Below are 60,948 nucleotides of genomic sequence, written 5' to 3'. Positions count from 1 at the left end.
TAACTTAAGCCTCCCCCTGGTCTTTCAGGAGCACCACTCTGCTTGACTGAAAATGTTAGAACTGCCACATTCACAACCGTGTTCCAACTGGAGACAGACCTTAACCTTTCTAAAGATCCCATGCTTCAGCTGGATGCTCAGAAACCTGGCTCAGAAAAAACATTTTCGAGCAGTGCAGCCTGACCGTAAAATGGATAAACATCTGATCACAGTCTGGGAGAACATAGCACAGTCCCAAGAGGAAACGATAAAGAACATCTTAAGATTTGCCGTTTATGTAGTAGTTACCTCTAACAATACTTTGTTTTTTAGATATAGGAGACAAAGGAAAAGCAAATATAGGAAGAGGAAATGAGTCAGAACATGGGTTTTCTATTACAAATTTTTAATTTGTGCATTCATGATATGCATAGTGACTGCAAAACACCCAATTTCCAAGGTCATAACCATGCCAGCGCTTGTAACATCAATGCAGTGTACCATCCTAAAGAACCACTTCTTCCTGACAACATGTTTAAGCAGCCACTTATAAAGTACAGTATATAGAAAATGTATTTACAATCTATTTTCATAATTAGGCTAAAAAGTTGATAATTTTAAAACTACATAGACAAAATTAGTGCTTTCAGCTCAATTGTGTACATATACCCTGCCCCCTTGTCAAACCCCTTAGTGATTTAGATTTAAAAACATTCTCTGTACAACATTTGTTAGCTGAGCTAAGTTTACTCCATCAGTTTCAAATTAATTGCCACCTTTTGTAGATGTCATGTAATTAAAACACGAACTGAAATCTTGTGTCAGGCTGTATATTAAGTTTTGGTAATTAGCAATGTGGGATCTGTGGCTTGGGTTCTGTTCATCATCAAACACCTTCAAATCTCCACCGTGACTTGATTTTAGAAGAATATAGTCTAGCTTATCTCAAGGATTGTCTCTTGGAATCATCTTTAATGGTATAGCTAATGGCATGGAGACTACATTTGTCCAGTTATCATATGAAAACAGCCAAGCCCCCACAACACAAAATACCTGAATGAAAGTGAAAACACAGGACCACGACTGCAACAATTTCGCTGCGATCGAGGGATTGTTCCAATGTAAGCACAGTTACAGGACTGACGTCTTCAACGTAGTCTAAACTATTAATGCCACATGAAAAGGACCACCAATTGTTATACAGCCTGCTTTGGCATGTTATACGCCAAGATATACACTTTATGAATATACATTTTTACATTCCATTTGAGAAGTCCAGAATTGCCTTACCTTTCTGTGCTACTTTTTCAACATGTTGACATTTCCAAACATCCCTATTAGCATGCATATATATATTATATATGCATACTAATAAGGATGTTTGGAAAATATATATATATATAAAAAAAAAGAAAATCACCCTATACAGCAGATACAAGATGCGCTGGTGTACTAAAATACAGTATAAAACTATAACTTACATTTGTTCACTGATTGTGGTACATAAAAGGTAGGATACTGGAAATACATTAATCTGAAACCACCGAAGAGCAAAATGTTGGGAGGACGTGGAGTCTGCTTGGCTGCCAGCTTTGGTAGGTTTTCAGTACCTCTCAGTTGTTGCTTGGAAGCCCTTTAATCTGTGACTCGCAAAATTAAGGCATCTTGTAAATAGACATAATAAATACGAGGACAAGGCAGGGTCAATACTAGTGTCCTTAATAAAAGTTGAGAGCGGGAGGGAGAAAAAAAAAAAAAAAACTCAGTCACTGAATAAAATGCACCTTTCTGGCTAATTTAGAGATTAAAAAGTAGTCAAGACAGTTGTTGCCTTTTAACTTGATACCACACTTCAGTGTTTGTATTTTAAAAAGCACCTCAAGTCTTTATGTGGCACATTCTGGCCTTCAGAAAAAAAAAAGATCATCATGACAATTCCATCTAGGCAGAATGTAAAAACTAAAAACTTTGGGATTAAAAAAATACTAAAAAAACAGGTTGTTATTACAGTAATGATTCCAATGTGCCCAAGTGTGAAAAGTAACTTGAAGATGTGGATGTTGTTTCCTCAAACACGAGTCCATTAAAAACATTCCCAGTGCTCCGACAACACAACCTGGTCACGTGCTGAGTGAGGCCACTTCTCATCAGTTCTGAAATGGCAGGTTTTATATTTAAAAATAAAGATAAAATAAATCTTCATTTGCTTTAAAATCAGGGGTCCTTAAACGGCACAGAGTGCAATGGAGGTTTGGAAGAACCACAAAATCTTCTCGGAGGGGTTGCTGTGAGCTACAGTCAGCTATGGCATTCACAGTGTTGAGTGTTTGAAGGCTAACACCAATCTGCTATGTAGTCAAAATCATGGAACATTTCCTGCTCCTCCCCGGTGAGGATCCTGGGCTCGCGAGGCGGAGTCAGGACTGGGGCTTCTGAGGTAAATTCATCATCGAAATTACTGACATCCTCCCGGCCTTTAATGATGGGGACGAAAGGAGGCTTCACCTTCTTTGCCAGAAGCCCATTCCAATCCACAGTCTGAAACGAGAAAGAATAAATGGACGGTCAGGATAAGGTGAACCTTCATGTGAAACAGCGGCTGTAAAATGGATGTGCGCGCCAACGTACTCTGAAGAAGGGATGCTTCTTCACTTCTTCGGCATCTCGTTCACCGGCCCCAAGGCGCCTTTCAGGATTTCTCCTCAAAAGCTGCAGATGATTCAAAACAAGAACGAGAGAGCACGTTATTTTCGATCAATGTTGAAAAGTTATGTTAAAAATACGTTCTTGTAGCTGGAAGTACAGATTGTCATTTTGAACCTCACTCCACAGTCACTGGGTATTTCTCCAGTTCCATAACATTTCAAAAACAGTGACATCCATTCATTATGGTTGGTAAGTAGGATACAGAGACAAACTGGAGGCAAAAAAACAGGCAAATGATCCTGGCATACAGACCCTTCTCATTATGGAGATGGCTTCTGTAGACAGGAATCGAGGATATCGCACTTCATCGTTAACAATACTGTCAAACACCTCCTCTTCATCGTCACCAGGGAAAGGAGACTACGGGCACAAGGAGAAAGAGGAGAGCACATTAAAGGGATACTCCAGACTGAACATTTGAATATTCTGATTCCGAGTCCGGGACTGCAAAAGCCACAAATATTTTATACTGCACAACAAAGTAAGGGTTTGTGATGAAGATCGAATACGCATTCGTTGACACCGCACCTTTTTAGCAAATTTGAACTTGAATACTAATATATATATATATATATATATTTTTGTACTAATTCCAATTTATAGCTAAATATGTCAGCACATTCCAGATTTTATTCTAAGCTCATGCACCATGTTTGTTTACTGGGGAACGGGTCAGTTCAGTCCAAAGTTGTTTCGGCTAAGGCTGATTCAGCAAAACTCTATTATAAAATATATTATGCTTAGTGATTTACCATTAGTGTCTATTTAAAAACTATAGAACAGGGGATCCCCAAGTGTGGCCCGGGGGCCAAATGCGGCCCTCAAGGATGTTTGGTGTGGCCACCCCAAGTGGCAAAATTCATCCACCCCTTTTCTGAACCTTTACTATATTTAACACATTCCAAAAATGTTGTTACAAATTGCACATGTAATTTGGGGGAATAATTGTGGTTGTATTATTAAGTTAATAAATGTTCCCTTGTATAGGAAATGTATAGGTATGATTTGGGACATCATTTTCTGGTGGTTCATTTTCTACTACGGCCCCCTATCCTATGCAACCGCCAGAATTCGGCCCTCAATCACCAGACATTGGGAACCCCTGGTATAGAATAACTAATTGTATGCACACACGCACACGCACTATAGGTGCATACTCGACATTAAAAATCAAATTTGTTTAAACACCATGTTATCATTGGTATCCTGGCATAATTCGTACAATTTACTCCAAATTGATTAAAATATACAAAAACCTATTTGGTAGTACCGTACAGACTTGCCACCTATTCCGATTTCCGATATGGTAACATGCAAAATTAAGTTAATATGTATTCTTACATGTCTGTGAGGATTTTATTATCGGCATATTTTGGAAATCATAAAACATGGCCGAAGTAGTGTGGGTTTAAGAAATTACTTTAAAAAAATTAAATCGTTTTAATACTGAATTGTTGACACCACCACCACCACCACCACCACAGGCACCACCCAGTAGTGTACAAAGTGAACGTATTCTCAGTGTCATTGGTGGCATCTATGATGATCATCGCAGATACTACCTAACAATGCAGAGCGACTTTCGCTTTAACACTACTAAACTACAAGTAAATGAATAGTGGTATTAGATACATGTTACAAACTTAAGAACCATGTTCAGTAAGGATTGTATGATGACTCATGCAATTGTTATTAGAGGTGGGAAAGAAAAAAAAGATACAGCATGGTATCATGAAATTTTACATCATGACACTCGATACTCTCACGGTATTTTTAATCACATTTTCAAGCTTTTCATTTTAATAGTTAAAGCGAATGTAGTGTTTTAAAAATCCCTTAGATGGCACAGTGATTATGCTTCACCACTGTGACAGAACTCAGCACCTTTGACTTATGAATTTACGAAATGTGAAAAAGGTGGAGATAGCATGGCTGCAGAAACACCAACACGATCTATTAACAATGACCTGTCTTCTTTCAAATGAAGCGTCTGGCAGCATTTTGGTTTCCGTAACATTTCTGTGAAAAAGGAGCTTGACATGATATGCAATCTGCAAGACTTGTGAAATGAAAGTAAAAGTAGAGACGTGTATTTCACTGAAAAGAAACATGTGCCGTTTGTTTACATTGCATCTTTCATGGCTTTTGCAATCCAATGCGCAACTGCAGAACATGGGCATGGTATTGGCCAATGGAAAGGACGTTATTATGGCAATCCTCAGCCCTACAGATCTTATATTTTTTTTAACCAGTCACAGACCATGACTCTACAAATATCTAGCCAATCCAAAGGACCCTCTGAAAGCAGTGGAACTCAGCTGATAAGACAGGTGTCAGGTTACGCGCTGCTCCAGAGTGCATTGGTCAGAACGCAGGGGACAGAGAGAAAGTAATAGACTTTTACATTGTAGCGTATGTTTTGTAGCTATGGATTCAAAACAACTTCAGCTAAAAGTAGTATGAAAGTAAAAATATTTGGACTTTAAAAATTTAAATTTAAAACATTTATTTGAGGCTCTTTATTTGAACAATGCATATTTATGATGAAACAAGTGAATGGAAAATCGGAATATCACAGTATCGAATCACAATACTTTGTGTATCGATAAAACCCCGCAATATTATCGTATTGTGACCCAAGTATCATGATACCGTATCGCCAGGTCCCTGCCAATTCCCACCCGTAATTGTTACAGCTTTAAATATCAAAAGTACTCCATTACAGTAATACAATGCCTCTCAGCATACCACTAAATACACTACTACGGATTGAATGCTTTAAAATCCGCATTCAATGACATTTCTGTCAGGTCCGTCACATCCCTAAACCAAATGGTACATTCACACCTTAGACATGACTTATTAAAGCAGATAAATTATAGAACAAAGCCAATCATCACTGCAATAACCAGTATCCTGGTTAACAAAAATGTCCTGAAGGGGATGCTATCGTAACCTGGCAATAAAGGCATGTGCTTTAATGGGAGATCTGTATGATATAAAATACTAAATAATTTGTATTTCAGTTTTTAGAACTATAAGATTAGATTTTAGAGTCATCAAGGCATGAATTCAATCCTAACTGGCCCTTGGTGGTATAGATTTAACTTTGGGTAATTCCCCAGTGACCAGATGCTGCCAAAACGTATTCATGCTCCACTGCCAATGGCCAAAAAAAAGAACCGCTAATTAGGAACCTGAAACTGTGGCCTTTATTAATAGCCCCCCACCGAATCCTTCACACACACTATGGGGGTCTTGACATTCTCAACGTCTGCAGGTTGAACTTTCAGTGCAGTTAGTAAATGTATTTATTTAGGAGCACCGGTCCGGCTTTTGCACACGCAATAGGTTTCTTAAAAGGACAACAGGGTCAAATGGCCTTTTACAGAAAGCTTCCATACAAAAAGCCATTTGACACGTGACATTACAGCAGTGTGTAAAGTGAGGCTCTTGAATGGCTGAACCAATAAAAGCTTTCACTTTGCCCCCTAAAGTCCAGATAATGCCTGAAGCTGTGGCACACAATTGGCCAAAACTCACAGACATTCAATATCTTAAAAGATTGTAGCAGTTATTCTGTTAAGAATACCCACCTCACCAACCAGCATCTCAAAGATGAGCACACCCAGGCCCCACCAGTCCACTGCCCGGGTGTACGATGTTTCGGTCAGGACTTCTGGAGCGAGAAACTCGGGAGTGCCGCAAAATGTACTAGTTCGATCTCTGAAACCCATACCTAGCAAGAAATATTATGGGGGAAAAAAACACATTGTAGTAAAAATGTAAATTATACATAGTGCTAAACTAGGAAATCAATACTATTTTAAAAAAATTTACCTTCTTTGCAAAGACCAAAGTCAGCAATTTTCACATAGCCTTCTGTGTCAAGCAGTAAGTTATCAAGCTTTAAATCCCTGAAATAAAAACACAGTAGCATCACTTGGACTGCAGAATATAGAGAGCACTGGCCAGGAACACAAGAACTATTTCACTGTCAACCATTAAAGGACACATACATTTCTCAAACTTTTTGTATTCAGGTACATGTGTACACTGATTTTAGGACATGACGTCTATTATGTGGATTTGTGAATGTCACAATAAATCATTTACACAATCTAGGAGAAATTAAATAGGTGAAAACTTTAGGGTGGGTTTGAGCTCAGTGAGACTGTAAATTTGTATATGTTGTAAAAATTGGTGGTGTAATAGCTTACCTGTATACAATCTTATGATCGTGCAGGAACTGCAAGCCGAGGACCACACAAGCTGCATAAAATCTGTTCAAGAAAAGAGACCAAAAAAAAAGAAGCACAGTTTAAATATTTTCCCCTCTGGTTTTTAAGCTCGAATTGCACTCAAATGTAATGGGCCAAACCAGCCAATTTCAGGTCAATGCAGCAACTCCATCAATCTATGTTATTGGATCTATAAAAATACAAAGACACCAAAATGTGCATCTGCATTCCCTTTGTGATAATGATCATATTATTTAGCTGTGCCTTGTTTTGTTATTTGGAGGCTGTGTGCCAATGGTTAGGAATTAATTTGTAATGAGTTATGTTAATCAGTGTTAATTTTGGCAGCTATTTTAGATTTAGTTTTAGTCTTACTCTTTTGACTAAAATGTTTATCAGTTATAGTAATTTCTTCTTTCATTGGTTTTAGTTATTATTAACTAAAATTATTAACTAGAGTATTAAAACTCCTGTCATTTTAATCAGTGTATGTTTTTCTTTACTTAATTATCACTATTATGCATTATGTCTGATGTTTACATCAATTAGCGGACAGATGCAAAACAAATGTATTGATTGACTTAATTTGAAATTGATTTGAAAATCAAGTCCCAAACAGCTATAGTAAACTTCATGGTCACAAATTACTAGTCTCTCTTGAAAATGTGTTCAAGAAGTTACAAGAACAGTATGGAAGCATATATTGGACTTTTTTCAAATGCAAATGTAATTGCATTTTTTTAATGCACGGGTTATTTAGGTAAAAATGCAAATACAAATCATCCCATTTGTATTTTTATATTCCAGTATGCATATTCGCCAACATTACAATTTCAAATGGCTTTTGCATTAAGATTTCATTTTCAAAGCCTTCCCCAGCTGATACACAAAACATTGCATGTTTAAAGTGATATTAAAAGCATAAGCATATTTGTTAAGCCCTACTGCAGCCAAGCAAGAGACAGGGACCCCTTTGCCGCCCAGATTGAGGCTGAGGACCCCCACCTACCAAAGGTAGACGAGGCGGGGGTTTGCTGATGGTAAAAACGTGCGAGAGTAGGGAGGGGGGGGTGAGTGCTGACTGTAATAACGTGCGGACCCCAGTTTGGGAACCTCTGCTGTAAGCACTTAACTTGTCTTATTGTACTTATAGGTTAACCAATTGGATGCTAACTTTACTAATTACAAGATGGGCAGTTACCAATCCTATATACAAAAGAACAGGCGTTTACCTTCACACAGTCTGTATCAACTTCACATTAAGTGCAATACTGTAAATCACATCAAGAGCATTCAACGTTTAGTGAAACACACACGTGTATAATCAGGTCAGATTCTGTTGCGCAGATTTCCGTGGTTCTGCACAGTTGCAGAATCCCACCGATCCGAGATCTGCGCAGACCTGTGATTAGCTGCGTTACACGAACACGATCGCGTCAAGGCATGCATTATTACAGCACTGAAGAGGCCCCAAATACCCAAATACATGGGGTTACCAAAGAGCACATAACGACACCAGTGTACCAGATGCATCTCTCTGCAGACACACAATACAAATTTAGTACAGAACATATGTTCTAGTAAAACCACAAGAAGATGGGGAAATGGGCACACGACCCCACCTTGCCTATCTAGACATGCGTTAGATATGTGTGGAATATAAATAACAAAATGGCTACATATGTCTCCATATTTGGGCATAAACTAGAAAACATTGTTTTTAAGCTTAATCAGGAAGATAGTGAGGATATCAAAAGATAGGGAGTTGTCTCCCCCTTATTGGTTCAAACTCACCCTGTCCAGGATAGCGCAGTATGTATATAACATCATGTAAGCTCTATGATTTTAGGGAAGTAAGGACAGAGAACTGCGTGTGTGTGTGTTTTACGTTTCTCCAAGCGGCTTGACTAAAGACTGTGTTTGATTCAATCTACTCTACAGTCTGATTTTCTGAGAGCAATTAAAAGGGGATTCTTCAGCACCCTGACGAATAGAAGGCATTTATTTTTCTCCAAAGTATTTTATCTCGTTATCATCATAGTTATTGTCACTGAAAATAGGTCATTAACGAATATTTTGTAATAGTTTTCATTGACGAAATTAACACTAATGACCATACATGGAAACATTGCTGAAAAGTCAAAATTGGCCTGGGAGGTTCGCATCCAACAGCCCACATTTATGTCAAAATCAGTTAAATGAAGTTAAAACAGCTTTTACGGGATAGCACATGACTCTGGCTTTGAGTGACATACAGATTCAAGCCTGGACCAATTTTACTCATGAGAGCTTACGTATCGGACCTGAGAAAGCTAAGAAATCACCCCAAAAAAAGCAGACCTTTTCAGGATATTCAAATAGCAACTGTTGGCTATTGTCTTGGTACACAAACTACATTTTAAAAAACCTATTACAATCTATAACTATTAAAAATCACTTTACTGTTTACATGGAACACATCAAAATATTACCAAAGAACCTTTTTTTTTTTTTTTTTTTTTTTTTAATTAAACTATTGGAAATGTGGTTGAAAAAAAAAAAAAAAAAAAATGCGATCAAGTCAAATCCAGGAATGGCCACTCCGCATCCTCCCTTAAATACTGCGATATTGGATCTACCCAAGAGATGACTGGTGTGATGTGTGTGTGCGAGAGCTAGACTGTCACGTTAATAGGCGTGTTTAAACTAATTTGTGAGCGGGATCAAATGCATCAGTTCATTTGATCCTGCTCAGTGGTGTCATGTTTACACTACCATTTGATCAAGATTAACTTTCAGCTGCCACAGGGGATCTTCGCATGCGCACTAGCACGTATGTCCAAACTTAATTATATGCATTTATTAAATTAGTCCTTTAAAACAGAGCTATATCAAAAACTGTCCTTATCTCATTATGAATTATTCTACTAAGTGAAACTGAAGCATTGAAAATAAAAATACAAATTCTATATTTTTGCAAACATAAAACAAGCCATTTAGTGTTAATTTTAACAATATTTTATTTATAATATGGGAAGTAGGGAAGGCTGATGTAATGGCTGTTTCTCTGCCACCTGTGTTTAAAACAAATGCCGCCGCAGTGCATGCTGGGACTAGAGCCGGTCAAGCATTTACACTGCCAGGATCAAATGCTACCAATGCATTAGATCCAGATCCGTACCATTTCCCTGAGAGGTGCATCTGATTCAATCGCCGAGCATTTAAACTGCCATTTCTGAGCAGGATCAAGTGATACAGATGCATTTGATCCTGCTTAGAAATGGCAGTGTAAATATAACAACATAATTCTCAGTATGTAATGGGGGGAAAATTATAATAATTCTTATTATAATTAAATCAAACCTAGACCAGCGGCCCACACAGGTCCAAACAGACCAACCCACCGGAGACTCTCCCTCACTTCTGATGACCAGTCTATTGAGATGGACAATTCTGCAGACTTCATGCAACTCAATGTTTCACTTACACAGCACGGGGCTCCGAAAACACATCTGCATGAATGTGCATCATGAGGTCTCCCCCTGCCGCATACTCCATCACGAAGCACACGTGATCTTTGGTCTGAAAGCAGGCGAAGAGGTTCACCAAAAAGGGGTGCCGCACACTATTCACAGTCTCGAAGATCCTCTTTTCACACATGAGGCTGAGGAAAGAAAAGACAGACAGCATGTGAATATACATTTATAAACCACACTGGTGAATAAGTCCACAGATACAACAAAATGGCAGATTTCCTGCAGAGTAAGAAAGTAAAAAGTCAAAGAAGACCTTGCTAATGCAGTGCACTGGTGTATTCCATAAAAAAAAAAGTATTAATCTTTGCTGTAATTTCAAACCCAGAAGCCTCACTAGAATACAAATGGAGCCTTACCTGTCAACCTCATCACGGGCTACAATATCTCCTTTTTTTAAGGCTTTGATAGCAAACATTTCTCCTGTGTTTTTGTACTCGGCAAGCAGCACCTATCAAAGCAACACAGAATCAAGATGGTCAAACCCCACTCTCAACACCAGGCTCTACATTCACAACAAGCATTTAGTAACACATCCTTCCTAATGCTGCACTTTAATAAGTCACAGACAATGCTTTTGTTCAACTAATTTCAAAATTGTCAACAAATATATTTTAGGAAAACTGGTGTCGAGCAAATATGTATTCTCCACAGGTCCGACATGATGACTGATTACTGGGATTTACCTTTCCAAAATGTCCACGCCCCAGCACAGCCACACATTTAAAGTCCTTGAGGCCTGAATGAAATTGCTGTTGCCCCCTGCAGAAGAGAAAGCCGGGCTAAATAGTTAAAATCAAGAATCTTAAATTCAGCCATTGCAAAAATAAATGACAAATTTACTTAAATAATCCAAAAAGATTAAACATCGTCATCATAACCATCATAATAAACAGACATTCAGAATTTGTTTTAAAATCACAGGAACGACTTGAATGTATTTTGCATTCTTCAAGAGCTCTTACCAAATCCATGAGGTGTACTGCACTCCAGTCACCATCTTATGCAAAGTTTAAGAGATCGAAGCGCTAGTTTATTTTAAGATGCTCCAAAAATATATAATATCCTGACATTCTTGTAATTTTAGAAAGTGTCAGAATGGAGTTAAAACTGTACAAAAAAAGTACCTCATATCTGTAGATGATGGAACCGTTATAAGTTCCAGATCCTGCTGTGGAACTTCGAGCTCCTCTAGACTTTCGGGGTCTGGTTTGGCCACAATACTGTTTCGGTCATTCAGGAAGTCAAAAGTCGCCAATGCATCCTGCAAATTGAGCACTTTCATGTTAAGAGGAACAACAACAAAAGTGTGGCAAAGAAACAGAAATTTCCACAGATTTCTTAAAAGTTTTAACAGATTACAGGGTACAAAAAAAAAAAATGAGTTCTGTTCCCTATAGGTATTACTGACAAATATTAAAAGTAAAATACATACATACATTTCAAAGTTATTGGCCAATTCTCGGAGTGGAATGGCCAAACTGTCAGGTTTCCGAAAGGCTAAACCTCTGTTTTCCTACAACTGCTATAGCAAAACACACCTGCCATAGTGGATTACCATTAGCAAAGAGTCTGCATCTCTCTTGGCTTCAGGTATGATCCTGGATTTTATGCAGGGTCATTTATATTGCCTGATCTTTATAATCATTCAAGTGGCCTGGATAGTAAAGCAGTAATAGGTGCATTACATTTGAGTGCGTCTCGTAAAGAACTTTATAACATTTAATAAATTCCTTCTCTAAAGTCAAACGCAGACAACCAGATTATGATTCCACTAAACATCCACAATAGTGGTATCCATAAACTGGATAGTGACACTTTGAATGAATAGGTCATGGTCTTCACTTCAGGTCTGTTACCTGCCATGGTTACATATTTATTTTTAGAGGCTACAGCATCAGTGCAAAAACACTCAATCTTTTAACTAATTTCTCCATTAATTTACATACACTCTAACAATCAGCAACCACTGTCACTTACCTGCACTTGTCGGTCTGGAGTCTTGTTCTCTGGCAGTGATTCTCTTATCTCTACCACAGAGGAGTTGTGTTTAGGAGCAGGAGGGGGTTCCCGGTCGAAGTCTAATTTCGTCACCGTTGGATCACTTCAAAACACATTTGAAACTAATTAGAAGCACGTCTAGGGCTTTGAAGAGACAAACTGCAGTAAAGCGAATTACTCCTTATTGTAAAACATCTTCACAAAAGTAAGTTAGAATATCTGTTTGCTTTTAAATGTTCTGCCAGATTAAGCAAATTAAACAAATGTAAAATACGTATCGATTTTATTTTTACTTAAATGACATTTGAAGGGAAACAAATAATCTGAAGAAAAGCTGTAATTCATGATGTAAAACTGGGCAGCCTTGACCAAGCTGCTATGCTGGTCTGTGTGACTGGAAGGAAATGTAAAAGTCCTCCTGCTGAGCGAGGCTATGGCGATGTGGCGAGGCTAGGAGAGACGGGTACCTGGGCGAGGATGGGGAGCTCGGGTGGCTCTCTGTTGGGGACTCGGCGGCCAGGTCAGGGACCTGTGGGCTGAAGGAGTTATTGACGGAGGGGATGGCTCTTCTCACCAGCCGCCCCCACGTTGCGATGTTGATGTTCATCTGTGGAGCTCGCAGAAACGTTTTTCCTGGAGTGAGCGATTACAAAAAGGAAAAAACATTAGAATGCAAGCACAACATGCTGTCCACATGATCAAACCCTGAACCTCAACACCCGTGTAAACTATAAATCATTAGCTTCCCACATCTTCCCAAATGTAACAGACACTTATTTTATTTTTTATTTTTTTTAAAGACATGCAGAATATGTGATTAAAAGTATCTGGGGGGGTGTTAAGTAATATAAGCTCTGCATGCTTTGAAAACATTAAAAAGGCTCATTCAGTTATTTAATGACTTGTCTGACGTCATTACAGTAGGGGAAGAAAACAAGACAGTCTGAATTCCTTCTTATTAAAAATAAAAATAAGACGTACCTTGCTGCTTGGAAAAGATCTTCTTTTGCCTTTGTAGTTTGGGTCTCCTCTCGATAACAGGATTAAAAAACGTAACCTGACAAAGAAAAACAACAACAGACCATTAGAGAACTTGTAAACGAAATTGGGAAATATTGCAATATGAACCAATAAAAGCACAGGCATTAAAAGTCTGATACCTCGGCGAAGAGTGTACCTTGAGGCTCAAGGTACAGACACATCCCATGCCGCTGATTATCCAAGAAGTCTTCTAACCGCAGAAATTTGACCGCACAGAGGGACCGCCAGTCTCTCCAGTACACGGAAATCTCCAGCTCGCGGGACTGCAGACAGAAAATAACAGAGTTATATCACTGATATAAAGTACAAGTCTCTGCCTTTTGTTAAACAGAGATATAATAGAGATATAATAAAGCACAGAAGACACCACGAACAAACCCAAACATAAGCGGTATCCAGAAGTAACAAGTTTGAAGGTTTATTTTTATTTTTCAGTTGTAAACTACCCTTTTTCCTACATTTCAGCTTAGTTTTTGATTGAAATGTTTTGAAGCTTTGCCATTTCAGTGTAAATATGCTAGTGTACCCTTCAATGTTCAAAAGTAAAGGAAATTTGTGCTGCACCAATAGTATGTAAGCACTAACACTGATCTCTATTTAAATGGCAAAATTCCACATTTTACTTCTGCAAAATGATGTTGTGGCAGTGATGTACTGTGAATTCCTGTTATTTATTGACTAACTATTGTTTTCAATTAATTACAGCGATGTGCACTACACAGTATTAATTACTGGTTAACATTGTTCTATCAGACATCAATGAACAATCTTATCTCTGGAACAGATTAGAAACAATGACCCATTTATTTTTTCTATTTTTTTTTCTTCTTACTCCATATGGCAGCTTTTCATTTGCCAGACCTTTCCCCACAGCAAGCAAATCCTGGATTAACATTTCAATACTTAATTCAAAGGGGGTTGTGGCCTAGTTATTGAAAGAACAGAAGAAGTACAGCTGACGTACCCGATCCAGTTCTAGTGTAAACTTTTGATCCCACGACTGATTGCTAATAGGTTTCCAGCTCGTCTGTCCAACCACTGTATTGTCCAGCTTCAGCACGGCACTGATCTCATCTGTTGAGAAATCACAAACACTCAGCTAAACTTTCTAAGCAGATTTGGTCATTGAAACAAAACTTTTCATTGTTCAAAGGCTGCAAATTGCGTAACATTGCTTAGGGTTAAGACAAACCGCTATAACTGGAAATAAAAATCTCGTTTGGGTCAGTGACATTTTCAAAGACTGTTTAAGAGGATGTCAACAAACATTCATACACCAATAAAACCCCACAGAAAAACAAGCACCTGTCAATAATGGCTTATGATTAAATAATATAAAGGAAGGGTTTGAAGATTAGGCCTTATTTTGGCGATTGCTTTAAAAGGCACAATTATTTTGATTATTCTGGATTCACAGCTTTACTCAAGGTCAGAAAATCACATTAGACTCTTAGAAAAAAGGAGATGGGGAAAAAAATAATGTAGCTACTCAACTGGACAAGTCATCAGTTTTTGAAAGATTGCGACTGCTGCCCCCTTTATTTTTGTTTCCCCTGCTCATGAAAGATGACCTATTTTCACTGGGGCTCCAGCCCGGAAGGGGAACGGACGCAGCCTTGGACCGGCCAGGTACGATGTCCAGCAGGTCTTGGCAGCCCATTAGTCTGACGTCTAGCGTACCTGTCAGAAGAACAGTGTAGTTTAGGTCATATCTGCATATCTACACATCTGCTTATTAGTTGGGGCAGTTTTTATTTTTTTCTCCTTGCCAAGAACATTACATCTTTCAATCTTAAAAGGTCCTTACCTGTCAGGGCAGCAGGTTTGGCGACTGTGCTGTACTGATTCTGCGTTGAAATTATGCTTTGCCGGGGACTTAGTGCTGGCGATGCAACCAGAGACAGTTCCTCCATTATAATACTGCTTTTGGGATGGTTTTTGGGAAGCTCGTTTAATCTTTGTTCCAATGAGTATTTTAAAAGGTCCAGCTTCTGGCTTGACTCATTAAATCTTGCCTGAGCCTTCATTAAATACAAAAAAAGGGGGGGGGGGGGGAGAGAAGATTAATATATGCACACTTAGCAACATGTGAAACTTAAATAAAACAATGATGGTGAATTACTTCAGAAAGTGCTTTCTTTTCCGTGACTTTTCCAGACCCCAGGAGCTTTATGACGTTCTTGGCCCCCTCTGCCACGGCATACTCTATCCGGAAGTGGTGTCTTAGCTCCTCCAGTCTCAGTTCCAGGGGGCTTATGATGGGTTTCGCTGAGGAGACAGCAGGATGGCATACGGGCCCTTATCCATTAAACTATTTCGCCGCAAACACTTCCAACACTAAGATGACTTTGTACTTCATTCAGACTGAAATCCTGCACTTGCACAGATTCTACAGCTGCTGTGATTGGATTGACCCAGAAGCATGCTTTTGCTTAGAATGTCTTGCTATCTTGTGAGATTTAGTTCTGGCTACATGAGCTCATATGGTGGTTATGGAACCACTAGATGAACCAGAATTTGGGCATTTCCAGAAAGCAAAAGAGGGGACCGATTCCCACAGGAAACCCTAATTAGCAGATGTTGAGCAGCAGAAACCCCACTTTCTCTTGCTCGACCCAGGAGATCAGGAGTTTTCCCTGACCAAAAACTGGGTGATAAGAGGATGAAGAGGGATTAAATAAGGACAGTCATACACGTTGGCACTAACCAGAAGAATTTGAAGATTTGTTTAACTTTTGCATGGACAGGGGACTGAAAAGAGACTCACCCATGCTATCACTGTTCTCAAAGTTCATTTCACTGGTCTGGCTGGCTTTCAGAATCTGCATCCTAATGAACTCTATTTTTGTCTTACTGTCTTGGAGCATTTGTTGAGCAGTTGCAAGCAATTTTCGATCCTGCAGGGAAAGAAATGCAATTGAATAAACAAATAAAATAATAACGAATGACACGCAGAAGGCTGAGATATTACAAATACATAAATAATGGCTATTCAACATTAAACTCTAAATCCATTCAACTGCTGTCCCCAAAATGAGAAATAAATATAACATCTTATCCTAATATTAGAACAGAAAGGACTGGACGATACATTTTGATTTAAACATTTGTTAGTCAAGCAGCTTTCAGGTAACAAAGGACAGTTAGGTAGGAAATTATAACTGAGGAAACTCTGAACCTCATTGGATCAGATTAATTTGATTATAGGGCTTTGCAATGTCCGAAGAAATTGTGCATGATCTTTGGGTAAACCACGGATACACAGAACTGATGCACAGTGATTTTAGATTCTGCCGTTGCATATTCTCTCTCTAGTGAGATTAGGTATTGATTTGTGTAGGGACCAGATGGTGCTTGCCGATTTCCTACTGCCTTTCTTGTGCTGTTGGTAACTGACAAGGAAAGCTTCCGCTTGCATTCATTTCCTTACTGACGTCAACTCCTGATCATTTCCTACAGGATGTGCTGTTCTCTGAGGCAGCAGAGAGCCAGCTCTGCCGAATCTCAGCCGTCTGACAGAGTGGCCAGAGGCTACACTCTACTGGAGTGAAAATTAAAACAAGGCCCCAATGAAACGAGCCTTTGTCAAACCAATGCCACTAGCAAATCTTAAAAGAAAGATACAAACAAACACAGTTCAGCCCTGAAAGCAGGAGAGCAGGGGAGCTGTGCTACTTGAGGCAGCCCTTCATGCTTCAGTAATTGGAAATTTGCTAAAAATCACTAAAATCCTTAAAAGTTTCCACTGACATTTAAATGATCTGCACACTGACGCAGAACTGTTAGTTCTATAGGCGAGGTCATTTCAAATCATCCAAAAGTATCTAGTAAACTAGTAAGTATCAGAATTTAAATACAAAAACAAATTGTGGATATGCGGGCTGTAATCAGAGTTTTCATCTGGCTTTTACCATTTTTTCCTCGCACACAAAACTGGTTTCAATTCAACCATGCCAGGGTCAAACACAGAACTAACAAATACACACTTCTGATGTTGATAAAAACAAAGAAAATATTTGCTGTAACAAATATGGTCACGGATCGTGTATTGGCTGAAACAAAGCCAGGTAGCATTGAAGAACTGTATTTGAAAAACGCTCTGTTGATTGTATTACCAAGGACATTTAAATGGTAAAAAATTGAAACAAAAAAACAACCAAAACAAAAGCAAACTTTCCAAGCCGTTCCAGGTTATGAAAGTCTGATACACTGAGTTCTAAATCCAGGACTAACTATTAATAATAATAATAATAAATATGTATTTCTTAGCAGATGCCCTTATCCAGGGCGACTTACAAAATATAAGCGCAATACAAAGTGCAAAAATACAAAAAAACCTAATTTGCATTAAAGGGCAGATGAGGCCAACTGACACATGTGAGTGCTCGTATCTACTGCTGAGGAGTATTAATCTCTTTTCTTCCTTTCTGTATGCACATCAATTTCACTGATGTTCCAGATGACATTTAGTTTTGAGTCCTGCACCTTCTTATATAGAAAACAACAAACCCAAATTAGAGAAACTCAACTCGCAAGATGTGCAGCTGTTCCCTTTGCATAGCTTGGTATGCGTTATTTGTAATTATTATTTTTGCTTTAGATGACTCAGACAAACTGAGCTTTACTAGTGCATCTTGCATCCAACCTCAGTGTTGTTGTGAGAACTGAAGTAAGTGACATTACTGCAGAGTATGGATTTGTATTTATTTTTCTAGCATGATATTATTGGAGACTTGAAACCAAGTTGTTTTCACGAGAGCCTTCTGAAACAGAATATGGAAAAAATCTTGCTCAAGAATGGTGGCGAATTAATCCATATGATGTTAATTAACATGTGCAGTTTAAGTAGCTTAGCTGTTACAACAGGTCCAACAAACAAGGAAATACAAGCAGGAAGGGAAGATCAGTCTTTGCCCCACTGGCACTTGTGTGGTTTCATTTGTGGTTTTCCAGTCAGACAATCTGGACTGGACAACAAGCGTGTTGAAACAGGGCATATATACATGGAGGCGGTTACTGCGCAAAATATCTTTTGAAATCGACCAGTCCCACAAAGTTGACCCATAATTAACCCATATTTTCCCTAGCTCACAAAGCTATTTCATTTACTGGTAATAGTTACATAAAATCGGAAGTAAAATAATCTCTTAGTGGTATATCTTCGTAATAACATCTAAAAATGGACACCTGTAATGGATTAATGCTAAATAATACATGGACCAATTCCTCTTTTAAAACATGCTTTGAACAGTCCCGAAAGTCCCAACAATGTAATATATGATTAGCAGCTATAGCCCATCCATTTCTTCTCTGTAAGCACTATTCTAAACTAAATATTTGCTGAGCAGGCTCACAAGCGCTGTTTTAAACTGAACAGGAGGAGGAAAAAAAAACAGTGTGAATAGTTTACATTCCCTAAATAAGGCGGTAACAATGAACTGTTGCCATGGCAAAACTCATTCAAATCTCTGGAAGTCAGCTGCCTTTATAGAGCCCCCTCCATTCACAAGAAGGAAGCCTAACTTATTAGATAATGTCTGAGTTGACCGTTAATTCTACATGCATTGATTAAAATAAACACTGCGTACAAGGTGGCGAGAGTGACGGAAACAGAGGAAATTCAGATTGAAACCGAGGGAAGAGGAGGGAGAACCGAGCAGGGCTGCACTTATGAACTACAAGAGCAGAGAGGAGTTTTGTTTTTTCTGTCATGAGAGGCACAGAGGTGCCTTGTAATCTTCCACTCAATGTGAAAAATACTGCAGCTGAGTATGTCTGAATGAATGCCATAGACACCATGAGCCACATCAAAGTATGGCAAAACCGTACATCCTATTTAAAGCCAGAAGTAGCACTGCAATACATTAAAACTTATCATGCAACAATGTAAAAATGAATAAAATAAAAAATGGGCGCATACATTCTCATTTGTTTTCTTTTTTGGGGCGGGGCACACCATTTTATCTTTACATTTTAAACCCATTAAAATATACTCTCTATAAACATCACACCTTTGACAACAGCCGGTCAACTTTAGGACCATCCACATCGGAGATCTTCCTTGTTGAGTATTCATATACAAAGTTATAGAAGAGTTTCTGCATCTTTCTACATCTGTTTTCATTTTCAATTGATCTTTTTCAGGCTGCTGTTAGATCAAAGGATTATTTTTGGTGTCTTGTTTTGAGATACCCACGGGTTAAAAATAGTGCAGTACAACATTCTTTGGAAGAATTACAGAACTGCTGTTTAACATTTTCCATAACCGTTTTCGGAGTAAGCTCTGTAAAATCTGTGCGCTGAGGATTGATTTGGGGTATCATTTAAAACGTATTTATAATTGCTTCGCTTTCTCATCAATGCTCCATTATAAAAATCCATTTCACTAGACTACCTTTGGAAATCTCTACACAGTGCAAGACTGCTGATAGTAACAGCATATTGTACAAGAAATGCTAATTGAAATATGAAAACTATGAGCTTATAATATTCTGTAAACCTAGATCAATAAATAATTGTACATAGTTATTACAGTTTCCCTATAACAAGCCTCAGTCAGGCTATTTTACACGAGCAAAAGCAACAGCGATTCTGAATTTCATAAACAAACCAATGGTTTTAACCCCAGAAGAATCTCTTAGTGGCACGAGGAACCTTGGTAGCATCACCCCTTAGTTTCTTAAATCTTAAAACAATTAAATGATTTACCTTTGATGATCCATTTGAGTACATCTGTATCATGTTCTCTGCCCCCTGTTTGACTTTAAGTTCAATATCATTCTGTTTCTTCAATGCTGCCAGTCGACTGTTATTTGTGCATGTCCGTGCTTCACTGTTGGGGGTGTCTGGTGTTTGAGGGCAATCTGAAAGAGCAAACAATAACAACAATAACGGTAAAAGTGGTTACAATATGACTACAATTCTGTCACAAACAGTACTGCAGTCATCATCATGAGACCTCTACAAAGTGTACAGTAAAGGTTTAGAGGTAAAAACTGAATACTTTTCAGGAAAACTGAAAATCAAGCAATAGAAATGCTTCCACTAGATAGCGAAGCCCCCGAGTTGCACCACTTACCCATTCTGTCCATTTAAAACCCACTCTGAAGAGGCCTACAGAGCACTGAACCATAATGGGGTCATTTCTGTACTGTGCCTCACAAGCTCAGAGGATCACCTTCTGGGATGTTACGGGGGTTTTACCATTTTACAAGAAGATTAAGCACGCCAAACAAATACATAAAAATGAGGCCAGTTCTCAAAGATTTTAAATGGTGCTCCCAGAGATAATCACGATAATCCCTCAGGTTTCACACTCTCTCATGACAGATGTGATGAGCATTGTCCCTGTTGTCCTGCTGCCTTTGAGCCCCAGTGGAGAATGGGTAATCTGACATTCTAGATACCCATTTAACTGCCTGGAATTGATCAGAAACAACAAAACACAAAGCAGCATTCTGGTTTTGGGAGGGGGGGGTGCAGGTGTATTGTCCAGGCTGCATGAAAGGCAAACTAACAGAGCCGGTGTTACTTTTATTGGGCTGGTTGAAAGGGAGATGCTAAAACAAAGTAACTTCAAGACTTTTCTGCACTGTCCACCTTCCCTTTTTTATTGTCTGCTCATTTCATCAACAATGGTCTCCACGTTCTGAACAGAATAAATACATCACCCCATGCCCTACAAAGTGAAGGTCATATCCAGATATTCCATGTAGATTCCCCCCCCTCCAAAAAAACCTACATTTTCAGGACTAAAGACGCACACAAAACTGATCAAAGCAACTCCGTGTTCAGCTGGTGTCAGCAGTTGGGTGAAGGCTGTGTTTATGTTACCGCTTTAAAAAGATGCAGCCGCACCTTCTCAATTTCAGGATGGTCAATGCTAGATTGCCTTTAAAGTGACTCTGAAGGTCTGGTTAATGTTTAACGGCACACAGCTTTCAAAGTATCGAGTGGTTTCACCCTCATGGTTCCCTCATGGTAAAACACAGGAAGTGCAGCAGTTAATCGTTTCATCAGCAGCCAGTCGATTTCAAATATTTACAGAGGAACAAAACCTGAAATTATCCCTATGATGGTATGTATAAGGCAACACTGTTTATGCACTGAATAAATAGTTACTGTAGCCAACTATACATTGTAGCCTACATGCGGAATACCCAGTACACTAAAAAACATACAATAGGATCAAATATCAAAAGACGGAGCTCGGTCTTGTGTTATTTTGGTAAACAAACACTGTTTTCCAAATTGACTATTTCAGAGAGCTAAAATTACCCTAAAATCAGTTGCTCGAAATTAGTATACCACAGACACTAATGATTGTTTGTTGTGAAATTAAAATATTAATGTCACATCACAGCTCTTCCAGAAGCTTGTTCGGACAGGCCCCGTCACTGTGTTTTACTGGGAAGAACAGAACAGGTTTTTTGACTCACTTGGGGTGAGAATTTCCCTGCCTTTATGGAAATAACTACAGATACAGTTCCACCTTTTAGGTAAACAATACAGCACGGGAGCAGTCTTGTGAGGAGAATGAGCAACATGGAAGTGGTTTCACAGGCCGATCTGAAAAGAGAATGAAAAGCTGGGACAAAAAATCCCCTAAATATAATGGTCATTCGCAGGCCTTTCGAAGAGTTAGAATGAAATTGATTAATCATTTTGGTTACAAATCAGGACCATCAATCATTCATGGTGATAAATACTAATTTTCTATGGGCAATGGTTACTCCTAATTCATGAATTGTACAACCACCAAAAATATCACAAATGTGTGTGAAAATGTGTTACAAAGACATAAGCCTTTTAGAAACCTAAAAATCCAGTACTTCCAACTGTTTTTCTGAATACTAAAAACCTTTAAATTAAGGCATAATCTTTGTGGTAGCTAATCTTTCACTTTTTTTTTTTCTATATTTCTTACAGCACAGTACATGATCTCACCGTTTCTTGCCCAGACTAGAAATACACCCCTTCCCCACGGCTGTGAAAGGACTGTCGTATTGCATTCATAAGATGGCCAAAACCTGCAAAGATTCCTCCCCCTCCACCCCCCACCCCGCATTTACTGACTGTCAAACAAAAACAGGACAGTTACAATGCTTTGAACATTAATATGGTCACTCAAAACAATGCATTGCGTATGGAGTAGGCTATATAATAACAGAGTAAACACTATGTTAATTACAATATTTTTTTCAAAGATGTGCTGCTATTGTACTGAAGCCATATCCACCTACATGTTACTATGCACAATGCTACAATTTCCCAATCGTAACCACTGCAACTATTTACATTTCTGCTTTTTAAACAACAAACATCATCAAAACATAGCCTTGCTGCTCACAGTTTAAAAAGGTTGTTTAAACACAGTCAGTCTATTTCCCCAGAAGCCTCTGTAATTGGGAATGGAATGCTAACTTTCTGGCTATTCACAATAATGACTGCAAGCAGAAAGTCTTGTGTCCGTTAAATGCTTTACCCTTCCCCGCCTCTGCAACAACTGCATAACAATCAGGCTATCCTAAAAAGTCACGTTGAATTACTACATACACCGCCAGAGCCATTATTTAACTTGGCAATGTCATGTGAAAACTACCAATAAAGCCTGATGGGCATTTTAAGATTTACTCCTAAAAAAACAAACAAAAAAAATCATTTTTTTAATCATTACACCACCTCAGAAGCACTTAATAATGAGGGAATCTCTGCTTCACTGCTGGAGAAAATGTCATTGACAGCCTGTCATGAAGCCTTATATAACTTTTTACCTCACAATTTGTATTTATATTTTACAATCTATAAACAGGGCTTATTTTTAGCCCTCCAATGAACAGTTAACAGACCAGCTGCTTGGTAACTGTCAAATAACTGATGCAAGAGAACAGAATGTTTTGTTTCAATACTTAATTTATAAAAGCACTGCATTTTTCCCCCCCTGCTCCTCCCACACGGCAGACACTTCTGTTGCCCAATTTCTTTTGGTCTTGAACTCAATCCCAGAAGGTTCCTAATAAATGTTACACAACAGCATGGTTTAAAAAGGTCTTAAACACCCAGGTGCTGTGTACGGCTTCTTGCAAGACCGTTATAGATGTAGTATTTTAGTAGCCGAGTGTTAATTTTTAACAAGGGCAGCCTATAGACTGCATGAGGGAAATTAAATACCTCAAGTGTTTTTCCCCTGGTACGATGCTACAGTACTAGTAGTCACATCAAAATGGAGCACTTTTGCTCACAGAAATCCAATTGTATGAAGGAGCCAAGCAAGCAACAAAGATAGGTTTGAGACCGCTCGGTAAACTTCAGGACAAACTTTCCAGAAATGCTACGGCAGCTGCTCGGCCCTCCCCTTGATTTCTTGGCAGGGTTTCAGTGCTGAGCAACAGCGGATGACATCAGCGCTGGACCTCTGACAAGCGTGCTCTTGTTACTGTGCTTCAAATCTGCGTCTTACAACAAAGCAGGCCTCCGGAGCAAAAATCACCAGCCGGGCGGCAATCCGTCCCAGAGGCTGATACGCTGCATGACGTGTCCTGCGACTCGTATTCCACAGATTATTCTTCTCCCAAATCTCCCGTTTTATAATGAAGGGGTTTTCCACAAAACTTTTTCATGGTCGGGTCTGGGAGGCAAAATATTTCTGAGGTCAGTCTTGAACATTGAGATTCCCTCTGAGTATTGGAGACTTTATACTGCACTTGGAGTAACTAGGCATCACCTTGCAGGGTTAGACTGCCTGGGATCAAACAACTGAGTGGTGAGTCATATAGCCCAATTGTGCAGCACATTTCCTCTGGCACAGCATGGCTCTTGGGTCAGTTAGTGCTGGGCAAAGGGAAATCTGAGCAAAAGAACATTTTAATGATCTAAGTGAACCATGATGATGGTAAAAGCCAAGCATGCACTGCTTTTCAAGGTGGTACCTTGAAAGAGAGATAACAGCTCTTCTCGTTTTGCTTTACTGCCATACAAAACATATATTCCTGTATGAAACGGAACAAATTATCCTTTCATTATATGTCATGTGTATTAAACACACCATTGACAATTATCCATAAAAACAGACCCAAATCAGTTCAAGTTTAGGTTCTCTCTATTGATACAAGGAGAAAAATCGGGATATTCAGTTTAATTTGAAAAGCTATAGGGAAATAAATACTTTAATATGAAATGTATCATGAAAGGCCAAATATTTAGAATTAAAACAAAAATGTTGAATTTCATAGCCAGAAGTTTAAGCCTTAGAATTCTGTACAAAGATGAAAAACATAAAAAGCGTAGAGATGAACATGCTGTTCTACTGTTACTCCTATGGTTATTTATATTAAAAACAAAATCTGTCATTTTGAGGAAATCACTAATTATAACCACAAAGCATAGAATAGCCGTCATCATTTCAGGTGCAGATGTTGCAAACCACAAATTATGACATGAAAACAAACTACTTCTGTAACAAATCTTACATTTTTAAAGGCATACAAAGTTTATGGCTTTGAGGCCAAGTACTTAGCAAAGATTAATGTGAACTCGAAATTTAAGGCACATATAGCACGAGTGTGTGAATATAATTCTTCTCCTTGTGAAGACAGTGCGAGGTGTGATTGAGGCTCCTGTCAGCTTGTAACGCTGGATATAGTACATGAATTATGATTGAACCTTGTACTGCCAGGAAAATATTTTAAAAAGCTAAACATGTAGTCAAACTCCTTATAACCCTCTATTGTCAAGTCTTACAGGATCGTTTTTATACCACTTTGGTGGAAAAGAGAGCATTCAATGTCAAATCTGAAAATATATCCAGTTACACATCACTTTATATACATGAAAAAGTTATTTATAATTTCTGCCTCCTTACCAGTGATCCACTACAAATTCTCAGTTAAGAGCTACAGGGTTAAAGTCTATTGAAACCACATTAGGGATCAAAGTTATTTCTCAGCAGTGAAGTGTACAAAATAAAGCAAACCTCCGTACCAACCCATCTGTGTGGATATCAACAGTTGAGTATATCCTATAGAGTTCTTTGTTGTATAAAAGCAAGAATTACAGGTATCTAGTTGCTGGTGGATTGTGTGTAATATGCATCATGACACTCTTGAGCAACTGAAGAGCCCTAGACTTTAATTATGGGAGCATTTTCAGTATTTAAAAACAAAACAAGACCGAGTTCAATGAACAAAAGCATTCAGGGTTACAAAAAGGTTACTATGTGTAAAGTGGCAAATATTTCAAGGAGACGAGGTACAAATGTTAAATCTTACAGTAAATCCATTCAACAGAAAGAGGGCCTTTAACTTGAGACACTCAATGTTAAGAAACACAGACTCCCACATTAACTTTCACTTCCCAGCTGCGGACTCCCTTCAGTCCAAGTCAGACAACACACTTGTTAATTTTGCAATCGGGAGATTTTTTTTTTTTTTTTTTTTTTTCTTAACCTCAGTGTTTGCCTTTTGTGGTCAGGCTAAGATACTGTTGACATTGAAATTAGGAAACCATAAGGAGAGAGAGAGAAAATAAAAGATTAGGCCTCATTCTTGAATGCTACCGAGATACTTTTAACAAAAAGTTCTATGATAATAAAACAGTATGATATCCTAATTAGAGTTTATAGCGTTTTCAAAAGCCAGCTCCACATTTACATCACCTTTCTTTAATGGTTGGTAATGTCTGGCCGATGAGACAGCCCTACAACTTCGATTGAAGTATAACAACCTCGAAAAGAGCAGGGAGGGCGTAGACCACAGGTGAAGTTTACGATTCTGGAGAAGATTAGCTTTATTCCAACTTCCCATTTTGCAAAGTATAGGTTTAAAAATAACTATTTCCTGCTCATTGCTTCTCTTTTACCTATGTGCATGTTCGATACACAATAGCATGTTTTGTAGCACAGAAGGAACACATCCTGGGCTGATTCATAGCACTTAAGTTTCCCATGGTTGTCGGGCTTCCCAGTGTCCTTGAACGGTTGTGTGTGTGCCGAGTGTGTGCAAGGCCAGGCAGAGTACAGTACACCACACAACACGAGAGGAAAAAAAAACTTTAAAAGAGCCAAACAACGTCACAAGTTCCTTGGGGGAAACTTTTTTTCTTTCCTTCTTCATTGAAGGGGTAAGCAATAGAAGCATAAAACTAATATTCTGTGCATCTTTAAAAATACAATTCTACTTGTCAAACGTGTCACTATACACTGTTCATGTAAGTTAGCCCGTGATTGTGGGGTGCAGTTATCTATTGTGTGATCCATGATACAAATGCAAAATGCAGAGAGGAATGAGAACATTAAGATCTCTCATGTTTATTACATCTGCATCAAATGGGTCTACTAGAATGCATAAATAATAGGACTTCAGTTGTGATTTAGCATGGAAAGTTCTCCAAGAGACTCACTGTCAAAATGCAATAATTGTCTGACTTTGACTAGTGAATTTTGGCATCCGTACAATAAGTATGAGGAGTAGATATTTTGGTTGGTTTGTATATTGCAACTCTTGTTTAGCAATTTCTCAATCTACTTTTTGGACTATTGTACAAGTAATTTCCGTATTACATGGTCAGATCTAAGATTACTTTGCAAGAACATGAACTCTCAATACACATGGCAATGTTAAACTTTTATCCACATCAGCTCTACTGCAACATGTAAAAATGCTGAAATAAACCAGAAAATGCTGATTTATAGCAACTGCAATCTAATGCAATGAAATTGAAACAAAATGTCTGTAAATGGCTGGTCCACAAAGAGTTAAGAGGCACCTCTACCACAATGGTTACACAGGAGCTTTAACAAGCTATGCCCCATGACTGAAAGTTACTTCCTGTTCTAATCCCTGTATCTCTTTGGGAAATTGCTGAAAATAGCTACTTAGTGCTGCATTTAAACCACTGCACAGAGCAGCTATGAGGATATGCACGTCTAATTAGATAACTCATCTAAAACAATTTGTATGCTTTTTGTAAAATGATCACACCTTCGATCCGTCTATTCCACTAGCCTCACCCTGTAGCACAAAAACAAATAACGCAGTTACAACTGCAGTGCACGTTTGCAAATCTCCGTGACCTACTACTGTACACACTCTCTGTCTTTCAGAAAAAACACCAAATCCTGGACTCTTTTCATTAGCAAATGCAGGATATGAATACAGGCTCTCACAACGTTCATCACAGCTGTGTAACTAAACATTACATAACTTACACCTCTATGATCATGTCATTACATATCTTCATGAACAATTTTATATACAGGGCAAAAAACAACAAAATCACCTTCTAAATCACAAGGAAAAATGGAACACGTCAGATTACCCCTGATTAAAAGACAACTCATGGAGTATAATTAGGAAATAAGGCCAAGATAGCATACTGTACCTAAGAGATCTTCTGGGTCTTTCACTACGATATGTGCGTTTAACTCCTGCAGCTCTTGGTGTAGCTCCTCTACCTTTTTGTTGGACTTTTTCAACATATTGTCCACATACGCCAGGCTCTTCTTGTCCGTCGTTACTTTGCGGAGGTTCTCGGCCCCCTCTTTGATCTTCAGTTCTTTGCGGATCTCCCGCTTGATCTGGTCCTTGATCTCGTCCAGCTTCTGCTGCACCATGGTGTCAGATAGGTCCAGGTTGTGTCCCAGACCGAGACGCTCAGAGACTATGTGACTCCTGGCATCGCCCTACAGAGGAAGAGAGTGACAAGTCAGACAACCTGGAGACCCACTATACCAGTCTAACAGCTCCATTTAAGCTTGTAAATTATTTTGGGGAAATTTAATAACTCTGCAAAATCATCATAATGCAACTTATTTTCTGTTCCAACGTTCTTAAAGGTTTGTTTGTAACTACTAGTATTATTCATATAAAACACGTTTAATCCTACTGTTCATGGTAAGATTGAGATTCACTCCGATCACATTTCTAACAATCATTTTGATGTCCATATATTTTTAAAAGCATAACTTGTCAGGCTATTTAGAGTGCCTTGCAAAATTATAATATATAAGTACATTTTTAAAAATCTGAACATAATTGGCAGTAGACACCCAAACTCCAAGGAGAATAACCTAAACAATACTGAGGCACAGACACCCTAACCCCATCCGTAATATAAGCTACATCAAGTAATATGTACTGTAAATCAGCACAATCTGTGCGTGTTGTAGAGTAACCAGGCTACAATTGCTGTTCCGAGAAATAGTAAACTGAATGAAAGAAACAATTGATCTATATTTCATAGTCTAATTTTGAAAGATCATAAATAGGATGATAAAGTTTATGAAGACCACACAATGCTCTGTGCAATACTCCAGCATTTGATTTACAGTGTGTTTACACCACAGTGATTATATTCAAATGAAATGTTACTGTGCAATGTTAAGGGAAAGCCTTCCTTGAACATTTTTTTTAAATACAAAGAATATACATATAAATCAAATTTGGGAAATAGTCTACCAGACAGGGGCCATACTCAAAATTATAACTTTGGCAAAGTCTTCACAAACTTTTTTTTTTTTTTTTTAAGTGGAGTTCAAATTGTTCTCCAAAGTTTATTTAAAGGTATGAGTTTGTTCAATTCACCCATCCCTACCCACCCCCAAAACAAGAACAAGAGTCCATTTCAAAAACAGTTCACTACAAACAGGCAATTTATTATCTCCCGTCAAACACAGTGCTTGGCATTCAGTTATCAACAGGGTGGGGTGCACTTCGGCTGCTGTGGTATAGTAAACTACTACAAATCAAGCCTAAACAACTTTACGCAGCTGTTGTAAAGCAGCCTTTTACAATTTATATATATATATATATATATATATATAAAAAATACTCCTCTTTAAATGGGAAAAAGAAAATACAGAGTGGCACATCCAGTAATAAATGAGTATGGTACTGTTCTTTCATTATAACATGAAAGAACGTCTTAGGCTTAATTACCAAAGAAAATAAGTAAAAGCTCCATGGTTTACTTACAGTTCCACACAATCTAGACTAGAGTACCAAGGTATTTCACTAGGAAACTTCAGGATATCCAAGTTTTTCACTCGCTTGTTATTTTAAATGTCACAAGCACTCGATCCGAGTTCGGTGTCACAGGTGCATCCTTGCTAGCCCTCTCCAAGGTGTTTAAAATAAAAACATTCTTTCACAAAGTTTGAAATACCTCACATTTCCAAAACTGGAACCCCAACCTTTTCTAAGCTCTACTGTTTTACAGTCAAATAAAACCAAAAGAAACTGGAGCCCCAGTAGTTTCTTACCATAATATCTGCAGCGCAAATGAATCCCAGCATTTTCCCAGGTCTTGCTGGCTTTACCCCCCAGGACACTTTTAATAATCTTTAAAAACCAAAAAGCCCTTGTCGAAAAACCACCATGCTGGACAGGACCAAGAGTCAACATCAAACTGTCACGGCCTTTGTTTGCTTACGGATGCCCCCTTCACATCAGTATAGCCGATAAGCAGTTTGGAGAGGACAAATCCTGCTTAGGCTAACACTGGATGAGATCATGCTGATGCAGACACAGACAAGTAAAGCATTTGCGTGTACAGGACCTAATCTGACTCCTGGGGAAGTAGGGTCTTAAAATATACTTCACCAAAGACAGCGGTAGTCTTTGTAGCGTGCTTTGCTTGCTGCCACCCCCTTATTTGCATGCGTTGAGCACAGCGAAGTGGGGGAGGCAAACTGTTGAGCAACACTAGGGCCACACCTACAGCATAAAACTGTAGAACGCCAACTGCTGCACGTCTCTTTTGTTTCATCGACCGAGAAGGCACAGTGTGTCAAGGCTGAGGTGACAGCGTTCTAATACCTGAATGATCGGTTACAGCAATGTGCTAACAGTGCTACAAAGTGACTGGAAAGGTGGGTTGGGTGTGGTTTAGAGGTGGAACATGTCTACAAGCACCCTGCACTGGAAACCAGTGGAATAATCTGACTTAATTAAAGGAGCTGGGTGATCCGATCTTAGATAGTGGCAGAGTATTAGAGTATTAGGTCTCCATTTCAATGGCCAGTGGGATGGTATTGAAGACCAACATTTAAAGTATGGTACGACTCCCATGGAATTTGGGTAAGTATTTTTTTCTAGAGAACAGGACTTTTGCTCACTACCCTCAGATAAACAGTGTTGGCAATAATGATGATACCTGCCGAATAATGGAGAGTGTTTTATACTATATAAAGCATCTACTAGCAGAACGTGTCAGTAAAGTAATGACTCAGGGGTAAGAGAGAGGTCACTTTCCAGCTGTAACACTCAGAAAGTGTTCACTTTGAAAACCCAATAAACCGTTCAATTCAGCTCGTTCCAGCTTCCTGCAGACTGGAATATTTTACTGAAAGTCCAACAAACTGAATGGTTGTCTGATTTTTAAAGGAGTTGTCCACTAATCATTAAGGGGGGGAACAAAATCCAATCTAACTCCATCACTGTACTGAACTTGAAAGTAAATTTCTGCAACGCTGGACCTTTTCCATTGGAGAATGCTATGAAAATGACTCAATTCTGCCAGGAACTGCTTAAAACCTTGAATTCAATACTCCCTCCCCCTAAAAAAAAAGCATTAAACTCCACCTAGCAACACTTCGAAGACGAAAATAGTTTGAGGACAATGAACGGTATAAACTCACTGTATTACATTAAAGTTAAACAGGTGGCAAAGGTCCCCTAGAAACTTAAAACTAGTAACAGATGCAAGAGAGCAGCTCAGGAAAATGTGTATTGCTAAACTATAGTAACCAGTGACAAATGTGCCTTCCAGAAAAAATGAAATTAGTTATTTAAATTAGTCCAGTATTACTTATTTTTACTTTACACAACAGAGATTATCTTATTTATAATGTAGCACTTCAATATATATATATATATATATATATATATATATATATATATATATATATTTTTTTTTTTTTTTAATTGTGTAAATAAAAAAAAAGCAAAACAAATTTGACTAACTAGCCAAAAAAACTACCATAAAAAATTGAGAATGTAAATTACAGCAGCATGACGTCTGCGCCCCATGTACTAAACATGGACTTGGCTCCATTTGATCCTTTTTGCAATTTTGAACTTTACAACATGTAAGATAACTGGCTACGAAATGTTTTGAAGTTTTTATTACTTCAAAATGATCCGTTTCAGTACCTCGCCATTATGGCTAAGTGTAAGCTGTCATAATTTACATTTAAGCCTATAATCAAAAATGCAGAAGACAAAAATAGCCCACTTTCTATTTCGGCTCTCTTCAGTTTGCCCTCAGCATTGTACAGCTCGGACTATTTCTCTCGGGATAACCAGAAAAACGTACCCAATCCATATGCTTAAATTAAGCTAAATTTTTACTTTGAATGCAATTCTATGCTAGACATGAAAAATCAGAGCATGCGTTTACTGCACATGGTCATTATTACTAGTCTCCCACCTCTGGTAATACGTTGTAGCAGAGGACACGTTCTTTATATCCTTTGTGAAGGGTGCTATAAGCTCGAGAGCATGTGGAGGCATTTCGAACAACAGGCCGAGCGCTGCCAGAATTAATGGAACTAAGTAACGATTACAACTACCAACATCAAAATGCGCCATATCACACAGCTGGGAGTGCAACTCATTGATTCAAAAAGTGCTGAAAACAGGTCTTGGATTTCCCAGCTCTAAAGGAGGGAGGGAGGGAGGGAGGGAGAGAGAGAGAGCCATGTGAGGAATGGCCCTGTACAGCTCTGGACATCATCAAAACGAATGCAGCCTTCACTTAGAGTAGGACAGCGGTCTTATGGATTTGGTCAGTTGTCCTATGTGGGGCGATTTAGCATGCAAGACAACAGTGGGGATAGCTGCACATTGTATGAGATGGGAAAACAAAGGGAGAGAGGGAAGTGTCTGCACTTCAACTGAGAGCAGAACTGATCTGAATAAAAGCAAATAATTTCAATGCCACATCTTCCAACCCATCAATACAAAAAAACACGATCAACACACACACAACTTCTTTTGTTCTGCCTTAATGGAATATCTGTTGGTACGCCAAGGTTTATACAGGCAAAAGCCACCACAGACACTTCAGTTGGCAAAACTGTGGGATGTGAATCAAATATCTTTAAAAACACATAGAAATAGCATATTTACTGAACAGACTGAAATGCTTGGATCTTTATTTCGGTTAAAAGGCCATACTGAGAATTTGCCAATCCCTACTGGACCTTGCCTTCTATGCTTTTAATAACCACAACCTAAAATTGAATGAATCTAGATAATTGTAAGTGAGCCCAGCAGTAAAGCAACAGAAATCCTCCTAATTGACAGTCCTGTGGTTAAGAGTGTTACTACAGGCTAATTTGTGTCATCATTCAAATAGTTTCTATTAGAAAGCAGTTGCTAGAAATGGCATTAAAAAATCCTAAATGAATCCCCATCATGCCTCTTAACTTCAACTGTGTCAAATCACAGACAAACATCTAAACAGTTATTAGCATATAAAGTCAAGATAAAGGTCAGACTAATGGTTTGACATTGTATCATGTATGCAAATGACAAAAGTATATACATTTAATAATTTCGCCCATGTTAAAGTTCTTTAACAGGGGAAGTCTCACCCAGAAGCACTCAGGGGCAAAACTGTTACAGTACCATGAGTTTTTAATCAATCTCTCATTTTCCTAACATGAAACCAAATGCAAAACTCTCTGTGAGAAGATCCTAATTAAATCTTGCCAACATGCCAGATCTGCGTTTGTTAGGTTTTTCTACTTCACCCCGAGAGGCTCCTTCAGAGTGCTTGTGGGTAAAAGCTCAAACTGGTGACTTTCTGCGAGTCCAATATAAACCCATCCACTAGTTTATGAGAGATCAGTCCTAATATGGACATGTAAACACATAATCCAATGTAATAGGATAAGACTCACAGTAAGAGGGATATGCAGTTTTCCTCACTGCTCCCCTGCAGTGTTCTTTTTTTGCAAGAGATATTAACCTGCCATCACGGAAATACTCTGCAAATTGCAAACAACCTAAAACTGCAAATATACCAAAATATCCTAGTAACAAAGAAACAAAAATCAAATCATCACCCGAGCAGTGTTGAACAGAATGCATCAAAGGATGAAACATAGGATGCATGATCATAGCCTGTATATGTAATAATTTTAATAATTTTAATCAATTTCCTAACCTTTTAATCTCCATCCGTGTCACCTAAGCAGCATGATTTCATTAGCCTGAATCCATAACACACAAGACCCTGTTAAGGATAAACCCTGCCCTACAAAGGATACCTGTCCAACCTGCTCTATGGTTCCTACTCAATTAACTGGCTACACCAAAGGTGCTCACAAGATACTTCTCTCTGACAGTATCAGTTTCCTTTCAAAGACTCAGCCATTCTGCATTACAATTAAGACTAGATCTTTTGGTGTAGTAATCTGAGAGGAGATAGATGTAGGGAATAAAAATAAAAATGTACAATTAGCATTTAAAGCATTGCTGAGTTAGCTTTCAGAGTGTGCAAAAACCCCTAAAAAGAAAAAAATAATGAATTATACGTCAGTGGTAGAGGGTAATCTGTAATAACTAATTTGAATTTAATTTGTAATCCCATTTAAACTCTCTGAAGATGGACTATATCATCAGAAATACCACTAATATCCACACAGAGTGCAAAGAAGAAATGTTTCATGACATCTATACTTTAAAAGAAAGCTAGTAAAATAAATCTCTTATTCTTGCACTGGACATTTAATCACAATTATAGTTTTGCAACACAGGAATTAGAGCAACTAAACTGAGGCTAAATTTGTCACTAATTAGCAGTTGCAATGTTGGTTGTGCACATCCATAGTAGCATACATCATGCATAAAAATAAAACTTTATTGCCAACCCTTGACTAAGCAAACTAAACTACAGCAAATGGATAAAGCAAAACTGAAAAACTACCAAACTTCAACTGTATGCTATTTATACGTTTAAAAAAAATAAAATAAAAAAAAATCTATAATTTGGAACATGAAGCCAACTGGTTTGCCAATCATAACGTTTAGATCAATCAAAAGCCATTTATTTAAATTAAAAAGATCAGACGCATCCAACTTTGGTGGATGGGTAATGCATCATAAAAGCCAACCTTGGAAACAAGTTTCTGTCTAACAGTAAACGTCCATTTACTTGAAGAACTCTTATTGTGGTTCAGGATACGGAGGTGCCTTAAGAGACAGCTTTTTATCTTTAAAGGCCAAGTATAGTTGCCAGCTGGTGAACAAACTGCCCTCACCCAGTATGTGGAAGGACCCTGTCTGGTTATGGCCAGTTTCTGCAGCAGTGTGGGATGAAGTCTGTGGTTACTCTGTGCTTACATCTGCAACATCTACCATCTTTAACAAGATTTTAAAAATGGAACATTTTGTTTGGAAGATTTGTGCACACTTGCAAGAACAGTATGGAAGTACTTAAGTCTTGGCTTCCACAGAGACAAGTACAAAAAAAGAAAGTACTGAAAAATGTAAATCTGCAGCCATTTACTAAAATATTATTTATAATGGAATGAGAAGTGCTGGTACTTGACAAATCATATTTGATCACCAATTTGTGTGGGGCGAAGAGTCATACACTAGGATCTTGGACTTTTAGTTTTTTTCTTGTTGCCGTTTTATTAATACTCTAATTATACAATTCTACCCAAGTTGTTTTCCCCTGTTTGGTACAGTGTATAAAAATAGCTTTTTGATGATTTTTATTGCTGTAAGTGATGACTATCTCACATGAACCGGACACAACATGAACACCCACAGGGTAGTTGTACATCAGTGAACCAGAACTTCAAACAATCAAACTTAAATCAGTGGAATACCAGGAGATAACATATGGCTTTCGTTTCAGTTTATATTTACGTGTATAAAACAGACAAGCAAGGGATACTATGATATTGTATAGTTGTACTAAAAGATAAATCATTTTAATCCAACTAAACACACATACAAAACAAATGCCATTCAAATCCAAAATGTGTGTATTTTAAAATAACTCACTGGTATTTTGGTACTCTAAATATTTGCACATAATGCCAATTTTATTACTTGTGTGTTTATGATTGGTCATTCTATTAATGAAATAAAGTTCAAAAATTCCATTAGGATCAGTTGAGAAAAACTTGCTCCAAAAATAAAATGGTGTGCTATATTGTACAACACGATTGCTGGTGTGTTGCATGGTTGTTGCCACCACTTTGACCAGGGCGGTCACAGAAGGCAACAAGCCGACAACGGCTTTCATCCCATGGTTACTGTTGAGAAAAATACCCCTGTGACCAAGCCTTCGCACTTCAAAAGAAGGCTTTTAAAAACTGTAGATCTGTCCAAGCACTTTGTCGGGGTTGTTTTAACACTGTAAAAAAAAAAATACTGGTTGAATAATAGTTTTTTAATCTCTGGTATTAAAAGGACTGTCTGTGATATTTATATCTATCAGCAAACATATTAAATGTTGCCACTTGTCTGGCTCTGTGCAGCTGCTTACAAAGAATCAACAATGACTAAAACACTCTGCAACACACTGCACAACAACCCTTTTCTACCATTCAAACACCGGTGTAACACACTGTAACCAATTCACTAAAAAACCATTCATGAGAAAAGCTAACAAACTATAAACCAATGACTAACAGCTCATGTACAACTTTTTCAGATTTTAAAACTGCTCCATGGAAATACTTATTTAATCCATTTAACAAGAGTACTTTATTAAAACTGTTTCCATGGAGTGTGTGATGCTGGGATATTGGAGGAGTATTGGGGTCAAAACCTTTGCACCAATGGTCAGAAAAATGGCTTCATAAAAATTGCAGTTTGGGTTTCCAGACTCTTCTTTGATCACAACTCATTTAAAGTCAAGTTAAATGCTGTTTTGAACTTCCAGAGCTGTGACCATTGCTTTCCTCTATCAAGAGATGAAATGAAATGCATTAATGGCATCTACTAGATTGAAGGATATAAAATCAGTGTTAAGCAGAGGGTTGCATTCAGCTTCATGTAAACGTATTTCTGATTCACAGGCATGTAAGTTGGCTACAATATTACAGAGCTATATTAGAAGGCAAGGCAGTAATTAGGCTACCTGACATGGTGTCTCTATTTGAAGAACTGTAAACCATTTTAAAACTACGGGTACTTGCAAAGGAATGGAACAGAAGTCCACCTAATCCTTTTATATTGAAGAGATTTTCAGCAGCGGGTTCAATTAAGTAATCAACAGTCATCAAAGTGAATAAAATACATGCTGGTTCCAAGTCACAATACATTACAATGGAAGAGCCAAAGCAGTCGTCCCCTGGTGTAAGCATAATTAATGACAATCACAACAGTTTTATTTTCTTCATTAAAAGCCCTCCAGGTCTGAGGTGAAACTATGTACACAACAAATTACAGGGTTATTTAACTAAGGATAGTCCACGCAAATACGAAATTCAGCACCATAAAAATCATAGCCGGGGTTAAATACTGATTTTTGTTTTAGTGCACCACACCCACTGTTGTCGTTTCCTGATCCATTCAAAAGCAGCCCTGCCAGCAGGTGCTACACAAGTCTGTGAAGCGGAAAGGCAACAGAGCTGAACTGATCAATCAATCCATCCATCCATGTATTAGTACAAAACCCTTCACAGAGCTGCCACAGATCACTTCTCATAACTCATGAGCTCATAACTGATAACCAATCACACACAGCAGGGGGTGGGGAAACACCTGGACTAGAAAGACCAAACTCTGCTAATCTTATTTGTGACACAATCATAAACACAACCCAGCCCTTAAAGCTTGACTGTTCTACAATCAATGAACCAATGTCTCCCCATTTAACCAGAAACCTCCTTCGTCATCAACACATAATGGATTGAAGCTCTGCCTTTAGCAAAGCAAACAAGCCTTTGCATCAAGGATAAGATAGTTTTGTTATAGATTAAGCAACGCAAAGCAGGATCTCCCTCCTTCCTTTGAAGCAAAACGCTTAGTCACTGGGCTAATATTTTTGTGGCCGGTATTACTAAGACCTCCAGTTTCCGTATATTGTCGTAGAGCAGACTGCAGCAGCGGCCTGTGACGTGGGACATATTCAAATGAAAAACAAGGCTTGCTTCAAACATGACAGGGTCAAATAAAAGCCCAATTTGACTGCGCTCTTCCATAGATATTAGAGGAGTGTGCCAATATTGATGTAATCCTGAGACACATCCGTGTGTATGATCATATGTACTAAACAGCCTTGCTTCTGTATTTGTTATTAAATTATACATATACGCATGCATTACTAATTAGTTAATTGGCGCCCTTAAATCTGCTCACTGCTAGGAAACAGCTGGGCTTAGACTCCTGTATGAAAGTGTGCATTTGAAATGGATGCCAACATCTGCATGAATCGATTTTCTACAGGGATTACAAAAGACTGGAATTGCTCCCTTCAATATACAATATATTCAATATACAATATATTCAATATACAATATATTCAATATATATATATATATATATATATATATATTCGTTTTTCCACACAAACGTGCCAATTAGAAGTTGCACACGATCATGTTTACATGTCAAGTATATCATTTTTAAAATCATTTGTATGCATTTGGTGTCCGGGTGGGCTTGCCTTCCTGTTTGATACCTTTCGGTGACATCATGCAGAAATACAATGGTCCCGGGAAAAATGTCCCAAGTTCAGACGATGCTCCCAACAGTGTCAACAGAGCTTGAATAAATGCCAACAACAATTACACTCAAACAAACGCAATATTACATTTATTAACCAACCGTTATCACACAACCACTTTCTATCCCTTACTGGATCCGACACCCAAAGCGGATCTTACCCAAATCGTGTCCATATCACTCCCCCACCCCCGAAACTGGATTGTCAAAAAGGAAAAAGCACCATTTCTAAATACGTTGAAAAACACATGAAAAGTATGACCAACAAAGACAATCCAGCCCAGCACAGGCACTGTATGCGACAGAGCAAGGGCATCTGCACAATTAGACACTTATTTTCCTACACGGGACACACGGATTCAAGCCGAGCATGGGGACGGATCTGTCCTTAATTAATTCATTAAGTTATTAACTGAATTAATGCATGCCAGCGCGCATGCTTGTGCCGAACCAAAGTGGGCACTCCGCGGGAGGAGCAGCAGCAACAGTTGGGATGTTGTGGGATTATTTTCCAGGCCTCGATCCCGACTTCCCAGCCAACCCTCTGGGAAAAATAAAAGGGAAAGAAAACCCCTCCTGAAGCCCGTCCACCGGGAGAAACAGCCTTTCCCTCCCCGGTGAGGCGATTCCGTAATGTGGGAAGGGGGATCCCCAGGCGAGCCTCCCCTCTCCGCGGCCAAGGCTTTCCGCCGCCTTTCCTGCAACAGTTGTTTAAGTTTTCTTACCTGCACGGAATCGGCCGCCATCTTGGCTCTCAACTTTGAATCAAACTCGGCGGAGAAGGGGAGGTGAGTCACACACAGACGAAAATACAAAAATAGACAAGTAGCGCCGCAACTTCTCCCCCGGCTTTTTCCTTCTCTTCTTCGCGGTTGTTTTGCATGTGTTTTACACACCAAGAAAAACAACAACTCGCACCCCAGCGACGGGTCGAGGGGGTCAGCCCGGAAAACGCGGTATCCCCATGGCTGTGCGGTGGCTTGCTCGCCGATAGACGTGCTGTCGTCGGATGTTTGCGGGGTGTGTGAGCGCCGTCGCAGGGAGAGGCGCTGCTTTGCGCTCGCTGGCCACCCTCCGCCCTCAGGAGCTGCACTCTGCTCTCCGTGCCTGTTCCCAGCCGCACTGCACTCAGCCACTGCGGGTCATGTGATCAGGAACTCCATACATACATACATACATGCATGCATCCAGACGGGCAGGAGGCTGACAGCTTCCCAGCAGGAACATACACACACAAGGCGGCCCGGTCCATATGAACTTTTTAGTCATGTGATCATCAACTCCATACAGGAAGATGTTAGCTGGGACATGCATACATACATACATGCATGCATGCATACACACACACACACACACTATGGCTTGGGGGTGAGTAGGGAATTCTGAAGTCATGCTCTCATGATAGTTATGATCCCTTCACATATTTGAACACACTATAACAATACATAGCATATCTGGGAAAATATCTCCAGTCACAAGTGTGGTACAACTACTAACAAACAAATTAGACTCTTTACAATATGAATGAAATCAACTTTAGCCATCACGGGTTACCACCTTTTTAAGTCAGTTATTAAAGAAAGTGTGGTTTGATTGTTGGTTCATTCACTGATTTTTGTGTTTGAAGAGAAATCTCAGTTTAAATGATTTGATAAACTGCCATGTTTATGTTCATCTTATATATTTTTTTTAAATCAAACCTTCAGGGTATATATTCATACTGATTATTTCAATCATATTTCTTAGCAGATTGCCCTTATCCAGGGTGACTCGCAATACATCACATTTAATAAACCAGTCCTTTTGTATAAACTTATTCTGCATGCTCTGTTTGCTCGGTAATTTATTCTGTTCATGTTTCTAGTACCTGTCTGATAAAGCCAAAGAATACTGGATTGTGTTTTGGCTACTGTCATGACTAGTCTTTGTTGTGTAGAACTAGGTCACTGGGCTATTTTCTCCCTGGTGCTGGCATCTTTGGTCTTGTTTATGACCACGATGTAATGTGTAGCAAGTGTGTATTCATTTATTATCCTGTTAATGAGTTTGTTTTGTTAGTTTAAACTTGTATAATACACATTTGTCTCCAATTTCCAAGTGTGTGAGAGATGTAGGTTTGCATTTTCTGTCGTAGCGTAGCAGGAGTCGCCCTTGCAGGCATAAAATGTGGCACGCTTCTGTAATATGATATTCAGAATCACGGATCACTTGCTGCTATTCTAGTCGTTAGCAAATGCAGGGCCGTGGACTTTATTTGCCTTTGTGTTTCACTGTCATGTGAATTCCTAGGCCAGCAGTAAGACTCGGGATCTGACCTTTTCCTCCACGAAGGTTAACGGCACCCTCGCTAGGTATTGTAAATCACACCGTCATTGGGTGACCTTTTAGGATGGAAAAACAGAACCTGAGGTATTTGCTAGTTTTATTTGGACCAGTGCTAGGGGCGGACAACAGTGAAAAGTAGCTCTTTGACCCCATGCATAATTATTAAGGGTTTCCGGTTTGACCAATCCACAGGTATGCCCTGCTTACCTACTCTCTACAAAAATAAAAGCTTAGTTCAAGCTCCATGTCGAAAATACATATTTATTTTAATTTGACAATTTATCAGATGCTGGTCTGTCGAACACAGCTTGTAGGCTTTCTCTCAGTGCAGCCATAGAAGATGTTTTTAGTCTGGATCAATCCGTCAGATTGTGTACAGATGCCAGCCTGAAAATGCTGTTGTAGCTGATTGATTTAATCCACTGTGGTGGTGGATTAAAGGAGTCTGAGGGTGTCTGCTGGAAGATTACCACCCCCCCCCATATTTGTATCACTGAAAATAATAGACGTGAAAATGAAAGACTAGACATACTAGTCAGGGATCCAGTTATTGGTTAGGGAGACCCAAATGAAAAACAGAATTACTCCCAGCACTCCCTGCAGTTTCCTACTGGTACTCTGTGGGGCAAGATTGGCATTGACTAGATTGGTCTCATCCTTTCTGTCCTGAGGTTTTTGGGTTTTTATAATGTTCAGGCTGGGCCAAAAAATCTAATTTGCTGGCTTGTGAGTCCCTTGGTTGTGTGTTTTGCAGTGGTAAACCTTAAATGGAAATCAACAATGCAAATAGGGAAGATGGAATAGAAAAACATTCAACAGTGTCATGTAAATTTAAAGAACAACAGTAATTAGCATCATGTACTAGTGCCAGAAAAAACACAAAAATAGGCCTGTCTCTTACAGGTCCTTAACTATTTTAATATTGTGCACAGCTTTTTTTTTTTTTTTTTTTTTTTTTTTTTTTACTGAAATCTGTACTAACGCCTCTTACATTTTTTTTTCAAACTAAAAGGCACAGAAAAGCTCTTGTATGTGACTCTCTCACTTTACCACTTTTTCCCTGAGCCAGTAGATATTTCTGTGCATAACTTTACACCTTTCGGTTTTACCTAGAAAGCCAAGAGCCTTTCACCAAAAAACCACATGAAATGAAAGTGCTGTAGCCAATGTCAATAAGTCAAGGCTGATGTTGTTAACCAAAAAAAGAAGTCTGGTTTCCTGTGTCTGTGAGATAGGACTATATCAACCAGAAGTGAGTGTGTGAAACTAAAGACATAGTCTAGTGTTGGGAAAGATAATTTTTTTAAGCAGCTTTAACAACCGTAGTATGTCTTTTTGTACTGTATACGAATTGGTCAGTTTAGATTTATAATAAGGTTGCAGAAGTGTTCAGTGTAATGCAGTTTCTTTACATTTCTGAACATCTATGTTAGGCATAGATTCAATCTCACATTTATCTGTGGGAAAAGGTTGCATTTCTCAACTGTGCATAGACGTACAGTATGTGCAGCCTCTTATTTTGTTTATAAAAGCTTAATTGTTGTCTGTTCAGTTCTGGGACCTACTTTAAGTCCTACTGCTAGTGCTTGTGTGCATGGATTTCAGCCCTTGACACGTGCACAGGTCTAATGAAGGAGTAACACGAGTGAGCATAATCTCTTTAAGAATTATAAATCCTCGCCAGTTGTTTGGATGCTCTGTTATTAATTATAAAATGTTGTTTAATTGTTGTTTTTGTATGTGTTTTTCGTTGATGTCTAGCAGCACTGCTTATACTGATGTTTAGGGATTTCTTAATTCCCTGCAGACTTCAGATTGTTCATATTTTAGATCCACTGTTCTTCAGCTGCTGTCATAAAGGTACAACATATTTCAATTAAAGTATATGAACTTCAGGGCTTGGTGTTAGTGTGTTGTGTGAATGACACCTACTCATTCAATGTAACTGATCATCTGAGCAGTTTCTCTGAGCTGTGTTTACAGCAGAGTAAGAGAGAAGGCTTCCAGCATTTTTAAGCAAGAGGCTCCTTTACCCATGAATAATGATCAGAGCTGGTAGACATTCAAAATCCACAGCAGCCATGATTGTTTTTTTTAGACGCACAATTTATTTTTGAGCTGCAACCAAGACGCTTCCTGTGGTAACAATGGTGCCGCTTGTGTTAAATCATGTGCTCCTTCATCAGATTTGATAATCTACTGTTATTCATCATACATACAGTTAGGTCCATAAATATTTGGACAGTGACACAATTGTCATCCTTTTGGCTCTGCACGCCACCACAATGGATGTGAAAGGAAACAATCAATATGCACTTTAAGTGTAGACTTTCATCTTTACTTTGAGGGTAGTTACATCTCAATTGGGTGAACGGTGTAGGAATTAAATACATTTTTATATCTGGTTGCCCCAATTTTAGGGACTCAAAAATAATTGGACAAACTAACATAATCATTAATTCAATTGTGAGTTTCAATACTTGGTTGCAAATCCTTTGCAGTCAATGACTGCCTGAAGTCTGGAACCCATAGACATCACCAGATGCTGGGTTTCTTCCCTGGTGATGCACATCTTGATTTGTTTCCTTTCAAATCCATTGTGGTGGCGTACATAGCCAAAATTATGACAATTGTGTCAGTCAAAATATTTATGGACCTAACTGTATACAGTGAGGGGAAAAAAGTATTTGATCCCCTGCTGATTTTGTATGTTTGCCCACTGACGAAGAAATGATCAGTCTATAATTTTAATGGTAGGTGTATTTTAACAGTGAGAGACCGAATAACAACAACAAAAATCCAGAAAAACGCATTTCAAAAAAGTTATAAATTGATTTGCATGTTAATGAGGGAAATAAGTATTTGATCCCCTATCAATCAGCAAGATTTCTGGCTCCCAGGTGTCTTTTTTACAGGTAACGAGCTGAGATTAGGAGCACTCTCTTAAAGGGACTGCTCCTAATCTCAGCTCGTTACCTGTATAAAAGACACCTGTCCACAGAAGCAATCAATCAATCAGATTCCAAACTCTCCACCATGGCCAAGACCAAAGAGCTGTCCAAGGATGTCAGGGACAAGATTGTAGACCTACACAAGGCTGGAATGGGCTACAAGACCATCGCCAAGCAGCTTGGTGAGAAGGTGACAACAGTTGGTGCGATTATTCGCAAATGGAAGAAACACAAAGTAACTGTCAGTCTCCCTCGGTCTGGGGCTCCATGCAAGATCTCACCTTGTGGAGTTTCAATGATCATGAGAATGGTGAGGAATCAGCCCAGAACTACACGGGAGGATCTTTTTAATGATCTCAAGGCAGCTGGGACCATAGTCACCAAGAAAACAATTGGTAACACACTACGCCGTGAAGGACTGAAATCCTGCAGCGCCCGCAAGGCCCCCCTGCTCAAGAAAGCACATGTACAGGCCCGTCTGAAGTTTGCCAGTGAACATCTGAATGATTCAGAGGAGAACTGGGTGAAAGTGTTGTGGTCAGATGAGACCAAATTCGAGCTCTTTGGCATCAACTCAACTCGCCGTGTTTGGAGGAGGAGGAATGACCCCAAGAACACCATCCCCACCGTCAAACATGGAGGTGGAAACATTATGCTTTGGGGGTGTTTTTCTGCTAAGGGGACAGGACAACTGCACCGCATCAAAGGGACGATGGACGGGGCCATGTACCGACAAATCTTGGGTGAGAACCTCCTTCCCTCAGCCAGGGCATTGAAAATGTGTCGTGGATGGGTATTCCAGCATGACAATGACCCAAAACACACGGCCAAGGCAACAAAGGAGTGGCTCAAGAAGAAGCACATTAAGGTCCTGGAGTGGCCTAGCCAGTCTCCAGACCTTAATCCCATAGAAAATCTGTGGAGGGAGCTGAAGGTTCGAGTTGCCAAACGTCAGCCTCGAAACCTTAATGACTTGGAGAGGATCTGCAAAGAGGAGTGGGACAAAATCCCACCTGAGATGTGTGCAAACCTGGTGGCCAACTCCAAGAAACATCTGACCTCTGTGATTGCCAACAAGGGTTTTGCCACCAAGTACTAAGTCGAAGGGGTCAAATACTTATTTCCCTCATTAACATGCAAATCAATTTATAACTTCTTTGAAATGCGTTTTTCTGGATTTTTTTGTTGTTATTCTGTCTCTCACTGTTAAAATACACCTACCATTAAACTTATAGACTGATCATTTCTTTGTCAGTGGGCAACCGTACAAAATCAGCAGGGGATCAGATACTTTTTTCCCTCACTGTATATAAGCAAAATAAATACAAAATGCATTAGCATTCTAAGCTGTGATACATACAATTATTAAGCTTTATAATTTAAATAAATTGTACAGATTGACACTTTAATTTTTGTAATTGAAATATTGCATGGATTATTTTAACAATACAAATAACACCATGTTTTTTGTAAGCATGTTGGTCTTTATTTAATTTCAGTTTATTTGCATAAACTATGGACAAATAAACCATTCTATACTAAAGGAATTACTGGGCAAAATCAGACCTCTCCTGCCTAAAGATATTGTCCAGATATTGTCTTTCGTTGCTCCCTGCAGAACAGTGCTGGTCAAACTGGTTTCCGAAGGGACGCAATTCAGCCAGGTTTCTTGTTCTATTGATATCCTTACCTGCTTTAGATCTGGGAAAATGGCTGAATTGATTCATGTAAATGAATTACAGGATACATTAGCCAATTCAGAACACAACTGGAATGAAAACCACAAGGCCTACTGACCCTCAAGGGCCTTTTGTGATTAAATCTCCTACACTGTGTCAGTATTAGTCTGCTTTATGGCACCCAACACTAGTCACCCAGCATTCTGCACTGATGTCTCTGTATAAAGAGCTAATGTGACCCTCAATGTGTGTCTTGGACTTTTGGCAGCCTTGCTTTCAAAGGTGGCAGTGTTTAATAGCTAGGCTGGACTGTGACAACATCTAAGACCTTTAATCTATCAACCTTTCTTGGAAATGCACTGCCTGCAGGACAAAAGAAGGTAGACTTAAGTGAAATCAACCCACTCTAACACACAGTAATATTGAGCAGGACTTCCTGGTTGACTGAACTGCATAGTGAGGTCAGAAGGAGATTGTAGGCCATCCCAGGCAGATTAAGACTGATGTGAGAGTGGGTCTTCTGTGTGACACCAGCAGGGCGCTGTGATGCGCCGTGTTAAGTGATGTAACATTACTGCAGATTACTTGTTTGCTTTGATGCTGCTGTTGTTGTTGTTTCTCTACAAATACACACATGTTTACTGTGGGCAAGACTGCTGCATCAGAAGCAAGTAGTTTCAGCTTTCTGAATTGCTTAGTGACATTTAAACATAGCTTTGGGGCCAATGGGTCTTCATGTTTTCATTCCACCTGAGCTCTTAATTAGGTAATTGAGCTAATTATTCATTAATTAACATTAACTGTACCAAAGAAACCCTCTTTTTCTGCATCTAAAGCAGCAAAGATTTTTCTGAGACCTTTGAATCCTGCTGGGTTGTGGCCCTGGAGAGCCAGATTTAATGAATGCACATTGAGGAGATTTGCCTAAAATGTATTTTTCTCTGGTAAATTCTGCCTCCTATAGACAATGTTTAAAAATGAATTCGCGAATACGTGCTGGTACCACAGGTTATTGAGATGTATGCTGTAAATTATATATTTCATTTACAGCACTAACATGGTTTTCATTGAATTGAATTTCAACAGAACTCAGTTGATCTATAATAAACTTTGGAATTAATGCATTTTTCATAAGTTTCCTAATTTTATTAGATATGTGTCTCTCTTGTGCTAATGCAAATCAAACTCTCAAGAGTCTTAAAGTCTCTGCAAAGTAGGGTTTAATTGCAGATTACTGTTTAGTGATGGATTAATTTGAAAAGCTTCAGGATAGATTAAATTAGAAAATATTACTCTTTTTTTTTTTAAATCGGTAAAGATCAAACGAAAATAATTAATAGGCATTGTTTTGTAGGGGTTGAAAAGTCTTAGATTAAAATTAAAATATCATGACTGAAATAAAATAACCAACGAACTTGAGACACAATATTTATTAATTATACTGAGTAGCAGATAAAAATTTTCCAACCCAAATCAGAGTGTAGAAGACAAAGGCCTTGAATTTGGATGAATTTGTGAATATTTTAATAATTATGAGGAGACGCACATAGATGTTTATTTCCTCGGTAAGTATTGGGGATGATATTTTAATTTAAGCAATGCATCGTGTCCCAAAATACAACATTTGAGTTTTGAATGTCATTGGTCTGTCACTTGCAGTAGATCTTTAAAAGGGATACTGTGGTAAACATTGAAATGTTTTATCTGCTTTGGGATGTGAGCACTCAAGTCCAGTCTAGAAGGTGAAGGGTATGCAATTATTAGTTCTACATTGATTTAGCTGACTATAGGGAAACCTTGTTCTCCTAATCACTCTATTGAAGGTTACATTTATTGACATGCAATTATAAAAACATTGAGTGCCTTAAATAGCTCCCCTTACCAGTTGAACACATTTTCTATGTCTAAGTATTTTTGCTGATCCTTGTGCCACCCCAAAATAACTTCTGGACCCATCTGGCCACCCTGTTTAAAACTTTCTGGACATGCCACTGTCAATAGGCAAAACTGAAATAACCAGTTTGTGTGTGTGTGTGTGTGTGTGTGTGTGTGTGTGTGTGTGTGTGTTTTTCCCTCTCCCCACTGGGCACTGATCTCTGATAACATTGTGTCTCCCTCTGGTGGATATTTATATCATGACACAATGGGAAAAGTTTGTTGATATCTATCACTGCTTTGCTAGAAACCCAAGTGGGCCTTTGTATAGCAAACACTGATTTAGGCGATTACAGCTTTCAATAGGAAATATTAACCATTTTTTTGCAGGGAGATATGAAGTGTAAGACTCTTTTAGCAAAATAACATTTTTTTTACACTTCTAAATAAACAATGTAACTCTTGTAACTAACTTTTAATAAATATTACTGTAGGTGAAGTGTTATGCAGTCTGAAAATGAAAATGTCAAAATTGGTTAGGAAATATGAACTCATTTATTATTACAAACATGCAAATGTGACATTGTATTAACCACTTTTACATTATAGATTTGAAATTACTACTAAATGAATGAATGCAATGCATGGAAAATGTGGGAAAACTATGGGATAATGGAAATAATTTCATTAGCAGTGGATTTAGCAGTACAGTTTCATATTCCAAGGCCTTGTCAACCGTTTACATTCACATGTTCTGCAGTCAAGGATTTTGATTCACTATATACATGTGAGCAGTCTCTTACAGTAGTGAGAAACAATTAGCAGACAAAGTGACCTTCCAAGAAAATGAAAAACGCTGAGACAAAAGTGCTTTTAATAAAATGAAAAGCTTGACCCATGAGATTGGAGCTACTAACTCACTGCCTTTTACTGAGGATAACTGATCAATGCTATTGTATTATACATCGATGTCTGGAGGCAATATTAGAAATATCCTTCCTGCTAATTACCTCACCTTTCCCACATTACTAATCAGGATTTGCTGATGTAGCTTTCGATTCTTCTGATGAATTGTCTGGGACTTTGGCCGGAGGAGCATGGGAGGATGGCCCAGTGATCACAGCTGCTTGCAAGGTAGCTTTTGACTCCCTTTTTTTTTCTCTCCACAATTTCCTGCTTCTGTAGTTTATTCAGGACATCCTGTGCACACACAAACTTTCCTCCGGTGTCATGGTGTTCTATGATAGAAGCATGTGACTGGGAATCGTGCGTAATTCTCTGTTTTGAGGAGAAACCGAGTCTCAGTTACTGTAGGATACAGCATAAACCTAAAGGAATTTGTTACACACTGAATTTAAAATACAGTGGTACCCTTCTCCTTAAAAGGGCTCTACAGATAGCATCATCTTCCTTGGGTTCTGGGTAGTGTTTCCTCAAGTTCCTGACAGAAAGATACTGATGGGTTTGTGATCTGGCAGGAGCCCAGCACTGTCTAGACACCTTACAGACAGAACGACTATTTCGGATCCCAGAATCCTTGCCGTAGTACTGCACAGCACTTGTTCGTGCTAAAGGTCAGCTGACAGCGAAGTGACCTCATGAAACACCAAACCATCAGCAATGGTTTGCTTGTGCCACAATTATGGTCAAGTGACAGGCCAACCTGGGAATCGTTTTTTTCTTTATCATGATGCGGTCTGGATACTGTTTTAAAAGGAATAGAGCCACGATGGCCTCGGGTTTAAAACCCCATTTACACTGAAACAATTGCTGGCGATTTGGCGGCATTTTGTTGCTGGCAAGGTCTGTATGAATGGGTCATAACACACTGGCTAATAACACATCTGACAGTCTACTTCTGACACAACTGAATAATACATGGGTGTGTTCATGCTGTGCAGAATGTGCGCAGATCTGACCGACAAAGCAATTCAGTTTCACAATCTGTGACAATTGCCTGTATCATGAACGCATCCAATATTTAAACACACTGTATGCAGTTATTGAATACAACAATGGCTGCTGTACTTAATATTATAATCAGTGTTGCGCTGCCGAATGGTCATTGTTTGGCCTATATAAGAATATACAATAACATAGTGTGATGTCCCCTAAATATCCATCTAGGAGTATTTTACTGCTACTGCCATACCAAACATATAGTGCTACTTTACATAATACATTAAATGAAGGGTTTTTATAGCAATTTGTTATTTTTGAAACTTATTGTCTCACATAAACAAAAGTACAAATAAGCCACAAAATGATTGAAAAATGACTCGCTCACATGCAGCATCTTGATAAAATTGTACGCTCTGATGTATTAACTTTAATTTGCATTATATTCCATTTAGAAAAAAATGGATACCTTTGTAGCACCCTTGATAAATATAGCCCAATATCCAATTGTCAGATTACTGATGTTAACGTTAACAATAAGTAAATGAACAAATACAAATGTGCATGTTATCTTAACTGGTACTGTACACGTTATTGGGTGAAATGTGGGGTTCGCTTTCTTTTTGAAAAAGAACCGAGACCCTCCAGTGTCACATTTAAATGTTCCAGTCGAACCAAACTCTGTTATTTTGGCAAATGGACCGAGACCACCTCTTTCGTTGTCTCAGTCATTTCGTTTCGGTTCGTTTGCCAATTGAAATGTGTTGTTCACACTCTTCCCCTAAGGAACCGAACCGCACTGAATATGAAACAAGCCTCTAGTGTGAAGGAGCCTTTAGACTGCATTACAGTGACACTGATGGTAGTTTGTTTTGAGTTATTTAATTCGATTTTAATGCAGTAATGTCAAACTTAAAGAAAATAAGTTGTTTTGAGCAATCAGTCTGAGACTTTTGGGAGATATAGATATGCACAAAATGTAATGTCATGCTTTTTTCTCATTGATTTTTGCTGCAGTGTGTCAGGACCCCATACAATGAGTCTCATACTGGGTTCACTGGTTCAAATGATCTGTGACTGCTGGTCCAGTGACCACACCACAAAAACACACAACCATACAACCTGGTGAACTGGTCATAGCACGAAAATGCACCTGGATTGACGTATCGTTTGCCTTTCCTTCCTGACTAGTTCTTAATAGTGAGTACGAATCAAACCGGCACACTGCTTAGAACCAATAGCCCAGTACACACAATGGAAAGAAACTGGCAAAACGGGGGAAATGATCGAACTTGTACAAACACGTCCAGAGTGCCGGTCCGGGTCTGCTCTTCGGATCCACGAGCTTCTGTAGCGTCTCGTCCCCAGGGCCACAGCGCTCTTGCCGGCAGTCTGTTTTCTTTGTTGAATGGGTCCTTGCCAGCAATTTTAAGGCATTCGAAGCCAGTGTGAATGGGGTGCAACAGGAAAAAAGCAGGCAAACGTTGCCTGCAATTTTCCAGCATTTCAGTGTCAATGGAGCTTCTGTTGCAACAGGTGATTTTCCCCAAAATACTGACCCAACAAAACGTGGACAGATTGGAACACAATAGGGATGGCTTATCCTGCATGTGTACTGTAAAACACAAAACAAAAACACAAATAAATAAGAAGAAAATCAAGAAATAAAATGTAGCAGCTATTGACATGCAAATTTGCATGTTTATTGTACATTAAGTACAATAATTGAGTGTTATTTTTACTTCACAATCTATAATGAAAACAATGTTATATTTACTTAAATATCTGCAATAAATAAGCTGACATGTCTGTAACACTTTTCTTAGAGACAGTTTTACATTCAAGAGTCAATAAAAAGTAAATGGAATCATACAATTGTGAAATAAGTTTTTGAGGCACATATCAAATAGTAGAATATACTGTATTCTGTATTAATTAGCTGTATAAATACAGATTTTTTTTTTAACTTTATATATTGATTGAACAGTTTAATCTGGCACTTTGTAGACAAGGAGTCCTTACTGTCATGTCAGTTATCCTCAGATTTTGAAGTGAAGTTCTTTATTTACCACTGGAGGGAGACAAAACACCTTATCATTTAAATCTGTTTGTCAATCTAAATGCCAATCTGCTTGATTCTGGGAAGGTTCATATAAAAGAAAGCAAATCTCCCTGGTTCTCCTTACTTCCTTTCTTCAAGTGAAAAATGTGGTGTTCTAGCCTTTGTAATGCTACTGTTTACAATCTATTTTTAGTTCTATTAATTAATGTACATAAAATCAAATATTTTGCTATATGCCATTAATACCAATAAAAATAATAGTAAACATTACATTTTTGTTATTTTAGATTTAGAGCATGAAAACTAGGTGTTATATACTTTAAGAAAAAGTAAATGAGGCATATTTCCTCAAACAGCAGGACCATGAGAGAGAAATAACTTGACATTAGTTTCACTTCAGAAAAGGCTATTCAGAAGAGCTATTTCACTGAAGTTCATTTCATAAAAGTTCAGTGTGAGTAGTTCTCCATCTAAGCACTGCTGAGCTTTCAGGATTTGCTTTACGAATTATGGAAATGGTTTCAAAGAAAACGTCAGTTTACTTTTCAAAGTCTCTACTAGTCCTCGAAAGATTCGGTTTGTAACCCATTAGAGAATAAGGGGATGAAGTAATTAACCCACATTACCACAGATGATCCCATTTGAACTAAAGACCTACAAATCTCCCGTCACAGATGTCTTGTTGATGACATTAAGAAAAGCCTGCTTTGTCAGCTGATCCAATACAGATCTGATTCAGCTCTATGGGATGACTTCACTAGAGGTGTATTGCACTTGTCAGACCCTGAGCTTTCCCCAGGTTAGTGTCTCCCAACCCCATGCAGGGACATGTGTTGCTAGTGCCTCAATGTGTGGAGCACCCTGCTGTAAAATCTGTGTAGACTCAGTCTGACACTGGTACGCTGGATTCACATCGTGGCCGAGCAGAAACCGGTCTGTGTGGCCTACATCAATTCCTTATGACACTGGAGAAAATGGAAAAGCCATGGTGGTTTATCAAAACTGAAGTGCCCTTATTATACCCTGAATGGCTTTTTACAGTCGCTCGAGGAAGAAGACAGAAAACCAAATTGACCAGGTTGTGAAAACTGGTCGGAATCCCCATTTTGTCTTTTAAATGTGCTTATATTTTTCCAAAACATGTTACTCAATTATGAAACTCGGTTCTAGTTATGCTCGGGTGTTGATATTCTAGTCAGCCACGCGTAAGATACAAATCAAATAAATGGAAAAGCACACGGAAATAGAAGCGGTGTCCAACTTATTTTGTATTGCTGACGTTCTATGTAATCGAAAACCTTGATCCCGTACGTGGTGAGTGGAATAGAGTCTGATATGCGACCAGACTTGATGAATAATAATTTCAAGTTTCACAAAAGAGCTGAAAACTATTATGCTGCTTTGGCAAAACAGATCCCTTTTTTGGTTAAAATATACATACATGCTGAAACCGAACTCTCCTTTTATGTGACCACAGTGCTATTGTGTTTCGGGGGCGCGGGAGGTCCGATTTCAGACACGTTTAGCAAATTCATTTATTGCCATCCCTCAAGTCATTCACGGCGTATGCCTACACCTTGGATCACTTTACCTTCAGATTTTAATCCGCCCTGCATGATGCATGGAGCGTTTCAGCTGGAGCAGATGGTAAAAATAATGTTTATCAAAGCCTTCATGCGGTAACATGAGGCGAAAAAGAAGAAAAAAAGTAGGGAAAGGCGTATGGACACATTTCACCTGCGGTTCTCGCTGACACACCAGCTACCTGAGCTTTTGACGCAATCCGTAATCGAGCAGCTCTTCATGTTTTGTGTATAATGGCGCCTGCAACTATCTGCTCAGCAGGAGGTTTCATCAACAACTGGCAACGAAAGAGCCTGAATAATCACAAAGCTGGTTCCAATTACAGGGATCTACTAATCATATTAATGGAAGAGGAGGCCCACGAGGTCTCTGCTCTGAAGGTTAAGGCGGATCTCCAGGAGAGAAGCAGCTGACATTGAGAGACCTGCAAGGATGAGGTCCTGAAGATGATATTTGGACCATTGATTGATTTTTGTTGTGCTTATTTTTCTACTCAAAGAGAGAAATGGTCAACTGCATACTCTGGGTACATTAGATGCAGGTGATATTGACCATTTTACTTACGTCGGTCAACTACGGAATTAGTTTTGGACAATTCTAATGTAGGAGTCCATTTCTGAGGAGGTTTCTCTGGACCGTTCCTCACTTTGCATTCAAACAAAGTGACCAAGTGAAGATTGATACATCTTTCTTTGGGGAGGCAAAAGGGAAACAAGCTAAATTTTCATATATAAACCTAGACTGATTTTTATACCTGTTTGTTTATAATAAAACATATTTTGATCGTCCAATTCTTCTGTTGAATAAAGGGAAAATAAAGGCAACCAGAGTGTTTGTTTGCAAATGCACTTTTTTTTTTAACGTAAGCATCCAAAATAAGTACCAATTTTGTCTCTATTTTCAATGCTTCTACTTAATGCTTTTGCACCAATACACCATATTTTCTGATCACTGAAAAACATCAGTGTAGAAGTCTCAATGGTTTTCTCTAGAAGAACGCATTCGTCTCTATTTTCCATGGTGATATTTTGAAAGCTATACAAAGATCTAGATTGTATTAAGCAGTAGGAATGGGAAAAATGTGTATATATATTTTATTTTTATTTTGCCTCTAGGGGGTGATGTTCAACATGGAAATTTCATCATTTCAGTCAAGACTTGTCTCATGCCTTAGAACTTACCAAAGTGAACAATTTACATCCTTGAATACAATATATACAACATGAAAAATCAACAATATATACAACATAACATTCAGTGACAGTAGCTATACATCAATTGACAATCCGGTAACTCATGTCAATAAGAAAGGGTTTTCTGTTTTTAATGGCAGAATTTAGAAATTATTCAGGGAAGCATTTACTGAAGTTAATTTTATTATCGCACATATTGTCATTTTTGTACTGTTTGCCGTGTTTGTGCTTAGATCTGACTTTAGCAAATACTTCTCGACCTTCAGGTTTTTGGATGGCTTCACAGACTGTTTGATTTTTTATTTCTTGTACTGTTTTAGGTATCACATGAACCATCCACCATAAATATTTCAAAGCAGAACGTTATGAAAGATGTACATTGCATGTCTGTGAAAATGTACCCACTAATGATAGAAACCCCAAACCCCAACTCCAGCTTAACCTATTTGACTCGGCTGAAATCCCCCAGAAACTGAAGGGTGCGTACAATTAACTTTGTCGACGACTCTGCATACAGATCCCATATGCCTGAGTGGGTTGGATCTGCTCTGAAATCCGCATTGCCAGGCCTGTAAAGTGTGTATTGGCACACAGCTTTGTGGACAGCTAATTGATTTGCTCAGCCGGCTGCCGCTTATTTCCAACGTACGCGGTGCAAATTGGGCTGATGAAGTTATAGTGGAGATAATGTGTGCAACTTCTAAATGAGTTGATATTTTGAAAGCATCCCCTGGATTCTACAGACTTATAAATCACTTTCTGGAGGAATATTGACTTGTTTTGTTTTCTCTCTTTTATTGTTTAGATTTTTAAACACAGTTATCAGTGTAACTGCCTGGATAATGTCGATTTTAGTTTTTTTGTCATTTTAATATGTGCCAAAGAAATCCAGCATTGTAGCGCTTTGAAAGCCGTGTAGTGTTATTGAAGGAAATAATGTTCTATAAATTCATCTCATATAGGTACTAATAACAATCACGATGATAATAACAATGATTTAATAAATAGTAATATAAAACAAATCTGGATACATTAGAATCATAAGGCTAATCAAGTGGAATATTTAGAATTTTTTGGGCCATATATGGTGTGGATACCACACTCTGATCAGTCTCTTCTCCCTATAGTAAATCATCCTAAATGTTTTCCTGGTTTGTGGATGGAAGGACCTGCTGTAACTTGTGATGGAGCTTTGCTTAGAGTCGACTTAGACTCTTCAGCAGAGAGATGATAGCTGGAGTATGTGGACATCAACAAACAAAATCATAATTCAAAACTCTTGCAAGAAATTGAATTCTAAAATGTCAGATTTTTTTTAATGCACACTAGCATAACTCTGGGTTTTAACATGTTCCCCCTGTGATGATATGTGAAGTCAGTTTTAAGCATGGCATTCAAAGCCCCACTGCCCTTCCACGGCTTTGGATGCTTACAGATTTCTGACACCTAAACGGTAGCTTTATTTACCAACATGACATCTGAGCCTAAATGCCGCTGAATGTTAAATGGGTAAACCATTTAAGATGATTACAACTTGTAATTCATTTTCTTTCTTTTATAGTTCAATCTGGATTAGCCTTGACTTAATGCAAAATTAGTTACTATGTACTGCTGGCTTGTATTACGTTTTTTCCAGCTATATGAGAAGCTTATATCACATGCAATGAGAATACAAATATTTTCAGATGCAGATTTAGAAAAAAAAAATTGCGTGTACATCTGTAAACTATATTTGTACGGTTTCCACAAGTCTGTGTTTTTAAATAGGGATACGTTTGTATGTCTGGAAAGACAACAGAACTGTAAAAGTGTATGGTAATTAACAACATTTGTAGAAATATTCTATTGATTTGTGTTAGGATGTAATAAAAAATGTGTTCGCATATGGATGTTGGGTGGTATGGAACCCAGAACTCTCCACAGATACACAGGCTATGAGTCTCATGGACTGCAGGCTGTCACACAGTCCTTAAGGACTTCTGATTCACATGTGATATTTTAATGTTTGTTCATGTATTTGGTCAAAAAGCAACTGGGATCTTCCAAAGAGAGTCGTTTCACTTCCCCATCTGTTGTCTTTTGGAGGAATTTTCAATGTTCTAATCTAAATGTCATATTGTTAATACGCTTTATTCAAAAACAGAAACAACAACATTACGGGTACAGACGCCCAGCTCAGTGGCTATTCATGTTGAAAAGAATCGAGGCGTAATTCAGTGCCTCAAAACCATTGGCATCCATTATTATTAATATTTTTTACAATACATTATTTAGGACGCATCGCATTTGCTGCTAACCACGTGTGACCTTTATGTGTAGTTTAAGGCCTTATTTTGAATAATTTTCTGCTATGTAGACAACTATGATATCAGATAGTATTACTGCATATTTGATGTGTCAATTAACATACAAAAAAACCTGGTTTAAAACAACAGCTGCATGCCAGTTCTTCCAATTTTAGTGGCCTGATTATTTTTGGTTCTTTCAATAAAATAATTACACATTTCACTTCACTTAAAAACTGCAGATATACAAACACCAACACAAACTCTTGGTAATTTATAAAGAGTTAATATCTAATTAAACGTGTTTTTGTTGATTCCTCAAAGAAAACATCTAGGCAGCATGAAGAGATGACACACATAGATAATACTCTGCTTGTATATGTTGTAGTATCTGGTTGAATGCAGCATTATTATACAGGCTACAATACTACATTCAGTTCTGGTCACCGTAATACAAATATTATATTGCAGCTCTGGAAAAAACAAGGACCGGATGACTGGAAAGATACTATGACAGGGCTGAAAGGTATTTCATAGCTGGACAAATTAAAAGTATAATCTGTTTTCCCCTCCGACAAAGAGAGCTTTGAGAGGATTTGACCAAGGTGACTAGTGCCAACATCAACGCGATTACTTTCTTCCAAACCCCACGCAAAACCAGGACTAGAGGGCTGAAGAGTGAAAAACAAGTGCAGCTAAATCCCTGACTCAAAACAAGAGGCCCTTCATTACACTAATAGTTGTGGGTGCATGAAACAGAGCTGTTTTTTTTTTTATCAGTTAGCTTCTGATATCGATGACGGCCCAAAGATCCAGCTCTCATCTCTAGCATTTAGGCTGTTATAAATTTAAGCTTCACACTTTGTGTTCATAAGCAAATAAATGTGACTTACAGAAACTAGGGCTGTTTTCTTAAGGTAGCTGTGCTGATGTGATATTTTTTTAGTATAAGTGTTCCACTCTTAAGTCTAAAATGCAGACCATACTTTGGTATAGGCTTCTTTTTTCTGGTTCAAATACCCAGTAACACATTGCACAAAAAAATACAGACTCTGAAAGCTTGAATATGTGGAGGGCCTTGGACTACTCCTACTATGTTTAAAGTTCAACCAGCTGTATTATTTATACACTCACCTAAAGGATTATTAGGAACACCATACTAATACTGTGTTTGACCCCCTTTCGCCTTCAGAACTGCCTTAATTCTACGTGGCATTGATTCAACAAGGTGCTGAAAGCATTCTTTAGAAATGTTGGCCCATATTGATAGGATAGCATCTTGCAGTTGATGGAGATTTGTGGGATGCACATCCAGGGCACGAAGCTCCCGTTCCACCACATCCCAAAGATGCTCTATTGGGTTGAGATCTGGTGACTGTGGGGGCCAGTTTAGTACAGTGAACTCATTGTCATGTTCAAGAAACCAATTTGAATTGATTCGACCTTTGTGACATGGTGCATTATCCTGCTGGAAGTAGCCATCAGAGGATGGGTACATGGTGGTCATAAAGGGATGGACATGGTCAGAAACAATGCTCAGGTAGGCCGTGGCATTTAAACGATGCCCAATTGGCACTAAGGGGCCTAAAGTGTGCCAAGAAAATATCCCCCCCACCATTACACCACCACCACCAGCCTGCACAGTGGTAACAAGGCATGATGGATCCATGTTCTCATTCTGTTTACGCCAAATTCTGACTCTACCATCTGAATGTCTCAACACAAATCGAGACTCATCAGACCAGGCAACATTTTTCCAGTCTTCAACCGTCCAATTTTGGTGAGCTTGTGCAAATTGTAGCCTCTTTTTCCTATTTGTAGTGGAGATGAGTGGTACCCGGTGGGGTCTTCTGCTGTTGTAGCCCATCCGCCTCAAGGTTGTACGTTTTGTGGCTTCACAAATGCTTTGCTGCATACCTCGGTTGTAACGAGTGGTTATTTCAGTCAAAGTTGCTCTTCTATCAGCTTGAATCAGTCGGCCCATTCTCCTCTGACCTCTAGCATCAACAAGGCATTTTCGCCCACAGGACGGCCGCATACTGGATGTTTTTCCCTTTTCACACCATTCTTTGTAAACCCTAGAAATGGTTGTGCGTGAAAATCCCAGTAACTGAGCAGATTGTGAAATACTCAGACCGGCCCGTCTGGCACCAACAACCATGCCACGCTCAAAATTGCTTAAATCACCTTTCTTTCCCATTCAGACATTCAGTTTGGAGTTCAGGAGATTGTCTTAACCAGGACCACACCCCTAAATGCATTGAAGCAACTGCCATGTGATTGGTTGGTTAGATAATTGCATTAATGAGAAATTGAACAGGTGTTCCTAATAATCCTTTAGGTGAGTGTATATAATGAAACCTGACACTAGATACAGTATGGTTTAAAGAATGTTGACTCTCAAGTGGGTTGTGCTTTATTTCACAGGACTTTTATTTGATTTGTATAAAAGGGTATTGAAGGACTTCCCCCCCCCCTCCCCTCCTAAAGCTGGATCAGTTAGAATTTGAATTTAATCAAGTTAATTGACTATGAAATGCAAACACAATTAGGGATATAATAGGCAGCATATAAATCTAAATGATATTTAGTTTCAGACTTGGTAAACATTAAAAAAAGACGGCTATTATTATTAATATTTTCACTTAAAAAATCATGATCATTAAGAAACATAAATAATTGGCAATCCTGGCAGTATAATATACTACATATGTATGTATACACACACACAAACACACACACACACACACACACACACATATACACAAACATTGATACAAATACAGTATAAGTATACAGCCAAGGGCCATAGGATGTGTTGTTGCAATGATTTAAATGCCAGGGCAGTTATGGTTCATTTACAAGGCTCACATGAGAATGTAGCTCATGGTTCGGAAAAGCTAGTACTATATTTACCACGGTTTCAGATTTTGATGCTTTAATTACTGTAAAGTGTGCTGTACTGTAATGTGAATGGATAACAGTACTGAGGTATTCTGCCATCTCCCTCTTCCCCAAGTCAAAAACCCAGTTCACACATTAATCATAAGGGTTATCTGGCCTGTTTTTCACAGTTTTGCACTGCTCAGATTTGTATTTTGTGTAATACCTATATATTTTCTTTCAGGGTCTCACTGGGGTCATATTTTGGGACCTTCTTCAGGGGTCCAGATAGGTTCCCCATCAATGCAAGACTGCTGTCACGCCAGGTAAGATTTGTATGCAGTTTACCTTATTGATGTAGTATCACAGTAATTTGCAGTAGTCGTTGCTGGAAATCCTCAGACGTTTTGAATGAGGGTGTATCTGTTTTCCGTCCACATAAGTTTTCGTAGAGGGAAAGAAAATATCAAATATCTAATAATTATATCAGAATATCTAGTTCTCCACCTGGGATAATGTTCTGTTTCCCGTGAGAATAATTCCTGGTATCCCATTTCTAAATACTATTAATGTAGTCTGGGCAACTTTCACAAGGTCTGTTGCTTAGTGGAATACATTTTCTCCAGATAAGACCAGCATTGAAATAGTTTTTTTCCCTTTATTTTTCTTATTTTGTATCTGTTTCCATATTAACAGTTTGCTTTCATGTTTTCAGACATTTTACAACACCAACAGCAATAACAGCAATATGAATACTAATCCAATGAGCAATGCATGACCATGTACTGGGGTCTTTGTGTTGGGAAGTGTGTGAACGTTTTAGTCATGGCTGAGGGGGAAGGGATCTTATAGTGTCTTGCAATTAATTATTATCATCATCATTATTTTCCAAGATGCAAAAATACAAATCCTTCTAGTTCGTCCTATCGTTTCCCAGGCAATCTGTTCAACTGCGTCAGTAGGAGAGAGCGAAAAAAAAAAAAAAAAAAGGCTAATGAGTGTTTAGGCCGGGAGCCGGTGCGGTAGGGGTTAATGACAATACCCATTACCGCTGAAGTTGCTCTCTCCTCCAGGGGAGCTCTGGCAGACAGCGCCCCGAGCAGCTGCAGGGAGAGGCGGCTCGCTCGCAGCCCCGAGACCCGGAGACGGGGCAGGTTGCCCGCTGCAGCAGCAGCAGCGTCCCCGGCGCGGTTAATCACGCTCCCCCTCTCAGCGCTGATTTGCAAGAGCAGATTAATCAGAGAGCAGGGCTTGATGAAATTTTGCTGTTATTGTGCCCAATTTTAGCAACATCTTTTATTATCTTCATTATTCATTTACAGGGGGACCGGCGTCAATTATGCAAATGACTCCGCGCACTTTGCAGATTACTTCATTTGCCGCTATTGTTTGTGGGAAATTTAATTATTAAATATTATTAAGCTCGCGTTTTTCTTCAATTTTCCAAGGCTTAGTTTCAATTTGATTTTTCCTCCAGCTGCTCTTCCTTTCTTTCTGTGCCAAAAAGAGCTCCTCATCAAAGCAGCTTTGGCATGTGAAGGCCAAATAAACTCTCCTCAATTTAATAATTTTGAAGTTAGTCCCTTGTTCTCAGCTGCGAGCTCAAAGCAATGAGGGGAGAAAAGCAGAGCACATTCAATTTAATGAGCAGAAATTGAATTCAAGTTTGTTCAGAATTGACTTCAATTAAGCAGAGCCTTAATGATAAATTAATCTCTTTTCTTTATTCCGAGGAATTTGTTTTTTCAAAGGCAGTCTCAGGCAGCAACAGAGAGACCCAATAAAGAATACCAATTTGAACTAGATCGGAGGCCTGATAGCAGAATTAAAGCTTTTATAGTTAAAGCATTCAGACGAAATAGGATGTACCCTAAGTAGACATTCTAATTTCCATTCATTGTAACCTCCACCACATTTTTTTAGACATGTATAAACCAGCAATTTAAATATTGTCATGCATTCGCGATAGAATGTTAATCCTTATTACAAACTCCTAATTGAACACACATTTCAAGGTTTTAAAGCGTGTGAGCTCTGGGGAGA

General features: G+C 38.6%; 1 protein-coding gene across 3 annotated transcripts; it reads right to left on the bottom strand.

The window, feature by feature from the left end:
- Positions 1-368: 368 nt before the first annotated feature.
- On the bottom strand, positions 369-39,339 carry LOC136714953 (serine/threonine-protein kinase N2). 3 transcript variants are annotated; one of them, XM_066692602.1, is made up of 22 exons: positions 38,895-39,339; positions 27,857-28,157; positions 20,189-20,343; positions 16,249-16,377; positions 15,603-15,758; positions 15,288-15,501; positions 14,975-15,160; positions 14,445-14,554; positions 13,600-13,743; positions 13,421-13,496; positions 12,907-13,072; positions 12,419-12,542; positions 11,566-11,702; positions 11,125-11,200; positions 10,798-10,889; positions 10,393-10,569; positions 6,906-6,968; positions 6,526-6,602; positions 6,282-6,424; positions 2,938-3,045; positions 2,608-2,688; positions 369-2,517 (listed from the first exon to the last, which is right to left on the bottom strand). In XM_066692602.1, exons 1-22 carry the CDS (start codon positions 38,913-38,915, stop codon positions 2,314-2,316), a joined length of 2,940 nt encoding a protein of 979 aa, XP_066548699.1. In that variant the 5' UTR covers positions 38,916-39,339; the 3' UTR covers positions 369-2,313. The 3 variants fall into 3 exon arrangements, with proteins under 3 accessions (XP_066548699.1, XP_066548698.1, XP_066548697.1); XM_066692601.1 differs by lacking the exon at positions 38,895-39,339 and adding an exon at positions 29,736-30,050 and having other exon boundaries at positions 15,603-15,748; positions 16,248-16,377; XM_066692600.1 differs by lacking the exon at positions 38,895-39,339 and adding an exon at positions 29,736-30,050.
- Between the last annotated feature and the right edge of the window lie 21,609 nt (positions 39,340-60,948).

The sequence above is a fragment of the Amia ocellicauda genome, chromosome 19 (assembly GCF_036373705.1).
Source record: "Amia ocellicauda isolate fAmiCal2 chromosome 19, fAmiCal2.hap1, whole genome shotgun sequence".
Lineage (NCBI taxonomy): Eukaryota > Metazoa > Chordata > Actinopteri > Amiiformes > Amiidae > Amia > Amia ocellicauda.
This window is presented reverse-complemented; position numbering and strand designations above follow the sequence as displayed.

Coding starts and splice junctions, on each gene's coding strand:
- LOC136714953 (XM_066692600.1), bottom strand. CDS start 29,768: ATGCTGGGATTCATTTGCGCTGCAGATATTATG. Junction 28,158..29,735: donor TTTGCGCTGCAGATATTATG/GTAAGAAACTAC, acceptor CTTCCTCTGTAG/GGCGATGCCAGGAGTCACAT. Junction 2,689..2,937: donor CCATCTCCATAATGAGAAGG/GTCTGTATGCCA, acceptor AATCATCTGCAG/CTTTTGAGGAGAAATCCTGA.